We start from the raw sequence: 67,216 nt of genomic DNA on the forward strand, positions 1-67,216 counted from the left end.
AATTTGCAGAACAACACTGTCTCGACATTTTACTGCTAATTCCAGGTCCGCAGCTTCATACCATATCCCTATCTCTGTTTATAAGCGAATATTTCCCACTTTACATGCATTCCTAGTTCAATCTTTCTATCTACATTTCTTTACAAAAGAGGGTATCCTTGATGTCTTAACCCTTGAAACTCATCTAGAATCCAATCTTGCATTGCGTGGGATTGGATCTTGTGGGTTTCAACCCCTCTTTTGAATGTAAAGTCTCTCCTAAGTGAAAACCATCAACCCTAGTGACTCTCCCTTCTCTCTCCTTGGAGTTGGGGAGGAGAGAACGACTAGGGTTCGATTTTTCCGCTTTACATTTTGGTGAACCCGACGTGAACATCCTCATTCTGATTATTCATGGTTAGATCTGAAAAATTTGCTTCCTTAATTACATTTTTATGTTTGATCTTTTGCAAATTTTAGAGGTTGATTGCATAAAAACCCTAAAATTTTCTTTTTAGTAATTAAACTTGTGAAATGTTTAATTGTTAATGCTTGTTTCAGATCCACCCTTCTATTACAAATTGTCAATTCATATTTGTGCTTTAATTTTGAAAATTAAGTGGTTAAGTGTCAAAACCCTAATTTTTAAAACCTTCTTGGTTCAACCTTTGACTGATAATTTCACTAATCAAAAGACTTCCAAATCGGCTGTAACTTTGGATTCCGCAATAAAATCACAATATCTTTCATCCCTGAAAATTTGGAAAAAAGTTGCGAGGACCGTGTGCACCCCGAGTGCCATCGTCCCCGACATTTTTTCCGAAATTTCGGGAGCTAGATCTTACTGTATTTTTCTGCTAAAATCCAGAATTTTGGCTGATTTTATCAATTTTAACACCTTCAAAATTAAAGTCAAAGTTGGTCTAGTGATTGCTTGGATTAAGGCTTCTAATCATTCAAAAATTGTTGAAATTAAAATTCCTATCAAAATTGTGTTTCTTACAGTCCTAAATCTGAAAAGTGTGTTGGCATTCATTCAAAATTTCAATACTTTATTCAAATTTTTGCTGTTTGTGACTTTTGAAATTAAGTGTTTAATTGCAACAACCTTGATTTCCAATTTCCAAATTCGAATTTTGCATGAAATCGAGTCAACTTTTAAATTTCAAAACTTGCATTGCTTTCAGCATTCCCTCTAAATTCATAAAATTCAAATTTTCAGTTTCCCTCTCTTTTTCAAAATTCAAATTTTGCATTTTTCAACAATCTTGGTAGGGTTCAATTTCGAGATTGCAACTCTAATTTGGCCTATCTACAGATCGTAAAATCACTCAATTTTTTCAGATTAGCTTTAAAATCATCATAACTTTCATCCCTGAAAATTTCGAAAAAAGTTGCGAGGACCGTGTGCACTCCGAGCGCCACGGTCCCGGACATTTTTTCCGAAATTTTGGGAGATTGTCCTGATTGCATTTAACAGCTTAAATCTAGGAGATTGGCTGATTTTATTGAAATTTGCTACCTCTAAAAATTCAAAATCTTCTCTCTCTCTTTAGTGCATGAGTTTTACAACAATAAGCCCTACTTACACTATTCCCGTTAGACGAAGCCTTAGAATTAAGTCTTTCCAAGGTTTAATTACTGAGGAGATGGAACCTAATTTGAATGGCCTTTTTAACGAGGACATGGGTAATTCCTCTAATCCTCTTAATGATGAAGAAGCTCTCCATGAGATTTCTGTAGAACAACTTTCAAAATTGGATAACCAATTTGATGATTTTCGACAATGGATGTCTCAAGAATACCCTGATAGTGAAGCTCTTTCCTTAATTGAGGGTCTAAAACGTATGGTTCAAAGTGATAAGAATGGAATTGATATTTTGCATGGTATTGCACACATTGTGGATTTGAATGTGATGCCTATGAAGAGTTGTGCCGAAACCTTAGGTTACACACAACCTTCTACTCAAGTTAATCATTCTATTCCTTTGACAACTCCTATTGCTAGTATACCTACTTTTACATCAAACATAATGACTACTTCAACACAAGACATTCCGCCTATGATCACCAGTCATGGGGGCAATCCCTCTTCTTCAATCAACCCTCTTCCTTCATTCAATCCAACTTCTTCATTCATTCCTTCACTGAGTGTTCCTATTATATCTCCACAAATGAACATGACGCAAGGGGGCAATTCATTTAATCATTCCATTCCTCCTTGTAGTGTTCCTCCTATCCAATCATCTCCTATGACTAACTATCATAGTGTCCCACCACCTTACTCTCTACCTTCTTTCAATAACATAACACCTCCATCACAATCTAACACGTCTAATATGAACTCTTCGACTGAAGCGACCATTAACAATCTTGCACAGACTGTCTCTTCTTTACAACAACAAATTGCCTCTATGAATCAATCTAAGTTTAGTGTGCCCACATTTGATGTTGCGAGCCCACTTTCTCTTGACATTGTCCAAGCTATTCCCCCTAAACATGTTGAAATTCCACATTTGGAGCTTTATAATGGTAAGGGTGATCCTCTAACACATGTTAAGACCTTTCAAACGATATGTACCGATTTTGCTTATGACCAAAGGTTGCTTGCAAAACTGTTTACTAGAACATTAAGAGATAAAGCCCTACAATGGTATTGCTCGTTGCCTTCCTATTCTATTACTTCTTTCGAACAACTTGCAAATGCTTTTATTCAACAATTTCAAAACAATATAAGTCCTAAAGTTACTTTGATTGATTTAATGCATTGTAAACAAGGTGTTAAAGAAAAAGTGACTGATTTCATTGGTAGATATAAGCATTTGTATGCTCAAATCTCCTTTCCAGTGCCTGACAATGATATTCAAAGAATCTTTATTTCTAATTTACAAAAAGACATTAGAGAGAAACTCCTATTTTCTGAGTTTACTTCTTTCCACCAGTTGTGCGCAACTCTTCACAATTATCAACTGACTGTGAGCCAAATGGAACAAGCAAATCCTATGGCTCCGAGTGATAAGGGTGATAGTAGTCAACAACCATTTGGGAAGTTTAAACCGAACAGAGAGTCAATTAAATTCAATGAAAACATCATCAACAACAATGTGAATGCAGCATCAGGTGTGCCTCCTATTTCTAAGTGTTTCAAGAAAGAAAGAAAGTTTACTCCTTTGAATGAATCATTGCATAGTATTATGAATAAGTTATTGGAACAAAATGTGCTTACTCTTCCTCCTATAAGGCAAATAGATCCTGCAAAGATTAATTCACCCTATTTTGATAACAAATCTTTTTGTCAATTTCATCGTCATCCTGGGCATGATACTGAAAAATGCTTTGCTTTAAAGGGTAAAATTCAAGATTTGATTGATAATAATACTATTTCTGTTTCTAGTGTGAATGATAAAGGCAACACATTTGTAGCTCCTCCTAACCAAAATCTTCAGATTTTTACGGATCCATTGCCTTCTCATACCTCTAATGCGATTGATACTAATGATTCCTCTGTCTCACCTGATGATCTTGTGTCTATGACTCCTAATGTGATTAACTTTGTGGAGTAGCAGAAAATCCCTAAAGAACCTTCCATCACATTTGATTTCAGTGAAACTATCAGGGCACCTGATGGTCCTTTATATATAGTTGCAAAAGTCAAGAATACACCTTGCCGTGGAGTGCTTATTGATCCTTCTTGTATGGTTAATGTCATTACGGAAGAGTTTCTTTTTACTTTGCAATTGAATCAAGTAATCTATGACGAAACAAATGTGGTTGTGAAACTATTTGATGCATTTTCTTCTCCTGCAATTGGTTCTATTACATTACCTATTGAGGTCCATAACAAATCCCTTGATGTGGACTTTGCTATTATTCCATCATCCGAACAATTTCGTGTGAAGCTAGGCTATCCTTGGCTATCTTCCATGAAGGCTATTGCTTCTCCTATTCACAAGTGTTTGAAATTTCCCCATAATGGTGAAGTTGTTACTGTCAATCATAGTCTCTTTAAACCAGCTGAAATAACTCCTAGCGTTCCTATTGATTACTTTTGGCCTAAATAATTCCAATCTCTTCCTCCGTGAAGTGATCATCTTTTCAAATCTTATCAAAAGTGGAAAAAATATATGATCCTTTCTCTAAGTGAACCTAGAACACCCAAACTTGACATTCCTATCGTTCTTGAGAAGGAAGTTCTTCCTTTGAAAGATAAAACCAATGTCTTTCCTCAAGAAGATTCCCAACCCATTCCTATGAATGTGACTATGCCTATACCTAATAAACTTCCTAAAAGTAGACCTATACCTCCTCGTCATGATGGACTTGGTCTCCTTCCTAAACCAAATATTCCTCCCTTATATGGAGCAGTTCCTCCTCCTTCCTCTTATGGAGAGAAGAGACCTTCCTCTTCTCCTATTATTCAACCTAAGAGACCACAACCTAAACACCCAAGTGATAAGGATGAGAACATTCCTCCTACTCAATCTCCTAATCTTCCTACTAAGACTAGACGAAATCGTTCTGCACGTGAACGCCGACGAAAGCGTCGTCTTAGAGCTCAGGCAGCTGCTTCTCAAACTTTGCAATCCCCAAAAACACCTTCAGCCAGTATTATTCCATTTTCTCCTCAGCCGACGATTGAGCCGAAATCTCCTAAACATAAGATGCATGATGGTCTTGATCCTGTGCGAGTTAAAGATCCTATTTTTATAAATCTTGATGATGATATAGATGAAAATGTTATTCATAATGAAAATGTTACTCCTATGCATTCTGATAGTGAATATGAATATGTTGATGTTGATAACCATTTATCTAACACATTTTCTAAAGCACTTATCCTAGCTCCTAGACAAGAACACCGCGGCTTGGGATATGAACATATCCCTTGTTTGGATCTTGTGATAGCTCCATCTGCTGTGTTGGATGTTCCTCCTCTAGCGTGTTTCCTACCTTCTCGAAATACTGATCAGCAAGATCAGGGGGTAGATGACGTGCTAGACTAGTTTCATTAGCATAGCAGATTCTCTCCCCCTCTCTTTTGTTACTTCTTCTATGTGTTATTCTCATTCTTCTATTTGTTGTCCTTAGTGTTGTCTACTTGAGGACGATGCAAAGCATTGAGATGTCTTGATCTCTCTCATGTTGACTCAAAAGACACGTGTTCCCTTCTTCTAGGTGACCTTCCTTGATTGGGGAATGAAGAACAATTATGCATACATACATATGATATACATGAATTATCATACAGCATACTGACCCCGAGGAAAGCGAAGTCACCTTGTGCTTTGTGTTTTGTGTCTATTATCCTTGGGCTTATCTCACACTTGGGGGCTAAATCCTTGTGATAACGTGCTCTTTTCCCTTCTCATTCTTATATGTATCACTACCTTAAAGCAATCACCCCCGGTGAGGCGTGTGCGATCGCTTTAACGTAGGGGGGCATACATCCCGTTCATATCTTTTTCAAGATACTTGAAAATTTCTTGACAAATTTAGCTTTGCCTTGAAAAATTTTGATATCTTTCTTGCATGACTCATAGTGAGGGAACCTTACTACTGACAGTCATGGTTCTCCCTCGTGATCTTCCCATTTACTTTGTCAATCGAAGTCGTAAGATCCTTAGTCCACTGGGGGCTTGGTATATCTTGCCTCCTTGACGTGGTGAAAGTTTTTCAATGTTGTTTCCTTGTACTTTACCGGAAGTATTGGCATACGCTTATACTCCCGCTAAAGTGGGGGCTAAATGTAGCGTCCTAAAATTGCGACACTTGCAATTTCGACTGCATTTGGGTCTTCACGATGGCAATGCAACACAGAACCTGAATGGAGACCCCGAAACTTGTTCATGACATCAAAAACTGCATTTCTCAGCACCCTGGCCTGATCCTCCTTGCACCTTGCTGTCCCTGGAGGTGGGACCATGGTGCCTAGCGCCCTGGTCCCTGGCCCTATTTTGGGCCCGGTCTCTTATGGGGCTTCGGGTCTTTGTGTTTGCAAATTGGAAAATAACATTTCCTGGTCGGCCTAAGGTCGGGAAAATCAGCCTATCAGCCCTAATTGACAAGTATATAAACTACATTTTCTCTCCCATTTTGAGGGGGGAGGATGACATATGTGTGCAAAGACGCAGAAACGATATTCAAACATTCAAGCATTCAAGCATTCAAGCATTCCTTCAAGCAATTGAGTATTCTAAGTCTCCATTCAAGGCTAAGTGTTGCTTTCAAGACAAGGATTCAACCATTGAAGAGGAGATCACTTACAACACATTACATACAACAACATTTACACCTTCGCATGTAAGAATACAAACATTCTTACAACAAGGTATCAGTACTTGTTTACATTACAAACATTTACATTTACAGCATTCTCATTTCTTGGTTAATTCCAAAACCGGGGTTTGACCTAAAGGCAAACCCCTCATCCCTAACCCCCCAATCGTCCTCTCTTTTCTGTGTGTAGGTTGCAGGTACGCGGCTGTAATTGAAGTTCTGGAATCCTTGTGCAGAGACGAACAGATCCACCTTCGTTTCGCGGATTTTTCGGAGGACCGTGTGCGCGTCGGGCGCCATCGTCCCGTCAACTTTCGCTCAAATTTGCAGAACAACACTGTCTCGACATTTTACTGCTAATTCCAGGTCCGCAGCTTCATACCATATCCCTATCTCTATTTATAAGCGAATATTTCCCACTTTACATGCATTCCTAGTTCAATCTTTCTATCTACATTTCTTTACAAAAGAGGGTATCCTTGATGTCTTAACCCTTGAAACTCATCTAGAATCCAATCTTGCATTGCATGGGATTGGATCTTGTGGGTTTCAACCCCTCTTTTGAATGTAAAGTCTCTCCTAAGTGAAAACCATCAACCCTAGTGACTCTCCGTTCTCTCTCCTTGGAGTTGGGGAGGGGAGAACAACTAGGGTTCGATTTTTCCGCTTTACAGTATTATATTAGAAGGTCATGTATAAAGAAGAGATGCAGGAAAAGAAGCATGAACATGTCAAAAAGGAGTATGTGGTGTTGGATGAGATTCGTGAGAATAAAATGCTATTGGTACCTAATGCTCAACAACAACAAAATATCCCTTATACCATTGCAAGTGTTAGAAGTTCAACAATATTAAGTAGACCTCCTAAAATATTTTCTCTTTCTTTGCATTCTATTTTGTTAACTAATTCTAGTGAACCAAAATGACATGAAGAAGCAATGCAGGTGGATGCCAAACAACAGTGGGAGATAGGCATGAAAGAGAAAATGGATTCCCTGATGTGGAATTAGACTTGAGACTTAGTTTCATTACCTTCAGGAAAAGGAGCCTTGCCAAATACATGGGTTTATAGGTTGAAAGAGGAGGATGGAGGACATAAAAGATATAAGGCCAAACTCATGGTAAAAGGTTTTGCATAAAAAAAAGGGTATATATTTTGATGAAATATTTTCTCCATGTAAAAATTACTTCAATTAGAATTGTTGCAAGTCTTGTGGCTGCAAAAGACTTTTATCTTGAACAACTAGATGTTAAAAACAACTTTTTCCATGGGGATTTGGAGGAAGAAATCTACATGGAGCAACCATAGGGATATGAGGTCAAAGGTAAGGAGGAGTTAGTGTGTAGGTTGAAGAAGAGTATGTATGGATTAAAGCAAGAACCTCGACAATGGTATTTAAAATTTGATAGTTTCATGGCTAAACAAGGTTACCATAGATTCCATTTTGATCATTGTGTTTATTTTAAGAGATTGCATAAGGGCAATTATATTTTCCTGTAACTTTATGTTGATGGCATGCTTATTGTTGGGTCTAACATGCAACATATAAATGAACTTAAACTAAAATTAGCAAGGTCATTTGCTATGAAGGATTTGGGTACAGTTAAACAAATCCTTGGTATGAGGATTTCACGGGACAAGAAAAATGGGACATTAACTTTGTCCCAAAGTGGGTATATAAAGAAGGCGTTGAAAAGATTTAACATGCATAATTCAAAAGTAGTTAGTACACCTTTGGCTAGTCATTTTAAATTGATTAAGGAGATGTGTCCAAAGACATAGGAAGAGGTAAATAAAATGTCCAGCATTATGTATTCATCAATTGTCGGTAGTCTGATGTATGTGATGGTATGCACATGGCCATATATTGCACATGCAATGAGATTTGTGGGAAGGTATGTGAGAAATCCGAGAATGGAGCATTGGAATGTTGTCAAATGGATTCTCAGGTATTTGAGAGGTACTACTACAAAGGCATTATATTTCTGGGAATCAAACTCTGCTCTACGAGGATATGTTGACCTTGATCTGACATATTGATACAAGGAGGAGTACTACAGGGTATGTCTTTACTGAAGGGGGAATCACAGTTAGTTGGATTTCTAGACTGCAAAAGGTTGTTGCACTTTCAACCACTAAAGTTGAGTATGTTGTTGCTCCTGAATCTAGCAGGGAGATGATTTGGATACAACATTTTCTAGAGGAATTTGGCAAGATGTGGGAGGATAGCCCATTGTACATTGATATCCAAAGTGTCATTCATCTTGAAATTTGATCTTCATTCAATGAAAGAACACATTCATCTCAGGTACCACTTCATACTGTCTGTTTTGGAGGATGGCCAGTTATAACTTTAGAAGATTCACACAAGTAACAATCTTGTCGATATGTTCACGAAGGAAGTCACATGGGAGAAGTTGATTTCCTCATGAAATTCTATTAGCCTTCTTGATTGAAAATCATGACTTAAGGAACAACCAAGTCTAAGTGTTTTATCTTGTGGGAGCTACAAGTGTAGCAATGTCGTCCAAGATCAGTCTCCAAGTGGGAGATTGTTGGTATGTGGTGACTAATCATGCAAGTATTGTACACTCGTTGGGCGGAGGAGTCAGCCCAAAGGGTCACTATAATGGGGAGTCGAAGGCTTCCCCAAAATTTTATCATACGTGTACAAGAATACATGTATGAGAATATGAGTATGAGGAAAAGATTACAAGAATATTCTTTTAGGGTTAGGGTAAATTTTGTTAACCGATTTTGTATGTTTCCCTAAAAATGCATGTTGTAAGTGGCTGGAATGTAAAAGGCATTGTAATGGTGTTAGTGATTTACTGGATAATAAGAAAAGATTTGACGATTGTGTTCTGTGGATGTAGCCCATCTTGGGTGAACCACGTTAAATCTCTGTGTTATTTTGAGTTGTGTTTTTTCTTCATCTTTGTGTATTCATATCTGTGTATAATTGTTAATTTGTACTTGCTCTAGATCTACTTGAAACCTAACATTACATATGTATAGATGATAATGTTGGAGTCATTTGATATTGCGCCAAAAGCTCAAACTATCAATGCCCAATAAAAACACCATATTTAGCCTGATCTATGGGAGGCAGTTAAGCCATGTCATGAGTCTCCAAGGAGGTGCTAACCACCAAGTCAACAATCTCCCCCTTACCATCGACTAAGCCTTCAGCACCCACTGAAGGGAGACTTGAACACATAACCCAAGACTCTAATACCAATTCTTAGAATAATTTGTTGTTACAAAAGATCAAACTGTCAATGACTAATTCAAACACCAGATTTAACCTAATCCACAGGAGGCAGTTAAGCCATGTCACGAGTCTCTACGAAGGTGTTGACTACCAAGTCAATAGATAGTCTATTATAAACTTTTATAGAGTAGTTTTAGTGTTTTGATTGTTGTCATGATCAATGTATTTGTTATTGTTGTAGTTGTGTGTTTATGTTATTGTTGGCATGTACCTGAATGCAATCTTAGATGCCATTATTCACTAGAAATTTTTGTCATTGATTTCTTAATATTTTAAATCTAATAATATTATTTCTGTGACAAATTCAAGATTTCATCAAACTGGATTAAATAATTTAAATATGAAGTAACTTATCCAAGTTACTCATTAAGGTTTTAAAGGGAATATTTTGCTTTAATAAAAACATAAATCTACAATTTCTTGTTTTAAAATAACCATTAGAGTTTATTACGTAGTTGTTTCTAGTGAACACAAATTAATTCAAAGTTTGTGTAGCCTAGCTATATTATGTCTTAGTTGCACCTAATACAACCATAACAAACCCCACTTGTGAGTTCAAATCCTAGCAAAATTAGTTTAAAAACTAGTTTTATGTCCTTGAAACCCATCACAAAAATTTAGAAAATTTATAGCTTTGCAACCTAGTGTAATTTTAATAAATTTTCAATCGTTCACACACAAAACCATGTTTTTTTGAATTCCAAACAAGAAAATCCATGCAATTTTTCCTTTTTTGGTCACAATTTTTCAAGCAAAAACATCTACAAATTTTTGTAGTAAAAAAATTGGAAGGAATTTACAATAAAAAAAAATTGTTGACCTTTTTCTTCCTACTAGTTGCAATTTCTACAAGAATACACTCCTATGGTTTTTCACAAAATCGAGTGTCATTCTAGTTTTAAAACCCTAAGCTTTCATACCATGAAGAAATTTTTAACTCTAGTGACTAATTTCCTAATGGTTTAAACTATTAAATCAATTACACAATAAAAAAAAACTTGAAATACGAAAAGATACAAAATTACACCTCCAAATCAATTTTTCACATGGTAACCTCCACTATTGATGTAACTCACAACTACACAAAAATTTATTATGTTCAATATGTTGAATTTTTCTATTTTACTCCTATCTTTATACTAAATTAGCTTAAAATATAATCTTCCAAAAAATATTTGTACATAAAAAAAGGATCCTTATAACTTATAAGGATGAGATAACCATATCCATGCTAGAAGTCACTAGTGCTCAACATTTTGAAACACGATTAGATATTAGGCACCTCCAATGTCATAATTCTATTAGTGGGTTGACCCTAGTCATCAATAGTAAACAGATTCCCTTACTTGTCTACTTGACCCTATCGATCCATTACCATAAATTAATGCCTTTGTCCCTACCGTCTCTATTTCTACCATGTTTGTCACACCCTATGGTTCAAATTAGGGATTTATCTACACTTTATTTAGACATTGATTAACTAAAATAAGATTTTCACCTTAATCCTTAAAATAATGAATCGAACCATTTGAACTCTTTCCACATGTTCACAATAGCTTGTGTGATAGTTTATATCTAAGCTAAAAGCTCAACAGTCAAGTCCTTATTCATCTTTCTCCAACTAATGGCATCTATAATTAATCACTTGACCATTAATTTCTTTTCTTTTCATGGATCACATGTATGACAAAAAAAGTTAAAGCTACAAAATATTCTTTCTACCGTAATCTATAAGAGGAAGTATGTGCAAATAAACTAGATATTTGTAGTTATAAGGAAATGAACACGAAAGTAATATAACATAATATGATAATATATCTGGCGAAAATCCTTTTTGGAGAAAAATTTCATATTGCAAAGAAAAACAATGTATTATTTAGAAATTAAAGGTTGCAATACATTTGTAGAGTCTAATCATTTGCAAGAGTATCATCAACTAGAGATCTAGATTAATTTTGGCAATGTAACAAAAACTACAAAATATATTATTAAAACATCTATATAGAGCACACAATAAATAGGAGAAACAAAACATAAAATCATCAAATGGTAATTATAAAATCATGAGTAGAAACCACCTAAAATGTAGTGCCCAAATTTATATTTAGAAATCCAACACCCTAATCCCAAGTTATGTCTACAAGCAAAAAATGGTCTATTATTTCTACCTACCATAAGCTCATTATAACCTAATCACCAACTTGAGATTATTTTAACTCCATTACTTCCATTCAAAATGCTTTATGGCATGTCATTACATGCATTATAAGCTTGCCAACAAGTATAACTCCTTACAACTCTTTTATGTGTCATGGATGTTCTTACATTTGCAATATGGAGGTCATAACATTTGATCTAAGAATCTATTAAAACTCTTTTTTGAACTGTAGAACTCAAAGAGATCTACACACTAAACATCCCTATAAAAAATCTTTAACCCAATATACTTATATTATCCTAAAACAAACTCTACAATCTAACAATTGAATTTTGTTGTTGATCATAATTTGATTTTTTTTATATTCTTCATATTAGAAACAAGATTGAAACACCTATTCTAATGTAATGAAACTAACTTCTATAATATTATATCACTTTGCCTATAAGAATGTTCTTGACACTTTTATTTCTTATATTAGTATATGCACAACTTTAAATAAGTTAAGCATTGCTTAACTGGATGGAAGTTATTTTACATTAATGCCTTTCTTTCAAAGACTACCATATCTTGTGGTACCCCATTGTAGGTTTAACTCTTATAAAGATCTTGACCCATGATATTATATTTATCTATCAACCCCTTTTTATTGTAAAGACTAGTATCTTATATAAATGAAAAATCGCGACTTTTCTAATAAAATTATGGATGGAGGAGTTTTTAAAAAATAATGTACTTTTATTTAATTAATTTTAATAATAAAATTAATTAAAATAATATTTAAATTGCCATTTTTAAGTTTATATTTATTTATAAGATGCATTTTGTAAATTTTTTGTTTAAATAAACAATTTTCTTTTCTTATTGAGAATAAAAGTTAAGCTTTTGTTAACTTTTTTATCTTTAGAAGATTAGTTTTAAAAGAGTTCATTTTAAGAATATTTTTTCTTTGATTTGAAGACGAACGAGATTGGAGCGCTCAACAACTAGTTGAAGCATGTTGTGTTGGAGGGGTTTTTAACCGTGGTCATGGGGGAGGGAGTACAACCTTCATGCGGGTAATCTCTTTATTTTTCCCTGATTGCTTTTCTTGGCATTTAATTCGGTTGTGTGTGTGGTTCGGCTTTCGTTTTGGCCCACGTGTGAGGGTTTAATGCACCTCTATGGATTGCTCTCAGGTCGGCGAGGAATTTAATAAGGAGGGCTCACCCTCATTCTTAGATGTGGTAGCTGCAAACAAGGATAAATCTTTTACGGTGGCTTTGGTAGATGCTCCATTTTGTGTTCCTAGCAAAGCGAAATTCGAAGTAAGTGTTTCTATTGTAATAGAAGGTAATGGCGATGGAGGAGGAAGAAGTAATAAAACTACCTTTCCCTTTCCCACTCTCTCCATTGTTCCTAATGACGTTATGATTAAAGTGCTTAACAATGAGAAAGTTAAGTTAAAAGATATAGCCATATTCTTGACGCCATGGACACTACTAAGTGCCTAGCTCACAAATTTTTAGATGAATAGTTTAAAAACATTTGGGTTAGGGTTCCATATTTCTTTTGTAGGATGATTAAAAAGGGTTTATTTGTAAAAATTTTCAAGGATATTGAATCTCAAGTGATAGTTGTACAAAAACAATTTTGGTCCATAGGAAATTGCACTTTTAGTGCTCTTAACTAGTCTCCTAACGTGGTTAGTGATGAGATTCTTGCCCTATCATGCCCTAGATGGGTAGTTGTTAAGAACTTGCCTCCAATTTTATGGAATTTCAATCCACAATCGTTTGAATCCATTGGGAGAGTGACCAGGGTTGAAAACACTCAATCTCTCATCCCCCATTTGGATGCTTGTGTCTTAATTTTGATTAATTTGGGTCAAGATATACCCAAGTTTATCAAAATCAACAATGATGACAATCCCATGACTTATTTGATTGAAACCCTACACAGAATTAACACTTGTTTCTTGTGTAGATGTGAAGGGCAATATTTGGAAGAATTTCCCTATTTTGACCACCTGCAAACCTCTTGATAACTCCAAAGGGTTTGACAACAATCGCTCTATGATATTTAATGAAGTTAATGTCCATTCTCCATCTTCAAATGCCAATGAGTCCCAAGCTCTGATGATGGAGAAGCTTAATTCTCTAAACAAAGTAGTGAAGGATGTGATTTCTGTTGGCCATTTGGAGGAATTGATTATGTGTTGCATTGATGTTTTATCATTGATGCCAACACTAGTTGTTTGGATGCCTTACCGACACCCTTATGGTCCTGGTAGGATGAGTGATTTCTAGTTGGTTTGGATCCAACATGATCCAGTAGGCTCCGGTATGTTTTAGTTATGGAATTGGCTTATTCATGATAGTCATGTTCATATTCAGTAAGTTGGTTTTGGTCTGGTGATTGGATGCTATCTTGTTTGCTTGGAAGCTTGGCTTGTGGTTCCAACGAGGGTTTCACTGGTAGAGCTTTTGATGAAGATCTTTGATGATATGCATAAGTGGTGTTAGTGCAGCGTCTGGTGAAGTTTCAGGATGCTGATGGTGGTCATGTTTGAGACTTGGCAAATGGAGATCACTGCTTTAGCGTGTGGACCTATATTGGGTCCCGATTGGTCTAGGTTATGGATTGGTTTAATGAAGTGTGTGGATTGGACCTCTCGATGTGTTTCTGGGATGTCTTATGTGTTGGATATTATTTGTTTGGTCTAAAGCCAACATGTTTTGTAATTATGTAATTGGTTTATTGACTGGTAGCCGACCTGATTGTTTATGGTCGAGGGTTTGTATATATAGATGTAAGATCTCATTGTAGATCATACATGAGAATGGGATATGAATATGTAATGTGTGAATAATGTAATATCATTCAAGCAAAGGATTTGGTCGATCATTATAGATCGAATTGGGTTTATGTAAGAGGATTTAGTCCTTCAGTATTGAGCTTAACCGGAACTGTACTCAGGCATGGAAGATGTTATCTTTATAGTTCAACCTCTTCTCCGGATTGTAGTCTAGATTTGTATGTAGTCAGTGAGACTCCTTTTGTGATGAGCAATGCACTCTACGTTGTTGGCCTTCCTGCAAGTGCAAGCCCCTCAATTGTGATTCACATCCTTACTGCAGAAGTATTATTTGAATGTGGGTTGGCTTCCCACTCTGGTTTTTCCCTTTACCGGGCTTTACACGTATAAATCTTGGTGTCATGTGGATGGTATTTATTCTGTGATTATTGTTTATGCTTAATTGGTTTAGCTGCTATTCTGGTATTAATGTTTTGGGTTCCAGTATTAAAGTTTTAATTGCTTAAGGTTCCGGTAATCTGTGACAACTGATTCACAGATTACAACAATTGGTATCGGAGCATTGGTCCTCTCTGTAGAAATCTTATCTACTTGAGGAAGATCCTATGGCATCTAACAGTTCAAGTTCATCCAATTCTTCTGGAGCTATCTTTTTGAGAGATATTCTGAGGCTTGATGGAACAAATTACACAGTATGGAAGATTTGGATGGAGACTCATCTGAGATGTCTTGGCAAGGAGATTTGGGATCACACAGAATAGTGTCACACCTTATAATCCGACATCTGGCAATCCTCCTCCAGCAAACCTGGATAAGGATCTTGAGAATGACTATAGAGCAAGAAAAGTCCTCTTGTGTGCACTTTTTGATCAACAAATAATGGGATTAACCGACAAATCATCCAGAAAGGCTGTATGGGATTAGGTGGAGACTCTTAATGAAAGGATTACTACATTCATGGAAAAGGTAAATGAGATTGTTATGGGAATTCAATGTTGTGGTGGAACTCTGAGTGAATATTAAATTGTTTCTAAAGTCCTGAGAGCCCTACCACCAGCTTAAAAAATGAAGGCTACTGCAATTAATGAGTTGAGAACAATGACTAATACATTTGTCAACACAGATACCTTGGTTGAGAAATTATCTACTTTTGAGCTTGAAGAATTTGGACCTTTTGGAGCTGTGAAGTCTGAACCAACTTTTCATGCATCTACATCATTAACCAGTATGCAGGATTGGAAAGCTTTATATGCAAAGGAATTGGAAGATATGAAGAGAGAAGTTGAACAATTTGAGCAACTTGAAGCACTATTTTCTAGAAGAGTACCTAAAGGACCGATAGGAAGTAAGTATGAAGGAAAAGCACCTTTTAAATGTTTTGCATGTAATAAGATTGGTCATTTTGCATCTAGATGTCCTGAAAGGAATTCAAGATTTGAAGAAAGAGTTAGAAGATCATTTAAGTCTAAACTTGGATATCAGAACAAGTAGAATTACAAGAAAAACAGAGGCAAGTCATGCTACATAGCGGATGAGGAAGGCATTACTGATTCTGATGATGAACCGATAGAAGATTCCGCTAGTGGTTCCCGCAATGGGAAGGAATGGGTGTTCCTGGCTAAAGTTTCTATCTTTCCAAAAATTTGATGGCGGTCTGGTTAGATTTGGAGATGACAAAGCATGTATGATCAAAGGAAAAGGAACTATATCATTGGATGGTAAGAACAATACTGACAATGTTTATTATGTTGAAGGTTTAAGGCATAATCTTTTGAGTGTAGGACAATTGGTGGATAAGGGATTTCAATTACAGTTCAAGGATGGAAAATGCAAAATCATTAACAAATCTGGTTTGGAGATTGCAATTGGTACACAGACAAAAGGATTGAAGATTAAATGCTTGAGGTCATATCATGGTGGATAATTCACATCCGATGAGTTTAATAACTTTGGTGAGAAGCATGGTATAAGGAGATAATTTTATGCTCCCCGGACACCTCAGCAAAATGGAGTTGTGGAAAGGAAGAATAAAATTGTCTTGGATAATGCTAGAACAATGATGATGGAAGCTAGTCTACCTCATATCTACTAGAAAGAAGCAGTAATCACAACGGTTTATACATTCAACAAGGTACATATCAAAGGAGAAAACGTTAAGACACCTTATAAATTATGGTTTGGCAATACACCTACAGTTAAGTATTTCAGAATATTTGGTAGTAAATGTTATATCAGGAGAGATCATATCATTGGCAAATTTGATCCTAGATGTGATGAAGGCATATTTCTTGGTTATTCTAATGAAAGCAAGGCATATAGGTGTTAAAATAAGAGATTGTAGAGAACTGTGGAGAGTGCTAATGTCAAAGTGGATGAGTTGAATAGAGGTCAAATCAGAGTTTATGAGAAGGAACTGACGGTGTAAATGATTAATCTGAACCGGTAGCACCTTTATCGGAATAGAGTGTTGAACCAGTTACTTCGGCAGTATCAGAGAATTCTACAGTAACTGAAGAACAAGGAAGAGGAATAGAGAGTCAAAGGACTCCTAGGTATGTGATTGAATCATTCAGAAGATCAGATCATTGGGGATAAGAAAAATGGAGTGATGACAAGAAGAAGATTGGCAACTGATGAGGTATGTTTAATTTCACAAGTTGAACCGGTATCAGTAATTGAGGCATGTAAAGATGAATATTGGTTGGAAGCTATGGAAGAAGAATTAGATCAGATTGAGAAAAATAACACATGGACTTTGGTTCCCCGACCTAAAAATAAGAATGTTATTGGAACTAAATGGGTTTTTAGGAATAAATTGAATGAGGATGGTCAAGTTATAAGGAATAAGGCTAGATTGGCTTGTAAAGGCTATTCTCATAAAGAAGGAATTGATTATGGAGAGATTTTTGTACCTGTAGCTAGGATTGAAGTTGTAAGATTATTTCTTGCCTATGTTGCTCATAAGAACTACAAGGTTTATCAAATGGATGTTAAGTGTGCATTTTTGAATGAGGATCTTGATGAGGAAGTTTATATTGAGCAACCTGATGGTTTTTCACTATCAGATGATAAATACATGGTTTGCAGGTTAAGGAAAGTTTTATATGGATTGAAACAAGAACCTAGAGCTTGGTATGCAAGGTTGGATAAATATCTTTTGAAGCTTGGTTTTACTAAGGGTAATGCTGATAGTAATTTATATTATAAGATCACTAATGATGATGATATATTGATTATTGAAGTATTTTTTAATGACATTATTTTTGGAGGTGAAGATAAGTTGTGTAAGGAATTTGCTAACAATGTGGAGAAAGAATTTGAAATGTCTATGATTGGGGAAATGAAATTTTTCTTAGGTTTGCAGACTACTCAGACTGATAAAGATATTTTCATCTGTCAAAGTAAGTATTCTAAGGAATTGTTGAAGAAATTTGGTATGGGAGATTCTAAACCGGTAAGTACTCCTATGGTTACAAGTGAGAAATTGACAAGGAAAGATGTTTTTGCACCAGTAAATCCTACAAGATACAAATCTATGATTGGAGCTCTGCTTTATTTGACACAGACTAGGCCTGACATAATGGATGTTGTTTGTATTGTATCAATATTTCAGAGTGATCCTAGAGAAATCATGAGTGCGGTGAAAAGGATTTTTAGATACTTGTAAGGTACATCAGAATATGGTTTGTGGTACCCTAAGGATAATAACTTTACTTTATGTGCATATATAGATGTTGATTGGGCTGGAGATGTTGATGACTAGAAAAGTACTTCCAGTGGAGCTTTCTTTCTTGGAAAGAAGTTGGTTTCATGGATCAGCAAGAAATAAGCTATTGTTGAAGTTGAGTATGTTGTTGTTGCTACTAACTGTACACAAGTTTTATAAATGAAGCAAATGTTGAAGGATATAAAGGTGGATTATAATGGACCGATAGTTATTCACTGTGATAACTCTGCTGCTATTGATATATCAAAGAATTTGGTATTTCATTCTAAGACAAAGCACATATCTATCAAGTATAAATTTTTGAAGGAAAAGGTGGAAGCAAATGAAGTTAGACTAGTTTATGTGAAAATTAAAGAGTAGATTGCAGATATTTTCACTAAACCTTTGCCTAAAGAATCATTTGAGTACTTTAGAGACAGATTGGGAGTTTTTGCCCTTCCTGTAGAGACTTGATTGATGCAATTTGGCATCAGTCCGGTATGCATTATCAGAGATATTTTTCATTCTGGCATTGATGTGGGGATGCTACTACTCAGGTGGAGTAGTCAGCTTTATGATTCAGTGGTTTATGTTTGTGCTTTGATATTTTTGTTAGATTTCTGGCATTGATGTCAAAGGGGGAGAGATATTGATGTGAAAAAGAAAAACTTGAGTTGTAAACATTAGGGGGAGAGATATATGTATAATTCAGAGCTTTACAGAGATATCACTCACAGGGGAGTTTGGTCTTTGTTTCAGAATTTCATTACTACATCTATATGTGGGAGATTGTTGGTTGTCTTCCATTGGGGGAGACTTGTTTGGCATTTCTTGGTACTTAGATGTTTTTCACATCTAGTATTGCCATCAATGCCAAAGGGGGAGATTGTTGGCCATTTGGAGGAATTGATTATGTGTTTCATTGATGTTTTTTCATTCATGCCAACACTAGCTATTTGGATGCTTTACTGGCACCCTTCTAGTCCCGGTAGGATGAGTGGTTTCTGGTTGGTTTGGATTCGACATGATCCGGTAGGCTTTGGTATGATTTAGTTATGGAATTGGCTTATTCATGATACTCATGTTCATATTCACTAAGTTGGTTTTGGTCTGGTGATCAGATGCTATCATGTTTGCTTGGAAGCTTGGCTTGCGGTTTCGGCAAGGGTTTCATCGACAGAGCTTTTGATGAAGATCTTTGATGATATGCATTAGTGGTGTTAGTGCAACTTCTGGTGGAGTTTCAGGATGATGATGGTGGTCATGTTTGAGACTTGGCAAATGGAGATCATTTCTTTAGCGTGTGGAACTATATTGGGTCCTGATTGGTCTAGGTTATGGACTAGTTTAATGAAGCGTATGTATTGGACCTCTCGATGTGTTTCTGGGATGTCTTATGTTTTGGATATTATTTGTTTGGTCTAAGGCCGACATGTTTTGTAATTATGTAATTAGTTTATTGACTGGTAGATGACTTGATTGTTTATTGTTGAGGGTTTGTATATATAGATGTAAGATCTCATTGTAGATCATACATGGGAATGGGATATGGATATGTAATGTGCGAATAATGTAATATCATTCAGGCAGAGGATTTGGTCGAGAAATGGAGATCGCATTGGATTTATGTAAGAGGATTTAGTCCTCCGGTATTGAGCTTAACTGGAACTATACTCAGGCATAGAAAATGCTATCTTTATGGTTCAACCTCTTCTCTGGATTGTAGTCTGTATTTTTATGTAGTCAGTGAGACTCCTTTTGTGATGAGTAGTGTGCTCTACGTTGTTGGTCTTCCTGCAAGTGCAGGCCCCTCAATTCTAATTCACATACTTAATGCAAAAGTATTATCTGACTGTGCTTAGGCTTCCCACCATGGTTTTTCCCTTTACTGGGTTTTCCACGTATAAATCTCGGTGTCATGTGGATGGTATTTATTCTGTGATTATTGTTTATGCTTAATTGGTTTAACTGCTATTACAGTATTTGGTTTAAGCATTCTAGTATTAATGTTTTGGGTTCCGGTATTAAAGTTTTAATTGCTTAAGGTTCTGGTAATTTGTGAGTACTGATTCACCCCCTCTCTCAAGTGTCTTCCGGTTATTTGAACTGTCTAACAATTTCTACCCCGGTAGTTGAACTCCTATGTTAGATGATTCTACTGAATTTGGTGCATTCACTGCTAACACTCTCTCACACTCGACTGTTGTCACTACTCTTTTCCAAATTAGTGGCTCTAAGACAGTTGAAGCTAAGCAATTCGTGTTCCCCAAAGCACGTAAGTCCAGGATGAAAAATGACCAAAAACTAGCTCTAGACATGATTAAAAATGGTATGGCTTCTAGGAAGATTATGGGCAAAACCCTCCAAAAGACCCATGCTATTAGTCCTAACTCTACTCTTATGGATGATGATTCTCATGCTTCTCCACCTGAGACTAGTATGGTTGTTAATAATAAAAAATTGCTTATCAATTCTATCATAAAGGAGATTGAGGAAAGAGGGTTTTCTAGCATGAATTTGATTGGGATGGAGGGGATTGTTATTTCCTTAGAGAGATTAGATACCCTAAAGATTTCTAATAATTTTGGTATTCTCTCAGAATCACACTCTGAGAACACCAATTATGATGAGGCCGACGAGGATCTCCCTCTCCAAGTTGATAAACAGTTCTAAATGTCCCATCAAGTTGATGTTATCCCTGCTCTTGATTCCAATACCCTCAATGGTAAATTTGATAGTGACCATGCATTTTTTGACATTGTTAATGTTGATCCTACTAGTAGAATCTCGACCCCTAATGTGGCCCACAATCTTTCCACCATCCCTTATGATAATAAAAAGATGAGAATTTGTGAGGATGTTATAGATGCTCAAGGTTTAGACTCAAACATGGAAGTTGGATTGGTTTCTAGTGGCTCTATCACTAAGGGGAGCAATCCTTAGAGCAAGACCATTCTATGGATTTGAATCTTGACAGGCTTGAAATTTGTGTGCTTGTTGGAAATGGTAAATTCACCTAGGTAAGGTGGAAAAGAGGAAGGCCTAAAGGTAAACAATCCCTCCTTCCCAAGAAACATGATGCTAGAAAGAAAATACCCGTATTTCAACAACTTTATGTCTGCCAACAACCTCATTGCCTAATTGTTACTCATGACACTGAACTACATTACTTGGAATATTCGAGGTCTTGAATCCCTTGACATGAAACATGTTGTCAAAAGGTTTCTCAACCAGCATAAGAACATTGACATATTGATGCTTCGAGAAGTAAAAGCGGTTAATTTCACTTTAGAAGTTTACCTTAAATACATATGGAAGGATGCTCTACAAGTCTCCACTAAACATGATAGGGGAAAGTGTGGTGTTATTTTGTTAATTAATAGAAAACGGAAGGACAAGATCTTGGATAGTGGCTCCTCGCCTTGCAATAGGGTTGTTTGGGCTACATTTAGTATGTACAATACTAGAATTGGCATATGTTCTCTATGTGCGTCCATAGACTAAAAAGAAAGGAATTAAGTTGTGGCAGTGGTTAAGTACTCTTCAAGATATCCCCTGAATTCTTGAGGGGGATTTTAATATGATTGAACACCCTGATGATAAAAATGGGGGCCTTAATCTGGAATGGAAGGGTGGGAAGAAGCTGAATTTGGTAAGGATGAAGAATAAAATGAGATTTTTTAACCCTTTGGAAGGTTTGAAGAAAGCTTATGGCGGTATTTGGTTTACTTGATGTAATTTCCAGCAAGGACGTAAGAGGATATATTGTAGGCTAGAGAGGTTCTACGCAAATAAAGATTATTTCTCCTTCAAGAAAGATGATAAGGGTGTCTTGGTGAAAGTTTTCCTATATACCCTATTTGATCATCATCTGATTGTTACCCAAATTAGCCTAAAAGTCAATACCATTCTCAATTCAGTGAAGGAAGAGAAATTTATTTTAAACACTAGGCTTCTAGAGAATCAAGATGCATTAATTATTATATACGTGATTAGGCAAATCAATAGGTGGAATTTTTGCATCTCTTTTGCCATTGATATGTGGAATCAAAATGCAAGTAGTTGGAAAATGTTGCTACAAACTGTGGGTAAAAATAAATCCAAGGATAATAGGAAATTAGAAAAGGATTTAGTAGATAACCTCCAGGATTTGGAAGCCTAAATTCAAAGAGATCTGTCCAATATGAGGTTCTCTCATTCTCTAGCTCATACTAGAGACTTGTCGAGGGGCATTCAACAGAATAAAATTAAGGGAATCAAAGTAAAGAATAGAATCAATTGGTTACAACAAGGGGACAAAGGCTCTAAATTTGTCTTCAATATGTTAAGACAGACGAAATACAAGGAGAGAATTAATAGAATATGGGATGTTGGTAAGGATCTAGTGGATTCTGAGACATTTAAAACAACCATTCTACAATACTACCAAAAGTTGTTCACCTCTAAAAACACATCAACAACTTGTGCTTTAGCTAGAGAGGAATGCAACATATTATTCCAAGCAAAATCTCTGTTGAAGAAATGAACTCTCTCAAAAAGCCTATTTCCTTTGAGGAATTTTGTAAGCTCATTAGCACATTGAGTAAAGATAAGGCCCCATCCCTAGACAATTTGCCTATTGAATTCTACAAGGTAAATTTTGAATGGATTGACAAGGATTTACTATAGATTTATGAGTAATCATTGTCTAATGGATCCTTAGGTCCTGATATTAATAAGGGGTTTATCAAACGTTTGTCTAAGGATGGTGATAATCATTGGTTAAAAATTGGAGGCCAATCACTCTGTTGAACGGTTCCTATAAGATTCTTGCCAAGATCGTCACCCTCAGACTTGTGGATATTCTACCTAATTTTATAAGTGATACACAGACTGGATTCATTAAAGGCAGGTATATTCTTGAGAACCTCATTACAAGCTAGGAGGCCATAAGTTGGGCAAGATCTACCAACCATAATGTGGCTATGTTTCTCCTCAACTTTGAGAAAGCCTATGATCGATTGGAATGGAGCTTTCTCATTATGATGTTGGACACCTTTCATTTTCCACAATGAATTTTGTAGCATGGTCAAGGTTCTTCTTAAGGATGCATCTACTCAGGTGGAGATAAATGGGTCTCAAACTCAATTTCATAACTTGGAAAGATCAATAATACAAGGCTACCCTATGGCATCCACCCTATTTGTTATCACCTCGGATGCCATTTATTACCTGTTGGGAGACTCTTCCCTTTCACCAAGGATTAGAGGTATCCTCATCCCTAACAAGGTGGACTTGATTAATATATAGTTTGCAAATGATACAACCTTGTTTCTTGCATTAGATGAGGGTGATATGGATTCCTTGATGTTTAAACTAAATGTGTTATGTGAAGCTTCGGGAGCCAATATCTCCTTGACCAAGTATACTCTTCTTGGGTGGAAGATGACCCTTCCATTTGGTTGAACAAGTATGACTACCAATGGGGAGGCCCTTTCAAACAAGTTTAGTGCTTGGGCATTCATTTCTTTGTTTCCCCTTGTCTGAAGAGATGTGGTTACGGATCAAGGGCAAATTAGATAACAACCTAAGGAAATGGGATAAACATTATTTATCACTTGCTAGAAGAATATAGGTTTGTCGGAAGATTTTTTCCTCATATAGTTTGTATTATGCTTTATTCTAGATGTTCAACAATTATCAGACTAATGAAATTTAGAAATCCATCAGGAATTTTCTATGGTCAGATGGGAAACATAACAGAAAAAGGCACTTTGTTAAATGGAGTTGGTGCTTTGTTGATAAGAAGATAGGTCTAGGACTAAAAGACCTTAAATTGTAGGGTATTGATCTAGCTACTAAGTGGATTTTTCATTCTATGGAAGGAGAAGAGCCTTGGAAGATTCTTATCAGAAATAACATTGTGTTGGTTGTTCTGAAACAAGCCAACGCATGAAAATTGCTCCCATTTAGTGACCTTGTCGTTGGAAACTTCCTTGTTTCCCCATAGGCACTAGTTCTCTAATAATAGGATCATCAGTAACAATGTCAATGTGTGGGGAGAGATATATTTGGTGGAATTTATTCCACAAACGTAGACCTTTTGCCCTCATACAAGAATGCTCTACTAAAAGTTGGGCTATCAAGGGCATATGTTGTTTTAAGATATTATCTCTAATGATCAGCTAATCCTATGGTTTGAGCCTTCTTAGACATTCCAACTTCCTGCATCCAATTGGAGGACATATTCTATGTTAAGGGAGGCTTGTCTCACGCTCGAACTTCCCAAATCCTGTACTGAAATTGACAGATATCTCTCCTATACTTAGAGGTGGATGGCAATCCTCTTATGAGGACCAAAGCTAAGATGGTCTATAATAATTTATGCTATAATGTTGATCTTATTTCTCATGTTAATACTATATGGCTTATTGATTATTCTAACAATGACTGACAAAAAATCTTTACTAGACTGTGGAGCAGTGATGTAGCTCCTAAGAAGAAAGGTTTTAAATGGATGTTTATCCTACATATGCTTCCTTTTAAGAATAATTAGCATGATTTTGACATTTGTAGTATTTGCAAATTTGTTGAAACTAACAATCATATCTTTTTTGATTGCATCATTGCTAAAGAAATATAGTTCCTTTTGGGGATTAATTTTAATAATGATGTTAAGCATATGGATGTTGTTACTAGTTTCATTTATTGTTTGAAAAAAAAGTAATTTATTTTGGTTTGTGTTACCTTGTGAGATTATTTGGTATATTTGGAAGCTTAAGAATGAGGAAAAGTATTAGAGTAAAGATAGGATGCTTACTAAGTCTCTAAGGAGACTCATTTTTCATCATGTTGACATGTAGGTTTCCATTGTCATGAGACTAGCCAAGAAAAGTTTGAAAGGTTCTAAAAAAATGGAATGACTAGAGTGTTTATTTCTAAGCTCTCACGTGGATATATATGGAGCAGGTGAAACATGGAAAGGACCCCGTTTGTTAATGCATTGGAAACTTTCATGCACAAAATCAATTAAGGAAGGAAAATGGAGAGACAATATCAAGCCCAACTTGCAGCCCTAGGAGCAATTCTAGTTAACAACAAGACAACCATCTGGATGGAGGGTCCCCTAGGGTGTACATCTTGGCTAGATCAACAATATGTTCTGCACAATTTGTTCTCAGTCATGGGTAGTAGTCCTTTGAAGAGTCATTGTAATATTGTCCTGTATTTTTGGTTAATCATGTACATAGTCGTACATTAGTCTTGTACAATGGTCTTATGTTTTGGTCTGTCAGGCACACTATGAACTTATGCTAGTCATATATTTTGATAGTAGTTAGTCTAAATCTTTTGGTATGTTTGGCTTGAGTTAAGATAGTTTAACTTTAAAATCATGTACTTGTTTTTTCTCCTTATAATTAATACAAAAAAATGTTTTTCTTCAATGTAGTATAGCAAATTATAATAAAAAAATCAAATATTTCTAATATTGATATATGATGAAAAGGTGGAGAGTATCTATGTTCTATCTTTTATTTCAATTGAATTATAAATATTACAAATTTATTATTAAAAATGACAATTCTTTGTTCCCAAATTTTTTAAAGAGTGACCAGGTTTTCTTTATAAGAATGAATTTGCTACTTATTTTAATTTTATAAAAAAATTAGCATTCTAATTGAAATAAATAATATTCATTTTTTAAAGTGATTTCTTTAGAATTTATCAAGTTGTAATGTTCTAAATATCAATTATTGTAACCTCTTTTCTTTATTATTATTAATATATTCTAGGCTTCCAACCTTTTGCCTAAACAAGAAAAAAATTATATAATTTGATTAGGCTCCACTATTTCACATATTTCTATAGAAAAAAAGAACTAGAATTAAAACAAAAACATTCTTGTCTTTGAACATAGTTTGGATATTTAATTTTTTTAGTGAGCATATCTAATTTCAAAATTTTTGTAGAAAATAATAAATAAATTTTAGAAGAACAATTACGTTTAGTATTGATCGAATTGTTTTATATTTGTCACAGTGTTAATTAAAAACGACCATATCATCTAGACATATAACATCAAAATAGTAAAATAAATCCCTATACTTCTCTCAGCAGCATTATATTTTATGGTATAATTGGAATGTTTAGATTGATCTAGATATTATGTTTAATAGATTTTCTCAAATCATTTTAGCTATTTTTGAATTATATTAAAAATCATTTATATAATAAAAACTTCAAATTAGTAATCTTCAGCTATTTTTGCCTTTTCTTTTATAAGTTTCTTCATTCCAATTTTTGTCATTAGAGGGAAAAAAAAAAATCGCTACCGTGGCCTGTCCACCAAGAATGCCGTGTATGGTTTAATGCATTCGCATCAAACATAAATCCATAACAATAAAAATCCCACAGAGGGGTTTCATTTGAATCCATAGATGAAATGTTCACAGTTCTCTCAAGTTTCTATTTAAGTCTAGTAAGTAAAATTTGTAAGCATTTGGACCATAAAGAAGACACATTTCCTCCTCTTAACACGGAAGTGAATTTATATTTATTACTGGAAGTTTTCTGACTGTGAATTCACATTCAGATTAACTGTATTACAAGCAGCTTCAGCTGAAAGGCAGTTGTATTGAGTTTCTACTATTTGCATGAAAATAATATGAAAAATCCATTAAAACCAGACAAAAGCACAGAAACAAATCCTTGAATTGACGAGGAAGATTAAAAGGCTAGCAACGTCCACTCCAACTCAAGGCAAAAATACATAATATCCCAGATGGTATTTCAATTCATTTTGCCCCAAAGGAAGCATAGATTCACTCAACTGCCACTTAAAAGATCAGTTATTTTCTTAGTTCATAACTCAATTCATGTTTGTCCCAATCAATCAACATACATGCTGATGCTGAGAAAAAAGGTTCATCAATCAACCATGCATTTCACAGAAATTTTTGAATCGGTTTTCAAAAGGAATGTTAAACATTGTTCCAGTACATTATTTCCAACGTCATCCAGAAGCAGCAAACCGCAGATGAACTTGCCTCGCACATTCTGCAAAAGCTTTTACGGCTTCAGCACACTGAAGTGGATCACCGGGGTGAGACTTGTAACACTGTACACATTCATCTTTCAAAACTGAGCAAGGCACAGATTTCTGTTCTGGCATTCTGTACTCTTTCTCGTGAAGTTCTTTTGCTTTACGCTTAACTTCTTCTGCCATTCTGGCCTCTTCTTTCTGTAATTTTTCCATAACTCTCTCACTCTCATGAAGAACTTTCCGAATTGGGTTCAACTCCGTGTCGAGAGGTGGAAAGACTGCTCCAGGAAGCAGAGGCAATATGGGTTGCCATCCTTCTGTCTCTCTGGAAGCTTTTGCCTCAACCTGTGGAATATCAGTCTCTTTGGGATGTTTTGCCTCAACCAAAGGACTGTCATTCTTCTTTGGATCTGATCTTGGGACCTTTGGTTTAGTTTTTCTTCTGAGTCTCCGATCCTCCTCACCAACAAGCCTCTGAACGAGACCAGCACTAATCTGAACTGAAAATGGATCACCCATTTTGTCAATCTGAATGAATAATTTCAAAATGAAATAAGTTAGAGATAGCTGATAAAAAATTACAACTATAAAGATTAAGATTTATGGAATATGAAAAACGTGTGTAGAGCCTTCAAAGAAACTTGAGTTGAAATTTCTACTTCAAAAAAGTACAAAGATCAACTGCCTTGTGTATGCTTTGAAGTTTTGAACCACAAAGGGAAAAGAAAATTCAAAATCCTAAGTAATACCCTATTTGGTGTCCCAGCAACCGAACCTGACTAAGTGTTATTCAGTAATTGCTTTCAAAGTTACAGATAAAGATGAGAAAAACAAATCCCAACAGTAAATAGGAATCAAAGGTAGCAATAATTCAGAAGATTCATTGAATAAGATCACCAAGAAATCAAAACAAAAGATATCTTGCTCTCTATAAGGCTTCATACATGAAATCAGACCCAATTTCATAAAACAGATGCCAAAGTGTATTGAAGAATTAATCACATCATTTTCTTCTAACTGCCAAATGTCAGAAGCTTCTGTCTAAACCAACCTCTATCAAATCTTTATAGTTATTACAGTTTACACGTATTAAGCCAAACGAGGATGATATTAAGCCAAAGTGTATTGAAGAATTAATCACATCATTTTCTTCTAACTGCCAAATGTCAGAAGCTTCCGTCTAAACCAACCTCTATCCAATCTTTATAGTTATTATAGTTGTTAATGATATAGCGTCAGTAGCAATCCTTCTAATCAACTGAAACAAATATGTGAATGGCCTATCGGCCTTACATATTTATTTAATTCAACCTTCAGATTATCGGTGATTACTTATCATTATAACCTATTAACATATATTTGTCTTCTAAACCCTACGTGACTTAATCGATATTTGTTATAACCGATTTATGTAAAATCGTGATTAATCTAAATACATTCATCTCCAACCGAGTGATTAGTTTTGGGTAACTGATTACAAATGAATCAGTTTATGCAAGAACCCGATTCAATTTGGTATCGGTTGTAACTCTTGGTAGGAGTCACGACTTCCTTAGAAGTCAATCGCATTCATACATAAGTATGATGCGATCTACTTTTAAGATATACAATAAGAAACACGCAGAAACTATATTAAGATATTGCAGATCGTGCCATCTCCAAAAGGGTTCGAATATTGTTATCATATACGAATCTGACTGTCAGCAGATTAGATTATCATCTAATCAGTTCGTGAACAATCTTGTGCAAAGGGATTACTTATACAGCAGATCCTTCCATCATCTTCAGCAATATCATAACCTTGAGAGGCAAATAATATTCTTGACTGATCAAACATATTGTTCTTGAGTTGGGAGACCAATTCATTAGTAGCTGTGATAAAATCATAGATCAAACTTTTGAATTTAACCTGACATTATAATCTGATCAAAAATCAACAATAGTTTACACGTATTAAGCCAAACAAGGATGATATAAAAAGTGAATCTAGAAAGAACTAAAAGATCATGGCGAGTCGATGATATAAATTTATAAAAGACTAGAGTTGCATTCACTCAAAGTCCAATAATTCAAAGGATATTGTAAAACTTAAAAAATGTGTATCGTATGTCATTGTTGATATATAAATTTCTAAGCAGTTTTACCCAGTAAAGTTCTGGTTAAAAGTGATCCAAAATGAATTAACTGCAACCTGTAAACACTTCACAATGTTATATCACACACCCAAAAACAAGAAATGTAACTTTTTGAATGAAGATTAAACACAAAAATTTGAAGACAGGCACAGATAGTAAAATGATGTGGATATTCCTCAAAACAGCCCTTCAACTACAGATTATAAATACCAGCTCCAAAACAACACTTCCTTTTCCTGATTAGCAAACTTAGAATGCTCAAAAATCAGTATTATCCAACCAACAATGCAAACAAATATGAAAGAACTACTGAAAAGGAATAAATTTAGCATAAGCAAACAAGGACTAAGACTGAATACAACACATACACTGGGAGAAATTCATAAATGGAAAAAATCTCCTGTATAAGTGCACCAAAACTCCTAATCCCAATATATTCTGTATTTACAAGTGTATTAATATCCCAAGGGCTGTTTGGCACCCATGGCATCAACAACACTGAGCTCCAACATCTGTTCACGTCTGCAACTCCATGGCTTCCACTACTCTCTGCTTACAACAGTCAACAATGAACACATAGGAAGGAATAAACAAGAGCCAACCCCTTTGCAAAGCCTTACATATGTTCAAAAACCATCTCCAACCCTTCTTTGTTTGTAATGTTTGGGAGAGGAAGAGGCACAGTTTGTAACCTATAGCCTTCCCATACAGACAAAATAGGGACAACTACCATTTCATGCAAACAAGATGTTAGGTAACCATCAGGGTGAACACATAACCACTCCTTGCTACAAATGGCACTCTATCTCATCTTGATGATGGATCACGGAGTGTGATTCGAAACATTGATGTAAAAACACTCACACAATCAAATCCAGAAGCAGCGCATATCAATCTCACGGATTGTGGAAATCTACTAGCATCAAACTAGAAAATACTCGCTCTGTTTTCTTCAAATTTCCTCTACTCTGACTTCCCTGGGATGCTCCAGAGTCCAGATAACCCCAAGGTTGTCTTCATCACTGAGGAATATTTGGTTGGCTACAAAACCATCATATGCAAGAGATGTTAACTCTTCAACATCTTGCTATCTGGGAGTGATAACATTTGTTGCCTGGAAGTGGAAGAACTATGGATTGGTCTAATGTACAGATGAGAGCACACAAAAAGTTTTTGTTGGTAACTGTAGATCAACTCCAATAAAACAATCCATTTAGCTATGATCAATTTCTCAACTACATATTCATCCATGATCTCTATGACAGATTCAAAATTTGGTTGAGAATGTTCACATCAGGGAATTTTCCATTTAAGCCCAAGCTACAAGTTCACTTGCAGCAAAATGAAAACCACTTCTAGTTATTCTGCAGGCATTATTTTGTATTGTTGCAAGTACACTGGCAGCTATCAAAGTTCTTTAACAGCAGTGCTACAAGCATTTGTATGGCTGTTGCAGGTGAGGTGTATGGTGCTGCTGGTGCGTTTCAGCATGCCATAAGTCATGTAGTGTCAGTTTTCTATAGAAATCATCATCAACAGCGATTCTTATTATTTTCAATAATGTTGTGTTTTAGATGATGTTGAACAGCGAGTGTATGTTCAAAGAATGGTTCAAGATGTAATTGATGGTAATCCAAAACTTCACAAAGATACATATAGAGTTGATCATCTCTGTCATGATTCCTGTAAGTCACTTCAAGGTGCATAACAGTAGCTAGGAAGTTGCTACAATCAAGAGAATGAAGTAGCAGTTTTGTCTCTTGTTAAGAAGCAATATGACTTTGTCTTGAATGCATATAGTCTCGTTAATGAGCAGAGATGGTTAGGGCAGTTCCCATATGATTTCATGGTCAGGTTGTCCCTCTTCCTTATAGCCATGACAGATGTTTCTTTGTCACTGTGGTAGCTGTTATTTGTCTTACCACAATGGCATGTTGTTATGGACAGTGCGGGGGACAGTTCAGCTACTCGTGAGCTGTGTGGGCAAGCTGTTGGATCTTGGCAGCAGAATTTTTGTGGTCATGGGGATAGCTGTTGCCATCCAGGGTAATAAAACGCCTTTCTAAGCAAGACTATTGCAGAGCATGGCCATAAAGGATATAAGGACAAAAGGAAGACTGTTGCAGGGTCAGTGACAGTGGAAAGCTACAAGACTGGTTAGCTCAAGCTGACATACTCAAACTGGTTCAAACAGGGAAGAGAGTAAAAAGTGTAAGATTCTATTGTAAAGAAGCAGAATAGAGAGATATAAGACTATGAATAGCTAGGACATGTTGTGAGGTATTCACACATCACTCCATTGCAAATGGGGACCCCCACTTTTTCGCTTTCTAGGGTCAGTCCTCTTAGCTTAGTTGTTGGTCAGCCTTAGAGTTGTTATTAATCTTTGCATTGAAGGGATAGAGTTCCTCAAGTAGCCAGAGGATTCATCAAGTCAGGGTGGTTTCCTGAGGTTCGAGTAAGAACAATCAGTTGTTAAGGCTTTTGAAATGGATGACTTGTATCTTGTTTGCAGGGTTATGATTGAAATGGGGAACTGAGAAAATCAAGTGAGCTGAGCATGGTAGGTAAATAGGAGGACTCCTTTGTATCATTCCTAGGTTTCTTGTGTTATCCAATCATAATTCTTGTTGCAAGCACAAGCCTTGGTTGTTTGAATGGTGTCCTTGGATTTCTTAATCTAATTCATGTCCTTGCCAAGGTCTTAGGGCGAGAAGTTCACTAAGGTGTTGTACCTCATTAAGGGTCAAGAGCGAACTTTGTCTTTGAGTCCCATCCTCCAGAAGGTCATAGAGCGAATTCACCTTTCTTGTCCTTGTCCTTTGAAGGGACGGTGAGCGAGCTGCACTTTGAAGCCTTGTCCTTAGGAGGGTTGGTGAGCAAAATCTTTAACTTAATTCATGTCCTTACCTTGGTCTTTGGGCAAAAAATTGTTATAGGTCATGTCCTTGGGAAGGACATTGGACGAATTTACCTACCTTGACCTTGTCCTTGGTGATCTTCCAGAGTGATTTGCTGATAGTCATTGAGCGAATTTGAATGTGTCTTTGCCTTGTCCTTCCAAGGGTTTGAGAACGAAATTTGAGTCTTGTCCTTTGAAGGGACGGTGAGCGAGCTGCACTTTAGGTCTTGTCCCTACTAAGGACATAGAGCGAGCTGCACTTTAGGTCTTGTCCCTACTAAGGACATAGAGCGAGCTGCACTTTAGGTCTTGTCCCTACCAAGGGCATAGAGCGAAATCCTCCTCAAGGACATGGAGCGATCTGCATGCCTTGACTTTACTGCTGGTAAAACAAACCTAAGTATGAGTCTAAGAGAGAACTTGGTTTACAATCATGCCTGTCTTTGCCATGGTCAAAGAGTGAATTTGGAGCTGTCTTAGAAAGGTCAGCCAGCAAAACATGTTATAGGTCCTCTCCTTGGAGAGGACACAAAGCGAAATTCATTTTAGGGCCTGTCCTTAGGCCAGTCATAGAGCGAACTCCCTGTTTAGACCTTGATCACTCAAATAATGAAGCAATTTAACAAAAAGTGTGCCTTGCAAAGGTAAGCAATCAAATTTAGCATTATAGAACCTGTCCTTGGGAAGGACAGAGAGCGAAAATTTCATTTATGCCTTGTTCTCTCAAAGGTCAAAGAGCGAAATCTATATTATAGATCTTGTCCTTCCAAAGGACATTGGGCGAAATCATTTGCATGCCTTCTCCTTGCCAATGGTAGACCGAACTAGAATGTGTCCTAATCCGAACTTTGTTTAGAATCAACCTTGTCCTTAGAAGGGTCATAGAGTGAAAATGTCATTGTAGATCTTGTCCCTGCCTAGGACAGAGAGTGAACTGCCTTATGAAGCCTGTCCTTGGAGAGAACATGAAGCAAGTTTTGCTATAGGGCCTGTCCCTCGGAAGGACATAGAGCGAATTTCATTACGAGTCCTGTCCTTAGAGAGGCCTTGGAGCGAAAATTGTCATATAGGGCCTGTCCTTCCGAAGGACGTGGAGCAAAATTGTCACCTTTCCTTGTCCTTGTTGAGGGTCCAAAGCGAACTTGAATATATATCTTGGAGAAGTAATAAAGCAAACTTTGTCTAGAATCATGAGCGTACTTTGCCGAGGTCTTGGAGCGAACAGCATTATAGGTCCTGTCCTTGCTAGGAGCATGAAGCGAATTTTATGTTTTAGGGCCTGTCCTTGCAAGAGACCTAGAGCGAAATTCAATAAGGCAAGCATTTTGGGCGCCTAAACTAATTCGAAATTCGAATTGGTAGAAGGGAGAGTATGATTTATCAAGTCGGCCAGAGTCAAGAAAAACAATTTATATTTTGTTTACACTAAACCAAGTCGGCCTTGCATCCCAAAAGACACATCCCTACCCTAAGTCGCATATATAAGAGAGGTCGAAAGATCATTTTTACATTAAATCAAAACTCAGTTCCTCTGTATCAGCGAAATTTAACAGCAGGTCAGTGAATTTCTTCAATTAGACAGCGAACTGCATCAAACATTAGCAAATTTCAATCAGTACACAAGGCGAACTTCAACATTAATTGCAGGGTTAGTCATTTGGAGAAGGCGAATTTATCATTGGAGCATCAGGTTGGAGTGACTTTGCCCAGTTAAGAGACCTATCAACCAGCAGAATTCATCATTAAGATACCCCAGATTTGCCCTAGGATATTAAGTTCACCTTCCACACAGCAAATTCACTGATTATTGTCAGTCCTTTGATCAGATTTAGTGAAAAATCACATGAAATCAGAATGAGAGATCAGGTCAAAATAGAAGTATGAAACGGTTATAAATCATGTGTTGATACTTATTTGTTTATTTTGCAGAAAATGAAGAAAGAAATGAAGAGAATCACGTTGGAAGGGGATCAAAACAAGTAAATGTCAACATTAAGATGAAGCTGCAAGGAAGATACACTCGAGGGAACTTCATAAGACAAGCATAAGAAGGTGATTATACAAGGAGCACACACTTAGACAAAGACATGAACCACAACATCAACTCTCACAGCACCTTGAAGGCATGAACAGATCAAAGGAGTATTAAGGAGAAGACATACATCCCAAGGCAAGCAAGCAAAGATAGAAGGACTTAGCTATATCAATACTCCCATCACCATCTACACTCATTGCTTATGCATTAATTTGAATGGTGATCAAGGTTTGATGGTATTGATTCAAATATCTTAGAAACGTCCTTAGAAGATTGCACTGAGCTTGTGTCAAATTGTTCATTTTGATGGTGAGACCTCGCTCAGTAGGATTCCATCTAATCATTCACTCATCTTTCTACATTCTTAGGATTAGAATAGAATCTCTCAACCCTTCGTCCTTTGCCATTTTTTTCAGTTCAAGTTAGTCTAGGACAAAGAGCATCGCCCAAATGAAATATCTGATGATCAAGTTCCAGCAAATCAAACATTCAGGCATTCGAATGTAAGTCCCCTTGTGATTCCAGCATAATCACATCAAACCAACTAAGCTTATCCACACGTATATATATGAAATTAAGTACGACTGTCATACATATTGCAGTCCGTATTAATATTACTATTAATTCTGCATAAGAACATTATCAGGCTTCATATATTAAGGATACTTATTAAACACATCCCCATGCATACCACCAAGAACAAGGGTGTTACTGCCTGTAACTTAATAACAGTTCTGATCTGATCTGATCGATTGTGATGACACTGGATCCTTTGATTCCTTCCCTTTATATCTCTCATTGTGAGGGAGAGATCACACCTCTTCATCATGCATGCCCTTTGGCAAGTGACACACCCTTTCACCATTAGCACCTTTTGAAAGAGTGCAACTCTTCATGATTTCTGCCCTTTGAAAGGGACATAACCTTTCATAATCAGATCTACACTTCTTATTTAAATCGGATGTGCACTTCTGATTTCCTATTTATCCCCTCCCCAAATGAGGTTCTCTTCTTCTGATTTCCTATTTATCCCCTCCTCAAATGAGGTTCTCTTCTCCCTTTTATACCTCATTGTTGAGGGAGTCACAACTTTTCCTTCCATGTCTTTTGACCATTCATTAACTTAATAAAATCTTAATTAATTATATTCTTTTATATTTCAATTTAATTTTTCATATTTAAATTTTACTATTATTATTTATTATTAAATTCTATTTCAAAGTGGGGACATTACAGATGTGCTTTGTCTGGTTCTTGGCAAGCATTGAAAAATGTCCTCGTGAACTACAATGCTTATAAAATGTAAGATTGGGGAGATTCTTAACAACTTTAGAACTTTTTAAAATAATGTCTCACCAACACATGATATCAAGGACTGCAAAAATCATTAGATTTGCATAGCATTGAATTTTTGGAATTGACTTATTTAGAGCAAAATACAATTGCAAGCATAAAATCTGTCACAGCAATTTTTTTTTAAAGATAGCGCTTCTAAGTGTTTTCATTGAAATAAATGGTGCATATGCACCAAACCCCAGTGAAATACTTGGCAAATGTGCCAACAAGCAGTGGCCTCATAAAATGCAACTATTGTTAGACATGAATGGGATGGGCTTCTTGATAAACTTTAAAAATTTACAAGTAAATGCAAGTGTCAGGTCTGAAGGCAGACCCAAAAACCTTTGCCAGCATCTTTAGGCTTGTGTCAAATTTAATAGTTCTGGAACAGGCTATACAGATCCAGTAAAAAGCAGATAAAAGCATATATAATTACATGCTTGAGACTGCCTTGTAGATTTGTTTGCAAAATATGGAAACAGTCAACATGATTGCGAATTTTAATATTATTTGATATGATGCATTTAGAGTATGCTTAAAGAACTAGCCCTTGGAAAATTCTATAGAAATTCTAGCGAAATCCCCTATGTAGAGGAGCAATCCCATAGGAATTTTTTTTTCAAAAATATACTTCAAGTGATTGAGGAGATAACTATTTTATATATAATTAGAATGTGGGTGGTTGGGAAACCATTGTTCATGCTAAATTTTAATAAACTTTGACAGATTAGAATCTAAATTGTCCATACGATTTAATTGAGGTGGAAAATTAAACCCAAATTTTCAATAAATTTCTAAACGAGGTGACAAAATAAAACCTAAATTTTCTATAAATTTGTAATTGATATAGCAACTTGAAAGCTAAATTCTCATCAATTATAATTGAGATGGCAAAATATGACCTAAAATTCCCATTAAGTTATAGATGAGGTTGTGAATTACAACTTAAATTTCCCATAGTGATGTATTTAAAGGGTCAAATGAGAACCAAAGTTACTAAATTAACTAAGGTGTTGTAATATGAATTAGTTCCCTGATGAGATAGCTATGAAGGATTGAATAACATGAAAATATCTAAATCCACAAGTTATCTTTGTTGGTGTTGGAAATAAGCCACACCCGGACCGACGATGGACTGGTCCAAGAGGGCCCAGTAGCTCAGTGGTAGAACACTCCAGCAGCGTATGGAAGGTCCTAGGTTCGAGTCCTAGCTGGTCCATGTCTCAATGGTATCAGAGCCAGGTCCAGGTTAGGAGCCCCAAGCACACGAGAGGTGTGGCTTAAGGGGGGGTGTTGGTGTTGGAAATAAGCCACACTCGGACCGACGATGGACTGGTCCAAGAGGGGCCAGTAGCTCAATGGTAGAGCACTCCAGCAGCGTATGGAAGGTCCTAGGCTCGAGTCCTAGCTGGTCCATGTCTCAACAATCTTGAATCACCCAAAAAAAATGTTTCTTTCAAAGTTTTGGTGGTTGTTTGTTTGGTGGGCTTTTATTTTCAAACATGCATTCTCTGAAGGCTATTACAAGTTATCTACAAGAATTTTCTAAGGCCTCAAACCCACCTGTAACTCTACTAAAGGTTGGTTACAAATTGCAGCAGGCATACAACAAGCTTCTATCGCTTTACCATCCTCTTTTGAGGTAAAAAAACTTCTGAAAGGAGTGGAATATCTCCTTCATGAATGTGGGGTCCTTAGACGTTGTCCCATTGTCTACTATAGGACCAATCTCCTCCATTTTCTGCTTGTGTTTGATCATGTTAAAAACATACTCGGAACCTCTATCACCCTCATGAAGCCAATTCATCCTGGCTCTGACTTTTTGACCTTGGAATCTATAATTTTACAACTTTCTGAGTAAGGATTTGGTCCTAATAAGGTTGGCTTCCAAACGGATATTAGCAATCTTGGTCTGTAACTGACCCTCAAATAGAAACAATTTCTGATGCAGAAGGTTTTCTATCTTGTTCCTATCCATAATTTTCTTTTTTCCAACCAATTCAAATAGATTCCGTCAAATTATCACCGGGGAGTCCCACTTCTGAATAGGGTTAAGGTTTTTGTTCAAAATTTTGGACAATGAGGTAGCAATTCTAAGGCCAGAGAGATAGACTTGATCAATGTAATGTTGGAAAATGCAGGTTCACTAGTCTAATTATATGAACTAGGAACAAAACCCATTCTCAACCAAAATACATCACATTAAGTTTAAGGAATCCAATAGGCTCAACCTCAAGACCTATTGGAACAGAAGCTGGGCACAAATTGGATTCACTTCTCCTTGTTTGAGTTGAAATTGATTTTGGAAGTGGAAGAATTAGGGTTAATGATGTAAAATTGACAACGATCAGCATAATCAGACAATTTCAGAACACGTGCACACATCAAGTACAAAACTAGAAATAGGAGGTAGAGAGGAACTTGTGTTTGAAATTTGAGCTTGAAAATGCAAGCAAACATATCAAACATCACATCATGAGAAACACATCACATGCAAGCAAATAGATTCAAGATTAGGATGTCATTTTTGTTGGAAGTGTTTGCCGTTGTGCCATAGCAGGTTCCATCCATTACCTTGCGCCATCAGAGCAATAAGGGTTATCCAAAGAGAGCTTAACATAACACAAAGACACATCAAGCATTACATTATGAGACAAACACATCACATGCAAGCAAACGCACAAAGGAGTCTATTGTACAACTAAAGCTAGTCTAGTAAATCATCCCCCTTCAGTCTTGCTTAATATCATTTAGGGATGGCGGACAAGTTGCAAGAGGAGCCATAGCAATCACGTTAGATCAAGCTATTGCAAGCTTCAAACAAGAACCATACTCTAATGATGAATCGCTTTCTTTGTCACTAGGAGCTAGGATCAATGCTTTTGAAAATCTCAAAGATAGCTCATGATTAATCTCAATAACCTCAATCATCAAATTGTTAGTATCTACATTATTAGCATCAACATCATCATCCAAACTAATCACAATATGATCTTTAATGCGCAAAGGAGATAAAGAACTGTCATTTTGCATAGATAATTTTAATTTTTCATGTAGTTGATTAAGATAAACCTCCTCCCTAGGGTCAAGCGAAGGTTGGGCAAGCAAGTCAGCATTCATAAACTTAGGGGAGGAAAGATTTTGGGAAGCAAGCTCACAAGCCTTGGCATGACATCTCCGTTGGCGTTCTCTCACACTACGATTTCTCTTGGTACAAATGGAAGCTTGGGAAGGTTCGCGATCAATCAACATATGCTTCTTTTCTTCCTTTGTAGGAGGAATTGAAGAAACCTCACTAGGTTGAGAGATACAGAATGTTGAGCGCTTTTCTCTTTGACCTTTATAAGATATAGGAGGTCAGACTGCAGCATATATAGGAAAAATAGGAGGGGTGGGAAGAAGTCCATGTCCGGGATGCATAGGAGGAATATCCATATCCATAGGTGAAATATCCTTAGGCTTACTCAAGGTTGATATCTTCTCATGTTTGAATTTTTGATAAGATAAGATAAGAAAAGGGTATTTTCTTGTGGTTGCAAAGGTTCAGGTTTTTGAGGCCAAAAGCAATCAAGGGTGAATTTTACACGCCTTGGTCAGTGCTAATAAAGGCTATGATTGATCATGATAATATGCCCATTGTAAGGGAACTTCAAACACTTATGGATGGTAGAAGGTATAGCTTTCATGGAATTGAGCCAAGGGTGTCCCAACTTCACATGAAATTGGTCGGAGGTAGGGATAATAGAAAAGGTAACATCTAAGCACTTAGGGCCAACCTCTACAGGAAGGGTGATTGAACCTATAGTGAGACAAGTGAAACCATCATGCACTTTAATCAGAACATTAGATTTATCATAGATGTCATGATATAATTGTTGTGTATAAAAATATTCTTTAATATAACAATCACCATATATACTAGATCAATGAGCACTCCTCATGAGAGCTTTCCTTTAATCTTCGTAGTAACGTATAACAGTCCATCAAGTGCATCAAAAATCTCTCCCTTGAGTCAAAGGTGATGTGAGGGTCATGCTTAAGCTTAGGTTGCTCTGTAAGGTTCACAACATGGTTGGCTTCAGTAGACATTTCGCTAGCAGCTATAATGTTTGAATGTTTAGGCTCAATGACATTGGTAGAATGACAACAAATTGATAAAGATTTGCAAGTTTTAATCAGGGGGTGCCACAGAATTATTTCCTTTGTCATTCACACCTCCACTGTTATAGTGTTAGAATCAATGAGATTTTAAATTGCATGCTTCAATTCATCGCACTTCTCAATATCATAGCCAGCTTGACGATGGTCTTGGCAAAAGGCTTTAGGATCAAAGGAAGCTGGCAAAGGCTTAAAGGCATCTACGGGTTTGACGGGAGGAAGCTTCATCACATTAGCATTAATCAATTTAAGCATGACATTGTGCAATGATATAGAAAGAGGGGTAAAATTACAAAATGTAAAGATTGACGATAAAGGGGCCACACCTGGTGTTGTAGCTGCCACTTGAGAATCAATATGATTGAAGGAATTATTATTGATTTTCATGAAATTCTTGTTTTGTTTTTTGGAATTTTTGAAAGAATTGATGAGCTTCTTCATTCTTATCAACTAGAGCCATTGATGCAAAGGATTCAAATTGACTCACTTGAAGCTAATAATTATAAAGCGTTGTGCATAAGTGTGTGAAAGAAGCATAATAAAAAAAAAAGCTTATCTCTAATATCCTTTTGCAAATTATTAATGAAAATTCTTTGAACATCACCATTAAGCACAAGATAAGCAATTTGTGAATGCAAATGTTTGTATCTACCAATAAAATTAGTCACTTTTTCTTTAACTCCTTGCTTACAATGCATCAAATCCATTAAAGTAATTTGAGGACCAATATTGTTTTGAAAATGTTGCACAAATGCATTAGACAATTTATGAAAAGAATAAATTGAACGAGGAGGCAAGGAACAAAATCATTGGAAAGCTTGATCTCTTCAAGTATGGGTTAATAGTTTTGCCATGAGTGTACGATCATGCAAAAAATCACTACAGAAAGTTTAAAATATTTTCATGAGTTTGGAGGTCACCTTTTCCATTTTATGTCTCCAAATGTGAAATGGGAAACATCCATGTTTGTGGACAAGAGTACGAATGATGTCATCAAAAAGTAGACTAGCGATATCTCATGTCGGAATATTGAATTTGGATTGGGTTATACTTTATAGAGGCCAATTAATGTTGCAAAGATGAAACGCTTTGGGCCAAATTGTTTATAGTGGCCTCAATGTATAAATTGGAGTTGGATATGTTGGATTGTGATGGAGGTGTAACAGTATGATAAGTAGTGTTGTGATGTTTTCCCAAATCGCCCCATTGCAAATGGGGATAGATCCCCACTTTTTTCTGCTTTCTAGGTTAGTTGTAGAGTCTTTAGCTATTTGCCTTTCACTCTAAGATATCGGACTCTTCTATTTTAGCCTGGGTCCTGGCACGGGTACGATTTGGGTTTGGATACGACCTTGGGTTCTTCCTAGGTGCCTGGGCTCTCTATGGGTTCTTCTGTGAAGGAAAGAACCCAAGCACCCAGGAAGTACCAAGGGTCGTACCCAAGCTTAATTTCATAAATTAAAACCTTAGTTTCACTCTAATAACTTTGTGACAGCATTTTTTATCAGAATATGCTAGCAAGCAAGCAATTAAATATCATTTCAATTGCATTTGTGAGCTATACTTATGAACACGAGGTTAGTAAACTTTATATCAGCATTACTAAGATTGATTTCAGTTGATTTACATTATCCATATGTAGCAATTATTTGCTTATGCTTTGTAAAATCACGTTCCTTATGTTGTTAATGATTTGGCATTTTTTCAAATGTTTGAAAAATGAAATTAAACTAGCTTCTATGCTTGGCACAGCTAGTAGTAATGGCAATCCAATTGATTGTGATTCACCTTGATGCTTCTACTAAAGAAAATGAATATTAAAATCGATTATATTTTGAATTTGCATTGTGTAATGACATTTTGAGACTTCGGTATTTTCATTTTTGCAGATTATGAATGAGCGATCAAAATATTCAATTTATTGGCAATTATGGATTTATGAGTATCACTCTTCTTATAGTTCTACACTGATACAGTTTATATTTTTTAATTTTGATGTTTGAACATATATATATATATATATATATATATATATATATTTGTGTGTGTGTGCACAGACGTACCCGTACCCATACCCAAGGAATTTTTTTGCCAATTCCGTACCCAATTTTGTACCCAATTCCATATCTATTCCCGTACCCAAATCGGTAACTTAACTTTCACTTGAAAGAGGTGTAGTATTTTAGGTGGCCCGGAGGTAATCAAGTCAAGTCTCTCTCTTTAGGATGAAGTGAGGTCAGTAAGTTCTCAAGGCTTAAGAAATGAATGATTTCATGACGATCATTCCATTTGATCATCATCTTGCAAAATCAGAAATGAAGTGCTGAAATTTGGCTAAGGCAAATCGTTTTGGAGAGTCAATATTTTTAAGAAAGGATAGGCTAGAAGTCTAAATTATCATGAAATGGCTCAAGGCGAAGTGATTAAGTTAGCAAAGTTAACATCTTGAAATCACTTCTAGTCAAGCCTCCAAAGTGCAAACTAAGTTTGACTCTTCCAGTGGAGCCATAAATGTGCAAACTAAGGCTTCCAGTCAGGCTCCAAATCAGCGAACTAAGCCTCGACTCTTCGAGTGGCCATCAAAATCAGCAAACCAAGCCTTGTGCATTTCATTGCTTGAAAGGAGATCATGATCATGCTAGGTGCGTTTTCAAGGAGTTGTTGCAAGCTTAATCGATAGCAAGTCAAGAAGAGGAAAGCATAGCAAGCAGATCACTCTTAAGCATTTCGACTTCTAGTGACCCCTTCAAAGCATGACTATGAATTTTTGATTTCCAATGAAGGCCCAAATGCACGACCTACGGATTTTGATTTCCAGCAAAGGCTCAAATGCACGACCTAAGGATTTTGAATTCCAGCGAAGGCCCAAATACATGACCTAAGGATTGATCACTTCCGATGAAGCCTCCAAAGCATGAACTAAGGAATGGGAATTCCGATCAAGCCTCAAATCAGCAACCTAAGAATTGATCACTTCCGATAAGTCCCTCAAAACGCGAACCAAGCATTTGTTACTTCTTGTCAACCCCCAAAAGCACGACCTAAGCATTTCCACTTCCTATGACCCCCCAAATGTGCGAACTAAGGATAGTTATTTCCACCACCCAAGTAGAAGTGAGATCTAGCATTTGAGAGCGAATGAAGTAGCAAAGTAATCAATCAATGAAGAAATCACTTCCACTTCCTATGCCTTGCAAAAACTGCGACCTTCCACTTCCTTAACCACTTGAAACCAATGCAAATCAGGCCTGTCTTAGACCTGAAACCTATCAAATCATGCATATAAAGTGAGAAATCAAACATAAATCAGGCCTGAGACACAAAATCAGACTCAAATTGACGAGAATTAAGCTAAAAGAAGTGAAATCGGCCTCAAAATCAGATGTTTCCATGATCAGAAAAATCATTTCCAGATTTAGAGAAGGTAATGGGAAGCTTGATTAAGCACTTTTTACATGGTTTTGATTCAAATTATGTTTGTTCCAGGTTTGATGCAAAGAAATGTGCAGTGGGTCAAGACTTCAAGGCATGGAAGGAACAATCTCACATACAACATCAAGATTTCACCACATAAGCAAAGACAAGGGCCCAAGGGAGACATTGCACTTCAAGTCTCAAGCTCATACAAGGCAGCTGATGGCATTATCATCACAAACTATAAGGCAAGGAGAACAGATCAAGGAGAGCACGAGAAAACTCTAAGCTTGGAATAAAGGATTTACATCGCATGAAGAAAGCAATATCAATAAATTTGATCAAGCACTCAAGGAAGAAATTTTGCACAATCTTGAACTTCCTTTGGAAATCCAAGAATCATTGCTGGTATAGCAAGATGGAAGCTCCAGGGCTTAGGTGATCAAGACAGGTAGTTTCAAAAGAGTTAATCAAAGTTCGAAGATGATGCAATTTGGGAATAACTCCCACCATCACCTCATTCATCGATTGAACTTGGATAATGCCGAGTATCAAGAGATATGCCTCATTCATCTATAACACTTGTGATAGATTACAAGAAGCAGCTAGCTGAGGTGGCGCCCAATCATCACCTATCCAATCACTTCATTTCAGGATAAGGCGTCCAAGTTCAATGCACCTAGCTCATCCATCAAAGAGGATATCTACCACATGTGGGCACAAAGTCCGGTGCACCTACCGTTGTTATCTATTGGTAAATTATTCAAGGAAGGACATGTGTCCCATAAATCGTAATTCTATCATTAGTCAAGCATTAAATGCTTTGTAATGGGTCTAACAAACCCTAATTAGGGTTTTCATCTTTCAATCTCAGCCATTGATGTGCATTTGATCTTGGCCCTTCATTGTAATGAGAGCACTATATAAGGCTCCACTTCTTTATTTGTAACAGTTAATAGATAGGAGATAGAAGTCAGATAGCAAGCGAATAGTTAGAGTAGAGTAGGAAGAGAAGGCAAAGATTGTTGCCAAGACTTAGTAAGAAGCATGTAAACTTCATTGAAGATATGGTGAAATTCATAGCAAGCGAATAATTAGAGTAGAGTAGGAAGAGAAGGCAAAGATTGTTGCCAAGACTTAATAAGAAGCATGATCAATGGTGAAATTCGTATGTCCATACTACTAAGGCCTTGCTGATCAATCTTAGCCAAGCTTAACTTCATTTGCTACTTCTTCATTGATATGCTTCACCTTGAGGGTATCTATGCTTATAGTGGTGATTTGAAAATCATAAAGCTATCCCTAGAAGATTGCACTAGCCTTGTGGGGATGTTCGTTGCATGTCAAAGCAAAGCTTAGTTGACTCTTGCATTCCTAGGCTTAGATTAGCTCCCTCATCCATTTTTTCCTTTTTTTAAGTTAAGTAAAATTCTACATTCCAATGACATTCGAACATTCAAGATTCAACATAAGTCCTATGCAAGGTGTGCGCCCTTGGTCTCCTTGTGTTGTGCAATGAAACGCTCAGGTTTGCGACATGCCTTAACCGCCTCCTATGAATTCATCAAGTCTTGTAGTTGTATCGAGCATTAACAGGTCAATCTTTTGGTGCAACGACAACTGTGTTCCAACAAGTGGCAGCAGACTCTGGATCACAAGTTCAAGCCCCTCGCTTGCGTTTGGGGGGGGGGGGGGGGTGTGGGGGGGTGTGCGTGTGTGTTGCAAGGTGTGCGCCCTTGGCCTCCTTGTGTTGTGCAGGGCAATGCTCGGGTTTGCGACGTGGCTTAACCGCCTCTTGTGGATTCATTAAGTCTCATGATTATATCGGACATTAACAAGTTGATCTTTTGGTGCAATGACAACCATATTTCCAACAAGTCCACTTTGTGATTCCAGCAATATCACATCAAATAATTGGGTAGTCATCACGCAATTTAGCTCTTGGGAAGATTTTGTTCAAGAGAGGATATGATATTTCGTATTTTATTTTGTGTCGCATAGTGTGTCATCAACAGGTATTGGTGCTTGAGAATAGTAAGGTTGAACATTATGATAGGTAGGTAAAGGGGATGGTTGAGAAACAAATGGAAGGCTAACAAAAGGAGGTATGTAGAAGTATTGATTGATAGGGTTCCCCCCATTACTAACATGTGTACCATTAACATTTTGTGTAGAGGTAGCCATGATGGGAGATGTATATGTAAGCACATTAGGCAAAGATGTAGGAAAAGAATTCTTAAATTGATTTGTGGGATCTGAATAATCAAGCACTTCGGCACAACTTTTTATTGGCATAACATATTTGTCCACAATATAAGCAATACTACCCAACACATTCACACCATTTTCATCACTTTGAATCATCCTCTTCAAGATTTTTTTGGTCAAGCTTCTCCAATTGTTCAATAGACACTTGAGTTAAAGAGTTATCCTTGTCATGAAATTCATGAGGGGAATGGTTCTCCACAATGTTAGGTGTAATGTCCCCAGTTCAGGAACTAAAAGATATAAGATTTAATGTTTTAATTAAAGATTGAAAATTATTTATCGGCAAACATAAGAAAGAAAGGCCCCTAATGTCACTAATGCAAAGGATAAATATTCCAAGTATTCTAAAGACTAATACACAACAATCAAAGTATATATGCTAAACATTGATCAAGCATATCTAAAGCCTACACAAGACCAAGGAATACCATTTAAGACCAAAAGTCAAACATATTACTTCTACATCGACTATTAATGAGGCAATTTGTAAATAAAGAAATAATCAAAGATTTCGAATATCATAGATTCCATAATTATACAAAGACCAAATTACAAATGATTGAACGAAGAAGCGATGATTATAATTATCGAGGGAGATAGGTGTCGCATTTAATAAGGCATATCTACAAGGGATATAGGCCACGCAGGAGTTAACAAACTTGTAATATAAGAATATTTAATTTAACCAATTATTTTTAGTTGTTCTGTTAATGGTCATTTAGTGTTTTTATTTATTGTTTTTTAGGCTTCTTTTATTAGAAGACAGTTGCTATTTTTGCTTCAATTTGAAGCTTCAGTTAACCGGTTAGTTCTTTTTTGAACACCATCTTGTAAATTGCCTATATACAAGGTATTTTATAATGAATAAAATCACACAATTTATTTTTCATGGTATCAGAGCAAGCCTTCTCCAAAGAATATTTTGAAAATTTTAGGGTTTGATTTTCTAAGGGATTTTCAGGCTTCTTTTCAAGGGTTTTAAAAATCATGTGAAGGGCTTTCGCAATGTGCAAGTCGTGATTTATTTTTGTGCAAGTTACGTCAGCTTTGTGGGTTTGGGTGCGATTTTTTTTCATGCGGGTTTTGCATCTATAAAAATTGCAGAATTTTTTGGTTGTGTGGGTTGGGCCTGTGTCTTCTCTCTGTGACGTGACCTCTTTTGCCAACTCTTTTTTGTCTGCCTCGGTTGTTCTTCTAGACGAGACAGCTCTATGGATCTCTATTTTTTCGTTGGGTTTTCTATATGCAAAAAAATTTCACAACGATGATTTTTGGGGTGACCTGTGCGATTTATGGGTTGGGATTTTGTTCTTGCAATGGTTTTTTCACCTTTTGCAACTTCTTCTTGACGTGCCATAGATCTTTTCATTCGCACCAGAGCCGCGACTACCAATGGAATCTGTTTTTTGATGATGTCTCCTGTTAGTTAGAGTTTACTGTCAAGTCGTGTTTTTTCCTATTTTATTGCCTCTGGGTTTGTGACATTGCTACGACCTAGGGCACATTTTCCACAACCTAGGGCATGTTTTTCAACAACCTAAGGTTATTGCACCTCGAAATTTGTGCATTGGGATCTAAACCAACATTGGGATTCATGTCGTATGACCAACATCTTTTGCCTCGTTTTTTGTGCCTTCACAAGTTGACTAGTGTTGACCTCAGTTACCGTGATGGCATCTTTGAGCCACATAATGTTGGAATACAGTCAAAAGCTCAACGGCTGCAACTACAACACCTGGAAACAACGCATGATGACCATTTTTTAGTATCGTTGCCTTGATCAGGTTGTTTTGGGTAAGACTACTCGTCTTGAAGTGGCAAGTAAAGATCAAGACAAATTTGATGAGCAAAATTGGGAGGCTATGATGCTCATCAAATTATCTGTCACAAATGATCAACTCCCTCAGGTGTCGTCCAAAAAAATAGCTAAAGAGATCTAGGATCTCTTGAAGAATCTTCATGAAACATCCAACAAGAGTCAAGTTTTCTCTCTTAATAATATGTTGTTTTCTATCATGATGGATGAGAAGACATCTCTTCAAGCACATCTCACGAAGCTCAAGGACATTTGTAACCAACTAGAGGCAATTAGCCGCAACATAGAAGAAGAGGATATGGTAGTGATCATGCTGAAAAGCCTACCCTGATCCTACGAGCATTTAATTGAGACGTTGAATATCACCTCTACTAGTGTTGATCTGAAGTTTCCTAATGCAACAAGCTTTTGTAGCAGGATAGATGGAAGCAACAATTTGGAAGCAATGCTAGTTTGTCCTCCACTAAACAAGCCTTCATAGCCAAAGCCTCAAATTAAAGTAAAGGCAAACCTCAATCCTCCCGACGAAAAACACAAGGTCAATCTCAGGAGTCTTCCAAGAAGAAAAGTGTCAAGCACATGCTTGGTGTCGAGTTTTCCTTTCAGCAGTTGTAATTGTAAAGATCCTCTGACCATATGTTAGTCCATCTTGGGCACATTCTTGGTTAGAGTTGCTTTCAGCATGCACCAAGATCCTCTGACCATATGTTAGTCCATCTTGGGCACATTCTTGGTTAGAGTTACTTTCAGAATGCTTTAAGACCCTCTGACCATATGTTCACGCCTTGCCCAACTTGGGATCCTGGTGTACATTCTTGGTTAGAGTTGTTTTCCGCATCGTTTTGGTTTAAGTGCTAACCCTAACGGATGTGTGTTGCATTACTCTTTGTAATTGAAAAATTGAAAAAAATTGGTCGAGGATATTTCAATGTCCAATGCAACAGTTGTCACAAGTTTGGCCAAATGAAGAAATATTGCAAGAAACGATTGGCATCTGAAAAATTAGCAAAAGGCCCAAGCTGCTACGCATTCTGATCAGAAGGAGTTTCCCTTCTATGCATTCATGGCACAATGCCCGTCTGATCATGTGAATTCATCTATCGAGTACATTGACTCTAGCACCTCTTAGCATTTCACACATCATAGGGATAGGTTTACATAGTACACGCCTTTCACTAATTCAATGATGTTTGGAGGAGGTGAAGAGTATACTGTTGTCAGCAAGGGCAACGTTCAGATTTCTTCTGGAGGGAGAGATTTGATATTTCTCAATGTATACTTTGTCCTAGGTATGGAGCTCAATTTGCGTCAGTCATTCAAATTATGCATCATTCCCCAAAGTTGGATGTCATCTTTAGTTTGCACAAGTGCAGCATTGTTGACAGGGAGTCTCACACTACAGTTGACGTTGGCCTTGAAGATCATCGTCTTTACAGACTTGTTAATTTTGGTGATTTTCAATAGCACACCTTGGTAGCGAAGAGTACTTCCATCAGCAATCTCTGGCATAAGCTGTATGGGCACTTGAATATTCACTATCTCTCTTAATTAGTTAGGGAGGGTCTACTTGTTGATTTACTTGTCAAACTCAAAATCATGGAGTTTGTGGAGCTTCTCAGGCTGGAAAGCAACATCAAACTCCATTTTCAGATGGTGATGCTTGGAGAGCATCCAAGGTCTTGCAGATATTTGTGGCCCGATGAACACTCCATCAATAACTGGATGCAGGCATTTTCTGTTGTTTGTTGAGGATTTCAGCAAGAAGATGCGGGTGTATTGTCTTAAGCTCAAATCAGAGGTGTTCAACATGTTTCGAAAGTTTAAGGCCTTAGTGGAAAAAGAGTCAATTTGTCAGATAGTCACTCTTCGATTCGACAAGGGCAAGGAATTTTGCTCTACTAGTTTCTCCAACTTTTGTGCATCACATGGCATTAAGCATCAACTTACACCCCTCAGCAGAATGGTGTTGCTGAGCCAAAAATCGTACAATCACTAAGATGGCCCAGTCTATGTTGGAGCATAGAAATGTTCCAAAGAACTTTTGGGTGGAAGCAGTCTACACTATAGTTTATCTTTTGAACTGATCTCCCACATAGGCCATTAAGAAGATGACCCCAGAGCAAGATTGGTTTGGAAGAAAAACCAAAATCAATCATTTGAAGGTTTTTGGCTCTACAACTTATGTTTGGATTCTAGATGCCAAGCGCACCAAACTAGATTCCAATAGTTAGAAATTGATGTTCATAGTCTATAGTGATAACCATAGGGCTTATCGACTAATTGATGTAGACATTGATCGTCTCAATATTCAGTCGAAATGTGGTATTTGATGTAGAACGAGGGCCTTTTCAGCCTTCTCTTGCTTGAGCCCTAATCTGAAGTTTCCTATGGGTGTTCACCTTTCGTTAGTTCCACTTGATGGGAGGGATTTAGATAACTCTACAGTTGTGGAGTCTCCAAGGCATGAATTATGCCACCCGACTTTGCTTAGGAACATCAGGATCCTCATTCGGATGATTTTGCTCTAGATATGCCTGGTGATGTTGTTTCTCTTGTAGCAAATGTTGGTACTTCTACTCTCCCCCAAGACCATTAGTGACCTTCATGACGATGCATTGGTTGAGGGTAGATAAGCTAGAGGCAAGAGCAAGCAGAGCACCATTAATTTTGCTCTCATAGCCAACATTCACTATACCTATGAGCCTTAGACATATTTAGAGGCTAAATATAATAGTCATTTGAAGAACACTTGGGTCTTGTCTAATCTTCCATAAGGGAAGAAGCTCATTGGCTACAAATGGGTGTACAAAGTCAAATATAAGGTTGATGGAACTCTTGATAGGTACAAGGCACGTTTGGTAGCAAAAGTGTTTTCACATAAGGAGAGCATCGAGTATGAGGAAACATTTGCTCCCACAACCAAGATGAGCACCATTTGGCTTGTCCTCGCTATTTTAGCCCAATTTGGATGGAAAGTCCACAAATGGATGTCATGACTACTTTCCTCAAATGGTGATTTGTAGGAAGAAGTCTATATAACGTAGGCTCCAGGTTTCAAGGTTGTTAATAAGGAATACCAAGTTTGCAGATTGTGAAAGCACTCTATGGCCTCAAACAGGCTCCTTGTGCATGGTACATAAAAAATGATAAGTACTTGATTGATCAAGGCTTTCAGAGGGGCCCTTTCAATCCCAATTTGTATGTCAAACATACTGGTGGTGATATTCTTCTTCTTCTTATCTATGTTGATGATCTAATCATTAATAGTAATGCAACACTTTTGATTGACTAAGTCAAACAGAATTTGTGTCAATCTTTTGATATGATAGATTTAGGACTTCTCCATTATTGTCTTGGTGTACAAATTTAATAGACAGATCATCACATATTCATTTCTCAGTCAAAGTATGCCAAAAGTCTGTTGGATAAATTTTGAATGCATGACTGCAAACCTGCATCTACACCTATGGAGAAAGGGTTGGGACTATTAGCCAAATCAGATTCACCTGTGGTAAATGAAACTTCATTCAGACAACTAGTAGGCAGCCTCATATATCTCACCACCATTAGACTTGACATCAATTATGCTATGAGCTACATTTCTCACAGCATGTCAGCCCCAAAAGCTGAACATTAGGTTGCAATGAAGTGTGTGCTGAGATATGTGAAGATCACTCCTAATTTTGGCATGCAAAGATCCTAAGCTCGTTGGTTTTATAGACTCAAATTGGTCAGGTTGTGTTGATGATAGAAAGTCTACTTCTCCACATGTTTTCAGTTTGGGCACAAGTGCAGTCACGTGGATCGGCAAGAAGCAATAGGCAGTATCTCTTTCCTTGACCGAAACAAAATATTAGGGAACTATTAAGGCAGCTTGTGAGGCAGTTTGGCTTTGAAGGATGCTTGCTGACATGCAAATGTCTCAAGCAGGACCTACTCCCGTGTTCTATGATAATCAATGTGTTTTGAAACTAGCCAAAAATCCAATCTTCCATGAGCAAACCAACCATGTTGAGCTTCATTGTCACTTCATCTGCAAGCTTGTCGAAGATGGGTCAGTGATATTGCAGTACATTCGAACTGAGTACCAGACTACAAATATCCTCACCAAGTCTCTCAGACCGGAAAAGTTTGTCAAATTTAGGGGGAAATTTGGTGCAGTTGATAGAATGACCATTAAAGGAGGTTATTAGACTATTTAATCTTGTCAATTATTTTTAGTTGTTCTATAAATTGGTCATTTATTGTTTTTTTTTTTACTTGTTTTATTAGAAGACATAATTGTTATTTTTGCTTTAGTTTGAAGCTTCCATTAAATGGTTAATTCTTTTTTGAACACTGTCTTGTAAATTGCATATATATACGATGTTTTATAATGAATAAAATCACACAATTTATTTTTAATGTAAAACATTATTGGTTATGGCAAATGAATGCTAAACATTTCTATCGCTAATTAAGTTACAGTGATTGACTAATCAATCAATAGATGCAATAAGATGCTGCTATTAGTATCCAAAGGGATATCGATTATGAGAACCACGATTACTAAAGTATAATCGTTGTTATGAAAAGGCACGAGCTATAGTAGCAAAGGCAGCAAATGATACATGACAACGATTATGTTAATAAGCAATACGGTGGGAACTTTGATAGAATAGTAATCAATACCAAATAATAGTCATGAAGGAAATCACTTACTAAGAGTTGTGCCCCATCAAATATGAAAAGGTGCGATCTGTTTAAGTTTGAAGAAATATGTCTCCTAACATCCAAAGGAGTTACCATTCAGTCTTGTAAGATATATAATGGTTATTGAATCCATTCTCACAACAGCATTGATTGTGTTTTTATATTGTTTCTTATTCCAGTTTGGAAGAGCTCAAAGTGAGCAGGCCGAAGGCCCAATATCATGTGCATGAAGCCAAGGATTATTCACATCAGACACAGCACTATATACCTTGCATAATATCATTTTCAGATCTGAAACAGCAGTAACCAATTGTGCATACTATATATTCCAAATCAGATACAGCCATCCATATTGCCATTGGAAAAATCAACTTCTAGTCCATTGCATATTTATATCGTCTTATTTCAAATAACAAGTAATTGTGCACCTACAGCAAATTGATATCAATTCAATGAATTCACTTAAGCATAATCTTAATCGTGTAAATCAGAGACAGCCATTGGCTTGATCATTATCATTTATCATATAATTGCATTCTTATTTCCAAATACATAAGTTTATTGTAAGAATCAGACATTAATTGTCCCATAATTCATATATTTTTCAATGAGGGACATTACAAGTGGTATCAAAGCATTACATTTTGTGTTTATATTACATTGTTCCTAAAATGGGACATTACATTAGGTATGCCTTTTGTAGGAATAGAGGATTCACCAAAGTTCCCATGGAATAGGTTAGTCAACTCATGCTCAATACACTTAGTATTTAAACTTTAAAAAGCCATAAGTTTATAACTTTTTCTCACCAAGATTTGCATTCGGGGCAAAGGGTCATGAAACTCGTACACAAAGAAGAGCAAGGTTAATAAAATAGATTTGTACTCACAATGCCTCTCATACAGTTGATAATACAAGCAAAAGAATTGATTATCAATGCAATTTCCCAATATAATGACCAATTAACCACTTAATTAAGTGCAATGCACTATAGAAATGATAGATTTGGACAATCAATGTTTCTAAATCTGAAAATAATATGCAATAACAATCAGATCTGAGCATATAAATCACAAATTATGCAATGCACAAGTCAGGTTCGCCAAAAAATGTAATGTTGGAAAATGGGATTCACTAGTTTAAACATGCAAGCGAGGAAATCAAACCCATTTACCACACATCACATTAAGGTTAAGGAATCCAATAGACTCAACCTCAAGACCTATTGGAACAGGGGGTTGAGCACAAATTGGATTCATTTCTTCTTGTTTGAGTTAAAATTGATTTTGAAAGTGTATAAATTAGGGTTAATTATGTAAAATTGACAGTGCTCAACATAATAATGCAATTTCAAAACAACTAAGCAGACATCAAGTACAGATCTGGAAATAAGAAGTAAAGAGGAAAATGTGTCCAAAAATTGAGCTCGAAAATGCAAGACAATGTAGCTAGGTGACCTAAGGCCTAATTGAGGATGTCGCGCAGGCGTTCGGTGTTGAGGGCCGAGCTCGTGATCGGGGGAGTTGCAGAGGCTACAGGGAGCACGGAAGGGTCTGCGCAGAGCGGGGGAGTCAAGGCAGTGCGAGGAGCAGCAGCAGGGGAAGGGAAGAGGAGCGATGGGCTACAGGGGGGCTCGGCCGCTTTTCCACACAGACAACGGATTCCAGCGGGGCTGGGGGCCACGGGTGGACATCCATCCCGGGAGAGTGAGGGAGGGGTGGATTTTTGGGGCTTTTTTTGATCTTTCGGGCCCCTTTGGGGTTTAGAGTGTCGTCCGCCTCAAGCTTTATGGCGAGATGATAGCGGAAGACATCGAATATTTCTCAAAACACTCGCTATATTGCAAGTTTTTGGGAATGAGGGTTTCTTTGCAGTTCTTGGAAAACTGGGCACTAAGGACTTGGGCTTTGGAGGGGGAAATGGAGATTATGCTACTGGCAAATAACTACTTCATGGTTACTTTTAACTCCATGGAGGATCGCAATAGGGTCTTCGAAGGTGGTCCGTATTTTTACAAACAGGTGGGGTTGTTCATCAAACCCTGGCATGTGGGGTTTAACCCCTCGGAGGAACTTCCGAATAGGGTTCCTGTGTGGGTCCATTTGCCACGTTTTCCTGTGGAATGCTGTCAGGAAGATGTGCTTCGGATGCTGGCCACTCTGCTTGGGAAGCCAGTGGGATCCTCTACGCAAACCCTGGGAAGAAAGGTAATGACCTTTGCGCGTATTTGTGTTGAAATTGATCTTAGTAAACCTTTGCCAGATGCCATAGATATGTGTGCAGGCTCTTATTCGTGGGTTCAGCAGTTAGATTATGAGACTTTACCTTTTCGTTGCCGGTTGTGTCATGAGTATGGTCATCTTCAACGTAAGTGTCCTAGATATAAACTGGTGGTGCGCCAACCTCAGCAGTTGGAACCGAGACAGGATAGGGCTGAAAAAGGGAAAGTTGCTATGTCAGTTGAGGTTGGGGGATCTGATGGTTTTGTACCAGTTAAGACTAAGAACAGGAACCGAAGACAAAAGAGGCCCTTTCAGGAGAGAAAGGAGGAGGACACTTTTAACAGATTTGAGACCTTGGATGACCTTTGCCATTAGGAAGTTAATCTGGGGTTAACCCCACTGGATCAAGGTGTGTTAGGGGGGGCTCCGGAAAAAGCACTTGAGGACCCCATCCAGGCCATGAGCAAATGGAGATGGATCATCCAATAGGGGCTCAGTTGGGACTCACTACTGGGGTGGAGGTGAATTTGGTTGAGGGGGAGGGATCTCCGAGTGCTTTGAAACTGGAACCGGCTGGGGCCAAAAGAAATAAGACCCCCGTTCATCTGGGTTTGCATCAGAAAGACATTAAGAAAAGTGCGTCAGAGAAGAGCTCAAAGGTTGGCAGAAAGAAGGATTTGGACAAAATCAAATTGATGGGGGAGAATTTGGTTGAGTTAGGGTCGATAAAGACTTTGGATTCTCACTTTTCCAATCCTCCAAAATGATTGTGCTTTCATGGAATGTGAGGGGCTTGAACAGCGGCCCCAGACAAAAAGTTGTTCGAGAATTAATTAGGAATCATTCGCCCAATGTCTTATTTCTGCAAGAAACTAAACTTACTGTGGAGAGTATGATGGGTCTGGTGCCGACGCTGTGGGCTCGAGGAGAGTGTCAGTGTGTTGGGGCAGTTGGGTCCTCTGGAGGGGTGGCCTGTCTTTGGAACCCCTTAAAGCTTCGCCCGGTTTGGTGGGTGGCCTCTCGGTCTTCGTTATCCGGTGTTATCTCTAGTCTCGAGACTGGAGAATTCATTTTGTTTTCCAATATCTATGCCCCTACTGATCTTCAGGGGAAGCAAATATTATGGTCTCATATTTCCTGTATGCGTAGGTTAGCCCCTTTACATCCGTGGATTATGGCAGGAGACTTCAATGCCATCCTTGAGCTAAGTGAGAAGAAGGGGGGGGTGATGCGGTTGGAACCCTCTTCTTTCCTTTTTCAGGATAATATTTCCTTGCTGCATCTTGTTGACATTAAACCTGGTAATGGCTTGTTCACCTGGAACAATAGGAGGGTGGGAGAGTATTGGATTGCTGAGAGGTTGGATCACTTCCTAGTTTCTAATTTTTGGATTGGCGGGGGGTGGTCCACCAGCTCGGAGATTCTTGACTGGAGAGGATCGGATCACTGGCCCATCAAGTTGGTTTCTTCTTCGGCTCGGGTTGCTCGCTCACCTCCTTTTAAATTCCAACTGATGTGGCTTCAGGATCTTTCTTTGCACGCTCTGGTAGCGGAGTGGTGGAGGAAAGGGAGGCCTGCCTTTGACACTGCCATGTACTCCTTTGCCAAGTAGCTGCAATTTGTTAAGTTTCAGCTCAAACAGTGGAACCGACAGGGCTTTGGGAACATTTTTCATGCCAAAAAAGCTGCTCTTCTTGTGCTGAATGGGATCACCAGCGAAATTAGAGAGCAAGGTTTGTCTGAGGACTTGCTCAAGGAGGAAGATAGGGCTGTCAAAGTGGTTGAGGAATGGGAGCTTACGGAAGAAATTTACTAGAAGCAGAGGGCTCGTATTAATTGGCTGAAGGAGGGGGACAGGAACACTGCTTTCTTCTTTAACTCAGTGAAAGCTAGAAGGCATGGAAACACCATCCCGGTTCTGGTTAATGACAAAGGCGAACAGTGCTTATCCTTGCAGGCGACATCTAGGGAGGCGTCTCAGTATTTCCGGACCCTTTTCAGGGAGGACTCGCAGGGGGAAATGGGAGAGGAGAACCAGGTTCTCGCCTGCATTCCCTCTCTGGTCACGGGGGAGATGAATGAGCAGCTTTTGTGTCCTATTTTGTTGGAAGAGCTTGAGAGGATTGTCTTCCACATGAGGAAAGGAAAAGCTACTGGTCCGGATGGGTTCCCAATAGAATTCTTTCAAGAATTTTGGGATGTTGTCAAGCTGGATTTACTGGAGGTGGTGTAGGAGTCCCAGAGGAATAAGCAGATGCTTCGGGCGTTGAATGCGACTTTCATTGCTCTTATCCCCAAGTGTGAGGGGGCTGACTGGCTAGGCCAGTTCCGACCCATCTCTCTCTGCAATGTGATTTATAAGATCATCTCTAAGTTGATAGCGGATAGATTGAAGAAGTGCCTGGGGATTGTTATCTCTGAGGAGCAGAGTGGGTTTGTGGAAGGGCGCCAAATCTTGGATGGGGTGGTCATTGCCACGGAGACCATTCACTCTATGGCAACTTCCAGGGAAAAAGCTATGTTTATCAAGCTGGACATGGCTAAGGCGTACGACAGAGTTCGGTGGTCCTTCCTCCAGAAGATCCTCAAGGAGTTTGGTTTTGCTGATGAGTGGATTCAGTGGGTTATGAGCTATGTTACGACTACTTCCTTCTCTGTGCTCATCAATGGTGATCATATTGAGCTATTTGGTGCTTCTAGGGGTCTCCGTCAGGGGGACCCCCTCTCCCCTTATCTTTTCATTCTTTTGGCTGAAGGTTTGGGGAGGCTAATTAAGCATAATGTGGGTCTGGGGATGATTCAAGGCTGGAGATGGGGTAATGACTTGCAGCCGCAGTCTCATCTGCAATTTGTGGATGAAACGGCTCTTATGGGGATGGCTCGGATCAGAGAAGCTAATAATCTGTGTAGGGTCTTGGATGTTTATCTTGTGGCGTCAGGCCAGATGATCAATGAGGATAAATCCTCTATCCTCTTCTTCAACACTCTGAAAGCTATTCAACGGAGGATTGCTCTTATCTTGAGATTCCAGGTTGGCTCCCTGCCGTTGATTTATTTGGGCATCCCTATCTCTCCTAGTAACCCTCCTAGGACGTCTTGGCAGGGTATTTTGGATAAATTCCGCTCAAAAGTTGAACATTGGACTCATAGATGGCTATCCTTTGCTGGGAGGGTTCAATTGATTCAGTCGGTGGTTCAGGCTCTTCCGATCTATCGGTGTATGCTTCATGTGGCTCCTAAGTGGTTCTTGAAGAGTCTGGACTCTCTAACTAGGCAATTCTTATGGGCAGGCAATCTTTCCTCTTCAAAATGGAGTCTTGTCAATTGGGACTTGGTTTGTAGCCCGAAGCAATCCGGGGGGCTTGGTTTAAGGCAGTCTATTCCTTTTGGGGAGGCGTTGGCGGCTAAATTGTATTGGAGGTGGTGTGTGGAGCAGGATCGGGGATGGGCCAGGATTTTGGCCAACAAATATATGCAGAGGGTTCCGCTGGAGGAAATCCCTAGATATCCGCTTGAGGGAAAGGGCTCTTCGATCTGGTATACTCTCAAGAGGGGGGCTTCTCTCATTAAGGCAGGGCTCTTTTGGATTTGCAGGAGGGGGGAAGAGGTCCTTTTCTGGAATGACTCTTGGGATGGCTACCCTCCCATTCTTGATCAGTTCCCTAACCTTAGGAATCTGTGCCAGAGATTTTTGGAGGTTGGATAGTCAAGGGTGAGTGACTTCAAGGCTGCTTATAGGTGTGGACATCTGGAGTTGGAGAGGTGGAAGTTTCTTGATGAGTGGCCGGTTGCTGGGACGGAGGAAGAGTGTGCAGAGTTGCAGGGCATTTTGGCAAGTAGACACTATAGCTCCCTCAAGGGTAGGGATGGGCTGGCTTGGTCTCCCAATCCTAAGGGCATGTTTACGGTGGCTGGTGGATACCAGAAATTGTTGTACCGAAGACTTGAGGGAAGAGAGGTGAACTGGTGGAAACAGGTGTGGAGTAATGAGTCTTGGCCGAAGTGTAACTGCTTCGCTTGGACTTTGGCTTTGAATAGATGTCTAACCTGGGACAATATCCGCAAGCGGGGATTTATGGGGCCCTCTATCTATGTGTTGTGCGGTAATGGGGAGGAAGATTCCTCACACCTGTTCTTCAGATGTCCCTTCTCTCAGCTGATTTGGCATTATTGGTGGGGGGTGTGGAAGCATCCTTGTATCCATGCGGATTCTCTAGTAGAGTTCTGGAGCAGTTTGGGCAAACCTCCTATCCTATCCTCCTTCCTTCAGACTGTCTGGTATGTTGGGCCTATCTTCATTCTGTGGTAGATATGGCTCGAGAGGAACAGGAGAATCTTTCGTGAGGTCAGATTGTTAGTTCAGCAAGTTTGGAATAGAATCATTGCAATGATTTGGGAGACGGTGGAAGCGAAATGTGAGGTCAATTTTCCTTTGGGTAGGGATGAGACTGATATTGTGAGTAGGCTTGGTCTGCAGGAGTTGTCTCCGGCCTCAGCTTGTATCAGGCGAGGTAGACGGGCCATGAGGAAGGTGCAAAGGATGGGAAGATGGATACCCCCTCAGGATGAGTTTATCAAGATTAATACCGATGGCTCGTCTAGGGGTAACCCAAGCCCTATTGGAGTTGGTGGTGTTGGCAGGAATAGCATGGGGGAGGTTGTTTTCCTCTTTTCCAGTGTTCCACGGCCGTTGAGGACGGGGAGACGGGGGGACGCGGGGATGGGTTTCAAGGACGGGGGGACAAAGGGAAAAAGTTGCGGGGACGGGTTTCGGAGACAGGGGGACTTGGGCCTGGGGAGGGGGAAACGCGTTTCCGTGGAACACTGCTCTTTTCAGTGCATAAAGGGTGGCAGTCTAATAACTTTATGGAGGGATTGGCAATTCTCTATGCCCTTGAACGGGCTTGGGAACTGGGTCGTAGGAAGGTGATTTGTGAATTGGACTCACAGATTGTTGTTAACTTGTTGACAGAGCAGAAGGTGAGTGGGATTCAGTGGCAATTGGCATGGATTGTTCAGCAGATTCTCCAAATTAGTTCTTTAATGGAATAGGTCTCTTTCATCCACATCCCCCAGGAATGGAATAAAGTTGCTGATTGTTTGGCCAAGTGGGCCTTGGAGCATGGTAGTGATTGGAAAGTTGAAGGTTGGGAGCATCTCTCCGAAGATTATTGTCAAGACTTGCAGAAGATTTTTACTGAGGACATGGTTGGGTATGAAGTTGGATGATCTGGGGATGGGTTGGTGGTTCTTTCCTGGAGCTTTGGGGCTCTGGGTCTCTATGTAATTCTTGTATCTGATTTTCAAATAAAGTTTTTACCCCTTTTATTCAAAAAAAAATGTAGCTAGGTGACCTTGTCCTGAAGTCATCAAATGCAGATATCAAAAACAGCATCGGGGCACAGAATTAACACTCTTTCAGGACAACAGCATAATTCAAATTTAAAATGGCCAGAGCATAACTCTCTTTCAGGACAACAGCATGTTCTATGGCAATACAAATGTTAAACCTCTGCTTTCGAGGATTGACAGTAATAATAAATTCAAATGAAAAATAAATGCCTCACACAAAAGCTTGGTGTGGCCTTTTGGTGTGACTGTGGATTTACTATTACAAGTAAAATGGCTGGTGTTCAATTCATATGCAGAACAATAGCATGTCCAACGCCAATAAAAATGTTAAATCCCGGATTTCAACCTCAATACGGCATTTTTGGTGTGGATTTACTTGTGCAGTCACATTTGAAAGTCACAAGAGCGGTATTCAATCCCCTCTCAAGGCACTAATATGTTCTAAATTGTAGTGCCAATACAAATTTGCAATCAAAGCTAACAATAATAAACAATTCACATGAACATCAACGCCTTGCACAAAAAACCTCGGTGTGGCTTTCCAGTGTAGATTTCTGATCACGGATTAAAAATGACCCATGTGGACAGAGAACAATCAATTGCAGTTGCCGAAAATGCCTAAACATAGACACAACATCGAAATCCATTCCGTGCACCAGCATTATTCAACTCCCTGGATCTTTCGAATTTAAATACGCCACTAAACATATAAAATAACAGAAACAGATAAACCCTTACCTGTTTTTATTTCTACTGAAATCCAATTAATAATGTAATTGCCCGAATCTTCAGTCAATTCCTAGTCATCAAATACATATAGACCTGCTCATTATTTGTGTCTATTTTTTAATCTATACTGCTTCTATTCTAATGAATTATAACTAGACTTATACTAGCAATGTCTTTGAACCGGTTAAATTTAGAATTTGAAAAAAGGAAGAAAAAGAGAGAAATGCTAACCCTATGAATTGTGTAAAGTGTACGCTGAAAATTACTCACCTGCAATGTGAAGAATTTAACATACTGCACAGTATAAAGACCAAAACGGCCGGGAATGTCAGAGGCATGATGTCAAATTCGTCTGTCTGTTTCAAAGGTTTCAAATTAGGTTTTCCCAGATTTTATAATTGTAAATTTTCAATTGCTTTTTTTCCTTACCTTCTGTCAAAAGTTTTAACAAACAAAAATTAAAATGGATTTTATATTTTTATCAAGCGATTAAAAAAATATACATTTTAATACAATTTAAAAAAATTAAGCTAATTCAAATTTTAAGAATTTAAAAAAATAAAAAAATAAAAAATTTAAATTAAATTAAATTAAAGTAAATAACTAAAATATTGGTCACTTAAGTTCAAGTTGAAACATCAAGACTTTAAATTTGTTGATTTCATAGTTTGATACATTAAGAGAAATATTATAATTTTATTTTTGATATGAAATTAGAAAAAAAAAAGTTAATTAAAATTTTAAAATTATTTAAAAATTAAAAAAATGTTTAAAAAATATTTTAATTCAAATTAAATTGAAGTAAAATAACTAACTTAAATTAAATCAAATAATTAAATAAAAAATAAGTTAAATAACTAATTTTTTTTGAAAACATGCATTTTCACTCATTTCTTTCAGTTTAATTTTTAGTTCTATTTGAATATGGATCTATTTATTTAACAAAGATCAAGGTATGTGTTTGGGTGAGAATAGAGGTGATTTTGATTTTAAATTTACAAATAAGAATGTAGCTTCTTTAGAAAGGATTATTACACTTACTATATTTTTCAAATTGTTGGAGGATAATGTTTTTATGACTTGGTGGTCTTTATTAATACCATGCTCTTTGAGAAAAGACTAGTGAGTATTTAAGGGTGAAGCAATTAGAATGCTAATTGTAAATGAATAATAAAAATAAAATCTCAGACTCGTCATACATTGCAATTGGTAATATAATTTACTAGAATCTTCAAATATCAAAAATCATTGAGCATATACATTAGGTAGTTTTTCAGTATACTATTCAATTAATAGAAATTGCTTAAAAATAGCACAAAAATAGATTATTGGCTGATTTTTTTTAACTTAAAAAATTATACTATTTAATTTGATTGGGACATGCATAAAGATATTATATTTAATTTTATATTTAATGGCTAACCTTAAGTTAGTTGGTCATTTTTATTTTTTGGGTGGTTTGCCCCATGTTTGTTGTTTTTGTCCCTAGTGAGATGATGTTTGATGTGGTTGCTAATGGTTTAAAACCTTAGTGTTGTTTGTTCTTTATTGTTGTCTTTGCAACTTCTAGATGAAATTTAATTAATGTGTTACATCATTAGGTTAGGGTTAGGGCTAGTATTAATATTATAGAATAAAGTTTGGGATCAAGTTGACAATTAGTATTAAGGTTAAACTAGGGTTAGTTCAAGGTTAATAAGATTAAAATTAGAATAAAGGTTGTCATTACAATTAGGGCTAGTGTTGAGTTAAGGTTATGTTAAGGCTAGGATTAAATAGGATTAGGTATCCATTAGGATCATGGAACAAATCTCTTTGAGTTGGGGTTAGGAGTAGGGTTAAATTATGATTATTGTTAGGGTTATATTATGAATAAAGTTTCAATAGCATTAGGATTAATATTAGATTGGGGTTAAGGTTAAGGTCAAAATTCAATTAGGAATAGGGTTAATGCTAGATTAGGGTTAAATTAAGGGAAAATAATTCAGTTACAATTCGAGTCGAATCGGGGTTATGGCTAGGGTTTAATTGGGGTTATAGTTAAAATTAGGGTTTGAGTTAAATTGAGGTTAGGATTAATGTTAGGCTATGGTTTAGATAAGGTTGACATTAGGATTCAACTAGGATTAGATTCAATGTTAGAGTAGGGTTAAAGTTAGGGTTACAATTAGAATTAGAGATAGGGTTAGGATAAAATTAGGGTGAGGTTTCAATAAGGGTTATGCGTAAGATTAAGGTTAGTTTTCAACTGGAGTTGTGGCTTAATAAGTGTTAAAGTTAAGAATTCATTTAAATTAGGATTAGCATTCAATTAATGTTATCAATAGAGTTTAATTATTGGTAGGGTTTAATTAGTGTAAGAGAGGATTATGAGTCAATTAAGTTAGCATTTAAGTTAAGGTTCAAATAGGGTTAATGTTATAGTTTAATTAGGGTTAAGGTTAGATTCAAAATTAGAAATAAGAGTTTCAAATAGGGTTAGGGTTTAATTAGGGTTTAAAGAGAAATATTCAAGTTAGGGTCAGAATTAAAATAAAGTTAGGGTTAAGGCTTAATTATGATTATGGTTTGAATATTAATAGAGTCAATATTAGATTAGTAAAGTTAGGGTTAGGATACTGTTAGATTAGGGTTTAATAAGAGTTAGGGCTAGGGTTTAATTAGGGTTAGGGTAAAATTATGGTTAGGGTTTAAATAGGGTGAAGATTAGAGATAAATTATTGTTAGGGTTAATGTTAGATTAGGTTTTAAATAGGGTTAGCATTAGGGGTCAATTAAGGTTAGATTTAATGTTAAATTAGGGTTGAAGTTAGGTTTAGAATTGGAATTAAAGATAGGATTAGAGTTAAAGATGAATTAGCACTGGGATTAATGTTACATTAGGGTTTAAATAAGGTTAGTGTCTAGATTCAATTGGGATTAGATTTAATATTAGATAAGGGTTGAGGTCAAGTTTAGAGTTAGAATTAGAGATACGATTAGGGTTAGATTTCAATAAGGATTAACTTTACAACATTCTTTTTTTTAGAAAAAATAAATATTCACATATATTAAATGTTAGGGGCTTAGTTGCCCCTAACAAAAGACGCTTGGTCAAAAGGACCATGACCAAGCTTGCGGCTGATATTTTTTTGCTGCAAGAAACTAAGCTAAATTTAGAGAAAGCTTTGGAATTTAAAAAAATTTGCTATTACTGGGATGGTATGTTTCAGGAGGCACGAGGCTCGGCAGGGGGACTTGGGATAATGTGGAACCTGTCACGCATCAAGGTATGTATTATCGCTTCCCATGAGTTTTGGATGGCATGTTCTGTTAGATGTAACAAGTCAAATCTGTGCTTCCCAATGTTCAACATCTATGGACCAACCAAAACAGAAGACAAGCGTAAGGTGTGGTGTGAGGTGTCGGAACTGGTTCTTAGATTGGATTTTGGGAAAGTTGTCATGGCAGGGGATTTCAATGCAATTCTTTGTCTAGAGGATAAAAGGGGTGGTTTAAGGAAGCCTTCTAAGGTGGCGAAAGACTTTAGGGATTTTGTTACCAATTGTAAAGTGGTTGATATCATCCCCAAGAATGGGTCCTTTACTTGGAATGACAGAAGGCGAGATTTTGCGAATATTGTTGAAAGACTGGACAGGTTCTTTGTAGGGGAATGGTGGTTGTTAATTCACCATTCCATCTATTCTGCTATTGAACCCCAAAGTGGGTCGGATCATTATCCTATATCACTAAACATAGGACAAGACACTGAGCAGCATAAGAATTATTTCAAATTTCTTAGTATGTGGTGGCTGGACCCGGCACTTGTCAGTCATATTAAAAGCTGGTGGATTGAAAGTAATGTTTTCTCTGGTTCCCCTAGTTTTAAATTCACCAAAAGGTTACAATTCGTCAAAAGGAGATTAAAGGAATGGAACCGAACCTCCTTCAAAAACGTCTTCGCAAAAAAATCTAGGATTGAAGAAGAATTAGAAGTAGTCAACTCATTAGTAATGGCCCGTGGAATGACAAATGTGGAATTCGAAGCTAAAAAATTCCTTAAGAATCAGTATTCTGAGATTCTACGGAGAGAAGAATTGTACTGGAGGGACAAGGCGAGGGAGCATTGGGTAGCTGAGGGTGATATGAACACCAAATTTTTCCATGCCTCTGTAAAGGCAAGAAAATGCGCCAATAGAATTTGTTCGATCCAAGACATGAATAACTCCTGGGTCCATACTCCTAAAGAAATAGAACAAGTAGCTCTAGATTACTTCATGAGGCTATTGGGAGACGGTAGGGCGGTTGAGTCCACCTCTTTCCCAACTTTAGACGATATTATACACCCGATTTTATCTGATGAGGATGGAAAGATGTTGATGGCCCCTTTTACCTTAGATGAGGTTAAATCAGCCACCTTTGCGTTACACCCGAACAAGGTGCTTGGTCCGAATGGTTTAAACGCTGAGTTCTTTCAAAGATGTTGGAACTTTATGGGAGTTGATATATGGAGGGTGGTCGAAGACTTCAGGAAGGGTAGAAAATTTGTCAAAGAGATAAATCATACCCTGATATACCTTATTCCAAAAAAAGCGGAGTGCGCTACTATGAAGGATTTTCGACCGATATCTCTATGCAACACTCTGTACAAGATCATATCCAAAGCTATGGCAGAGAGACTTAAATCTTTGCTCCCAAAGCTGATTTCGGAACATCAGAATGGTTTTACCCTAGGAAGGGAGATAGCCAACAGTATCATCCTAGTTTCAGAGGTCATTCACACCATGCATAAAGAAAAGATGGGAGGAATGGCAGTTAAGTTGGACGTGGAAAAAGCATATGACCAGGTTGTATGGAAGTTTCGTCTATGTGTACTTGAAAAATTTGGTTTTCCCCCCCAATGGATCGCTTGCATTAAGTTTTGTATCTCTTTGGTCAACTTCTCTCTGTTGGTTAATGGGAATGTTTATGGTTTTTTTCCTGCCACTAACGGCCTGAGACAAGGTGACCCCCCCTCCCCTTCAATTTTCATCATTATGGCAAAAGTTTTAGGAAGATTAATTCAGAAAAAACACTCGCAAGGGATATGGAAAGGCGTCTATATCCATGAACAACTAACTGCCATCACACATTCTCAATTTGCAGACGACGCGGTGGTTTTGGGGGAGGCTACTGTGGCGGAAGCTAGATGCGTACTGGAAACTTTAAGCCAGTATTCAGAACTTTCGGGCCAAGTAATGAACAGGGATAAGTCACAACTTTTTTTCTTTAACACCTACAGACAAACGCAAACAAGAATCTCGAGTATCCTGGGGATCAAAATAGAGGAACTTCCTATGAAATATTTGGGCATTAAAATCGACAAGGGATGTCGTCAAACTCACATGTGGGAGGATGTGAAACAATCCTATGTGGCCAAATCACCACAATGGAAGAATAGATGGTTATCACAGGTTGGGCGTCTCACAATGATTCGATCAGTTCTGTCAGCTATTCCAATCTATAGCATGTCATGCTTTAGAATGCCACAGGCGATCGGGAAGAACTTAGATAACATGTTGAGAAAATTTGTGTGGGAAGGGGCTAAAGATGCTAGCAGAATTCCCCTCATCAACTGGGAAATGATGTGTTATAATAAAGAATCGGGGGGGCTGGATTAAGGAAAATGGATCTCCAAAACATTGCCCTTGGTGCAAAACTCTCCTGGAAGATGTATCGAGAACCCCAAAAACTCTGGTGTAAAATCTTTCAAAAGAAGTATCTTGACACGGATCAGCCGGATAGAATCCTTACAGAGGCAAATGTTGACAAAGGCTCTACCTCTTGGAATTTTCTATGGGATTGTAGATCTGTGATAACTGACCACATCTCTTGGCATATTGGGTGAGGGAACAGAGCAAAATTCTGGGAGGATTCATGGGAGGGAGAACTAGCGTTAAACGAATTATTTGTGGATCAGGATTGGATCAATTTAATAAAAGACAGGTACAGTTCTTATGTTGAGGACTATTTTGACACTGACCCCTCTAATAGTAATATCAGAAATTGGAAACAGGTGGACATTGGATGTCAGGTACTTTGCAATCAGCTAAGATCCATACTTATCAGAATAAATATTCATGTGTCCAACGAAGATGATAGTATCTTCTGGTGTGGTTCGAAGTCAAGTGAATATTGTGTGAAATTGGGATATAAGGTCCAAAGGGCAATAGGCCCGTATACTGATTGGCCATCTAAACTATGCTGGCACAATAGACTTCTCCCCAAAGCTGGCACTTTTCTATGGATCGCTCTTCATAACAGAATCCTCACAGGGGAAAGGCTCAAAATCATAGGCATTTTTGGCCCAAGCATATGTGTCATATGTATGAATGCGGAAGAGTCGGTTGATCATCTACTTTATACTTGCCCAATGGCAGAGGCCTGTTGGAACTGGTTTTTAGAGAAAATAAACTACACTACCGTTAGGAATTTGAAACTAAAGGATTTCCTTGCCTCATGGCCTTCGAATAGATCTTCTATGTGGAGTGACATTTGGACTACAGGCCCATCAATGATAGCTTGGCATTTATGGAAGGAAAGGAATAGGAGAATTTTTAAAGATAAATGCCTTCTAGTGGACAGACTCATCGACTGTATCAAAGTGTCCATAGAAGAAATGATCAATGGGAAGCAGAGAAAGCAGATCCAACACTATAATGAATGGGACAAAAGTATGGAGAAAAATTGGCTCCTGGTCACCTCTACTCAGTTGCCAAAGCTATCGGTCAAGAAAGGTAATAGAAAATATATCAGATGGAAGGCACCCCCCGTGGGATGGCTGAAGTTGAATTTTGATGGTGCATGTCGTGGTAATCTCGGGGTTTCTGGATTTGGGGATGTTATTCGTAATAGTGAAGGTAAGTTATTATCGGGCAGTTATGGGGCCTTGGGGGTGGCCACGAATAATGAAGCAGAAATTCGG

At 37.5% G+C, this 67,216-nt stretch overlaps 1 protein-coding gene across 5 annotated transcripts; it reads right to left on the reverse strand.

The window, feature by feature from the left end:
- Positions 1 to 26,700: 26,700 nt before the first annotated feature.
- LOC131027442 (uncharacterized) lies at positions 26,701 to 60,698 on the reverse strand. Of its 5 annotated transcripts, none has more exons than XM_057957509.2 (4): positions 60,544 to 60,698; positions 60,283 to 60,343; positions 51,980 to 52,043; positions 26,701 to 27,740 (listed from the first exon to the last, which is right to left on the reverse strand). In XM_057957509.2, exon 4 carries the CDS (start codon positions 27,729 to 27,731, stop codon positions 27,183 to 27,185), a length of 549 nt encoding a protein of 182 aa, XP_057813492.1. In that variant the 5' UTR covers positions 27,732 to 27,740; positions 51,980 to 52,043; positions 60,283 to 60,343; positions 60,544 to 60,698; the 3' UTR covers positions 26,701 to 27,182. The 5 variants fall into 5 exon arrangements, with proteins under 5 accessions (XP_057813492.1, XP_057813493.1, XP_057813490.1 ...); XM_057957510.2 differs by having other exon boundaries at positions 60,505 to 60,695; XM_057957507.2 differs by lacking the exon at positions 51,980 to 52,043.
- Between the last annotated feature and the right edge of the window lie 6,518 nt (positions 60,699 to 67,216).

Source organism: Cryptomeria japonica, chromosome 4, assembly GCF_030272615.1.
Source record: "Cryptomeria japonica chromosome 4, Sugi_1.0, whole genome shotgun sequence".
Lineage (NCBI taxonomy): Eukaryota > Viridiplantae > Streptophyta > Pinopsida > Cupressales > Cupressaceae > Cryptomeria > Cryptomeria japonica.

Excerpts from the sequence above, each read along its gene's own strand:
- LOC131027442 (XM_057957507.2), bottom strand. The coding sequence starts at position 27,731 with ATGGGTGATCCATTTTCAGTTCAGATTAGTGCTGGTCTCGTTCAGAGG.